Source organism: Pseudonaja textilis, chromosome 12, assembly GCF_049901715.1.
Source record: "Pseudonaja textilis isolate UNSWEBS1 chromosome 12, rPseTex1.2, whole genome shotgun sequence".
Lineage (NCBI taxonomy): Eukaryota > Metazoa > Chordata > Lepidosauria > Squamata > Elapidae > Pseudonaja > Pseudonaja textilis.
This window is the reverse complement of record NC_142001.1, coordinates 2,918,010-2,990,098: the sequence shown is the minus strand read 5'-3', so window position 1 is coordinate 2,990,098 and position 72,089 is coordinate 2,918,010. Positions and strand designations below refer to the sequence as shown.

The 72,089-nt window shown below is 43.4% G+C and overlaps 1 long non-coding RNA gene across 2 annotated transcripts; it reads right to left on the bottom strand.

The window, feature by feature from the left end:
- Positions 1-25,738: 25,738 nt before the first annotated feature.
- On the bottom strand, positions 25,739-64,443 carry LOC148124754 (uncharacterized). Of its 2 annotated transcripts, XR_015745035.1 has the most exons (6): positions 64,382-64,443; positions 64,197-64,245; positions 34,427-34,568; positions 31,578-31,727; positions 29,336-29,534; positions 25,739-26,832 (listed from the first exon to the last, which is right to left on the bottom strand). It is a non-coding gene; the product is annotated as an uncharacterized LOC148124754 (long non-coding RNA). The 2 variants fall into 2 exon arrangements; XR_015745034.1 differs by lacking the exon at positions 31,578-31,727.
- Between the last annotated feature and the right edge of the window lie 7,646 nt (positions 64,444-72,089).

Here is a 72,089-nt window from a genome sequence, read left to right as displayed (position 1 = left end):
CAAACGCTCGCCCAGGTGCTCGACTGGGTGAGGAGGGGGTGGCCGGGAGGCAACGTCGATAACAAATTCGCACCCTTTAAGACTCGCATGCAGGAGCTGTCCAGTTTGCAGGGTTGTCTACTGTGGGGCACTCGGTGGTCATTCCGACCTCGCTGCGTGCCCGAGTCCTGGAGGCGTTGCACGAGGACACCCGGCATTGTGAGAATGAAGGCGTTAGCACGCAGCTACGTGTGGTGGCGGGTCTAGACGAGGACATTGTTAATTGGGTAAGTTCCTGCAGCATTTGCCAGGAATCCCGTCCTGCTCCCCCCATCGCCACCCCTACCAGATGGGAGAGCGCCAACGCCCCTGGTCTAGAATCCATATCGATCTGGCAGGCCCGTGCATGGAAAGATGTTCCTAGTGGTCGTGGGCGCTTATTCCAAATGGATAGACGTGGCGCAGCTATCCACGACCACCACACTAGCAATCACCAACGTGTTAACGCGCCTGTTCGTTACACATGGACTACCCGACTCCCTTGTCTCCGATAATGGCCCACAGTTCGCATCAGTAGAATTCAGCCGTTTTGCTGCCAACCTGGGCATTCGCCACATTTTCACAGCCCCATTTCACCCTGCCAGTAATGGGTTGGCTGAAAGGGCCGTCAGGACCACCAAAGAGGCCCTCGCTAGGTTTGGCAGGGATGACTGGCACCACAAACTCGCACGGTTCCTGATGAGCCAACACTCAACCCCCTGTGCAGTCACCAATAAGTCCCCAGCGGAACTTCTGATGGGCCGGCGCCTGAGGACTGTATTGGACAGATTGCACCCACAATACTGCACTGACTCTCCCCTCGCTTCTACGTCGGGGGTTAGACATTTTTTGTTACAGGAACCGATATTCGCAAGGAATTTCGCCGGGGACCCACTTTGGATTCCAGGCGAGGTCATCGCCATCACCGGGCCGAGATCGTATAGAGTCAGGCTGGAGGATGGTCGCATCTGGAGGAGACATATAGACCAGCTTAGAAGGCGCCACAGCACCCTTGCCAACAAGAGTCCAGAGTCCCCAGTCGAAGGGGAACCGCCTCATCCGCCGCCCAGCCACATCGTACCCAGCGACCAGTCTGCACCAGCGGTCGTTCCGGTCAGCCCAAGCTCGGACAACAGCACCCAGAGAGTTGACCAGCCTGATCCAACCCACGAGAGCTCGACCCCAGTAACCAACCCGGTGTTGCCCGAGGATGCCCAGTCTAGAGAGAGTGTTGGCGACACTATGCCGGCTCGACCATCACAGACTGGTACCGAACAGACAGACAATGTTCCCGAGTTGCGCCGTTCCGGGCGCCAACACAAACCCCCCGTCTACCTCAAGGACTATGCATGTTCGCATCTGGGGGGAAGGGGTGTTATGTCCTGAGGACTCAAGGAGTTCTCACTCAGGTCCACTCACTTTACGTGGGCGTTATTCCCCCCATTCCCATTGGTTGGCTCTCCCCAGCAGCCAGCTATAAAAGCAGGCTGCGGGGTCCAACCGGTTGCTGATTGCTGCGAGCCAGTTCCAGGCTTGGCAAGCACGGTCAGCCCTTTATTGTAAAATAAAGTATTGTTGCACTCATGCTCTGGTTCAGCCTCTCATTGCTCAAACAAAACACTTGGTCCTAAATGAACTGGCCTCACTGGTAACCCCTCTACTGTACCTTTCACGTTGGGATGCAAGGCAGACACAACTCTGGTGAGAAGTCAAGTACCTGCTTTGATGCCAAGGGATGCTAGATTTCCTTTCCCCGTTATCAAGTAGACATGATTCTTGCAGGTATATTCTCTACAGGGGCCCTTCCTGAGCCCTGGGAATCTCATATCAGATGGAGACAGGCATGACTGATCCTTCAGCTGGATTGGAAGTGGGTGGGAGAAAATAAATCCCTAGGGTGGGGGTGGAAAAGGGCCACTTGATCCTCAAACTGGAAAAGAAGATGTGAGATTTTTGAAGGCATCTGGATAATCCAAATCAGGTGGAAGAAAGGTCTGCTCTGCATAAAGAGGACTCCTGCTTGGGCAGGGGTGGGGTTGGATTAGATGAGCTACAAGGTCCCTTCCAACTCTGTTAATCTGTAATCAGATTAACGGTTCAGTGGTACAGTGGATTGGTCAAATCATTCTGATTTCAGAAAGCTCAATGAGTTCTCCTGCCTCTGAATGCTCAGATCCAACTTCCTTGACTAGTTCTGAAGGAGCTGGCAGATGTGATATTGGAACCACTGGACCATGTCTTTCAAAGCTTCTGGAGCACCAAGGAATTACCAGAGGATTGCAAAAAGAGCTGATGTGGTTCCAATCTTCTAAAAAGGAGAAAAAAACAAAAGACCAATCAGCCTGGCTTCAATACCTGAGAAATACTGAGCACACAATAGATACAAACTCAAGGTTAACCGCACCAAACTTGATTGCAGGAAATACGACTTCAGCAACAGAGGGGTCAATGCCTGGAATACTCTACCTGACTCTGTGGTTTCTTCCCCAAACCCCAAAAACTTTAACCTTAGACTGTCTACTATTGACCTCATCCCTTTCCTAAGAGGTCTCTAGGGGGCGTGCATAAGCGCACCAACGTGCCTACCGTCCCTGTCCTATTGTTTCTTTTATTTTTCTTTTATTTTTCTTATATGTACCCATTTCATGTATTTATAACTATATATACACTTATACTTATTATCTTGTAAACAATTGACAAATCAAATAAATAAATAAAACCCTGGGAAAGATAATCAAGTAATGGATCTGTGGACACCCAGAAGCCAAGTTATTTTTAGAAGCCAACATGGATTTGTCAAAAACAGATAATGCCAAACAAATATTATTTCATTATTGGACAAAGTGATTAAATTAGTGGGTCAGTGAAATGCTCTTGACATGGTATACTTGGATTTCAGTAAGGCATTTGACAAAGTAGGCCACAGCCTACTTTTTGGTAAACTAGAAAAATGTGGGCTAGACAGCATCACCACCAGGTGTATTCATAACTGGCTCATCAACTGCATTCAATGTGTATTTCTCAATGGAATTACACCTACATGGAGTGGAGTATACTGTCAGCATTCCAGCAAATCTCCATTCCAATCAGTAACTCCGAGACAAACATATCTCAAAAGTACCTTTATTAGAATAGCACCTGGCACATCTGGGGAATCCCAAATCTAAAAGGTTTTTTTTGGCTTTCCACAATTTCCCAAACTACAAATCCCCCCCCCCCTTTGGTCGTCATCACACCACATGGCCCAATCACGATCTGTCCAAAAGTAAGATCCTTATTTCATCCTGCGCCATACTCAGTGACCTTGGAATAACAGAAGAATTTTATTTTGTCTACTTAGAGCTACTTAATTGAAACCACCCCCTTTCCACTTTCCTAGGCTATGTGGCAGTGTGGAATATGGCTTCCAAAGCTGACACATATGGTGGAGTGCACTCAGTTTTGGTTCCCACCATATAAAAAGATGCTGAGACTCTAGAAAGAGTGCAGAGAAGAGCAACAGAGAGGATTAGGCTAAAACTGAATGGTTGCAGGAAGTGGGTGTGCCTAGTTAAATGAAGAGAAGGGCTAAGGGGGACATGATATCAGTGTTCCAATATTTGAGGGGCTGCCACAAAGAAGACAGGGGTCAACCTATTTTCCAAAGCACCCAGAAGGCAGGAGAAAAAACAATGGATGGAAACTAACCAGTTGAATGACTTGCCTTCAGAAATTGTGGGTGCTCCTCCACTGACGGCTTTTATGAAGAAACTGGTCTGGAATGGGATACGGTCCCCTGCTTGAGCAGGCAGTTGGACTAGATTCGCTAGACTTCTAGTGACTAGAAGATCCAAGGTCCTCCTATAAGAGGTGGCTATGGGCAGGTATGGGCTAAATAACAAAGCCCCTTTTACATCCCCTTTCACATTCCCTACTAACTTAGTAAGACTGTATTACTATTCTTCTTCTTCTCATCCTTCCTATTACCTAACTCTTCCACTTATTACTATAACCGTGTGGCTTGCTTTTACAATTGATATTGTTTTATTTGATTGTGTATTAGTAACCTATGATGATCATTCAGTGTTGTATCTTATGATTCTTGATTAATGTATTTTATTTTTTCTTACATACATTGAGAGCATATGCACCAAAATCAAATTCTTTGTGTGTCCAACCACTCTTGGAGAATAAAGAATTCTATTCTATCCTATCCTGTCCTGTCCTGTCCTATCCTATCCTAGCCTATCCTAGCCTATTCTAGACAGCCCATGGCATGACTCCATTTTTCTCTGCCTGCTATCACATTAGGAAGTTCTGACCCCAAACTCTTTTTAAAAAGAGGATCCCTGGTGACTTCCAGTTTGAGCTTCTTCAGCAACAGACCGAAACCTCGTCTCTGCTCACCGCTGGAGCACTCCGAGCCAGCTGGTTTTGGGGCTAAGCCACCCCATAGAGGTGGTGAGAGGGGGCAGACTGCCTGCAGGGTTGAGGAGAGCTGCATTTCTCCTCCCCAGCTGGCCATTACTCCCTTTCCTGAAGGCGGTTGTAGCGGTGGTCAGAAATGGCCACCACAAAGAAGAACTCGACTGGAAAAGAATGTGCAGGAGGAAGATAAGAAGAGAAAGTTTTGGTTGACCGGGTCAAACAGCAAAAGCAATAAATAAGGTACCCTGGAATTGAAACTGTTAAAAAACAATAACATTGTTCCCTAAGAAGATTTTTAAGCTGCGAAGGAGAGAGAAAAGGGAAAAGATTTGGTTTTCTCCTTTTCCTATACTGACAGCTAAGAGACTTAAGCAAGAAATTGGAAAAAAATCCACTTTGACATCAATAGGCATTTAATGCTGAAAATAAAAAGTCAAAGGGATAATAAAGATTTCTGGATAATTAAAAGCTTTTGAAAACAGGAAAGGAGAGAAAAAGAATAAAAGGGTAGGATCTGGAAGGGAGGAGACTGCCTGGAATTAAAAAAGAACTTACAGCAAAATCTCAACAAGACTTCCAATAGATACATTTTAACTGAAATATCGCAACAAAAACCCCAGGAAGAGAAAGTCAAAAAAGAAATAAGAAGATATAACTCAGGACTATCTGGATTACTTGTTGATTTCTGGATTCTTGGTTATTGTTTTGAATGACTAAAATCAATCGGGTGGTTGTTTAAAACTGTTTAAAATGGCCCCACTTTTAGAAGAACTGAAAATGGAACTTAAAAAGTACAGAGAAGATGCACAAGGAGTGAGAGGTTCTTTTGGCTTCATATTTCAGTTTTTAGAAATGGAGATTTGGAATTATGAGAAACAACAAAAAATGCCTGCGGAAGAAGAAGATTGCGACAAAGAAGAAGCCATCTTTAATGAACAAGTAATCTTAGATGGGGGAAAAAAAGGAAAGGGGGGAAAGAGAATGGAAAGTTTAAGATTGGGAGAAATAACTCCCCCCCCCAAAAAAATAGAGTGAAAAATAAGTATAAAATCAGAAAGCAACAGAAGAGGGAAGAAGAGAGAATCAGAACTAGAGAGACAAGGGAGTAAAAAGAGGATGGAGAAGATAAGAGGGAAGAAAGAAAGGAAAAGAAGTTATAAAGGACAGAAGCAAAATATAGAGAAACAGGGCCTATTTAGGGATAATGGGTGAAAACTTAATGGAAAAAGGGATTCTGCAAAGGTACATAAGATAGTATTGTTATATTAGAAACAGAAATAATTTTAGAAAATATGAAACAATGTATGATTAAAATGTCTGATAAAATAGCTATCGTAATTCAGTGGAATGCTTGTCAATAAATAAATGTAACAAAAGATATATTTAATGATTTACAAAACATATGTGAAGAGAAATAAGGGAAAAATTAAGTGTGGAGATTATATGTGTTTTTAAGGAAGTATGATAGTTAATTGAAAAGAAGTGTTAAAGATGTTAAGATTTTAATGATCATTAATGATAGAATTGAACTGGAATGCAATGAGGGTTTATAATTACATATATTTACAATCTTTTTTTAAAAAAAGAATATAGTGTGTATTATAAGAATGTACCCAGCAGAATTCGATTGTAAGTTATGTATAATGTATTATACTGAAGGTCACAACCTTATGGTATATATTGAAGTTTAAATAAGAGTTGAATGGATGTAATTAAAAGATATAAAGGTGTCATACTCCAATTAGTAACAACAGGAGAAAATTTGTTTAATGAGAAAAGATAATATGAAATTGAAACAGAACAGACAAAAGTATAAATATAATGATTTGAATTGAGATGAGATAATCAAAATAAAATTGAGAAAATTAAAAGAGGGAGAAAACTATATAGAAAATGTAGAATAGTATAAGATATGGAATAGAATACAAAAAGGAGCATGAAATTGAGTTTTGTGTCTGTATAAAGAAGTTCAACCCGGGACCATGCTATTTTCAAAAAAGATGTTTTACTTGTATTTGTATGTGTGAAAACCCAAATAAAACTTTATTAAAAAAAATAAGAGGATTCCTGACAACAAACAATTTCAGATCAATTTCATCAGCAAAGCCTCTTAGGCTAAGAGTCACTCAAGTTGTTACTTTGCTTATTCCATCATTCCACCCCCAGTTTCAGTTCAGTAGGGCAGGTTTGGCTTTAGAGATACTGCAGGAGAACCATCCTTTGAAAGGTGAAGGGTGGACCTCATGGAATTCCAGACGCTTCTTTCTTAGGGTCACTCAAGGAGCAAGAGGGGCATTTATCACAGGGGGAATTCTTTGCTTTTCATCTTAGGTTTCACCATCCCTTTGATCCAGTCATATGGCAAATGATTTTTGGTTTTGTATGAGGTCTCAAGATAGGAAACAGTCCAAGTGTATTTATATATGCATCTCCTTTCTTCTTTTCTGTCCTCCTCCTCCTTCCTCTCTCTGAGGGAGGGAAGGAGGGGAGGAAGGGGGAGGGGGAGAAAGAGAAAGAAAGAGCTGAGTAGAACAGGAAAAACAGTAGATAGTTTTAGGCAGAGGAGACACCAGACTTTGAGACAAAATTGGGTTCCTAAAGATGCCAACCCTTTCACACACGTGCCTGACGCAGAGAAATGCCTTTGGATGAGAGTGTACTTTGCTTTGTCAGTTGAGATGGAAAAATTAGGCACTGGAGGTTTTTATGCTCATTCCTATTTACAGTGCAGCTATAAATAAGAATTTTTAGCTGGCATATCCAAGACAGTCACCTGGTGTCAGGTCTCCCTCCCAGAAATGATTCCCTCTGTTTCTCCTGCTTCCTTTGCCTTTCCTTTGCCTTCCTGGGCTTACTGGGAAGGGGGGTGGAAGAGTGAAACTAAAATTCCCCAGCCAGGAATCCAAAACTTAAAGAAATGCATCCCACATGACTTGAGGAACTGATAACAGGCCAGCATGGTTCAACATAGTGTAGCATCAAGGGCTTATAGGGGAAAAGAAGAACATGAGACATGGATAGTGAACATCTGGAAGAGGATGTTCAAGAGCAACTCTCTATCCTTTCTTGGAGGATTCTGAATAAAAGCTCCAGAGTAAGAGTCTGCAGAAATGTCTCACCAACCCTTTGGTTTTCCCCTTGGCTATTGGTTCTGCTTCTTTGGTTAACCATACCTTCCCTGCAAGGTCCGCCCAGTACCCACAGCAGCACTTCATCCCAAATGAAAGGCACAGCCTCCTCCATGCATTCAGTTGAGAGGGAATCTTTCTCAGGTCCTTCTTATAGCTAATTAAACTCTACCATCTTTGTGTTCAAACACTCTGGAGGTTGACAAACGTTTCTAAGCTGAAGTTTAAAACTTTAAAATTCTCACTTAGCTGTGTGCATGATATCTACATAATGTTTCATTTGTCCACAAATTTCTGATGAAGTTGTCTAACATCTGAATCTGAATGATTGGAGGAATTGGGTATGTCCAGTCCAATGCAAAGCAGGACAAGGAGCATCATGATAGCAGGGTTCCAATATCTAAGGCGTTGCCTCAAAGAAGAGGGAGGCCAACCTATTCTCCAAAGCATCTGAATGCAGGATAAGAAACAACGGATGGAAACTAATCAAGGAGAGAAGCAACCTAGAACTAAGGAGAAATTTCCTAACAGTGAGGACAATTAACCAGTGGAACGTCTTGCCTTCAGAAGTTGTGGGTGATCTATCACTAGAGGTTTTTAAGAAGAAACTGGACAACCACTTGTCTGAAATTGTACAGGGTCCGCTGCTTGAGCAGGGGGTTGGACTAGAAGACCTCCAAGGTCCACTCCATCTCTGATGATGTTCTAATTCAGGGGTCTTCAAACTTGACAGCTTTAAGACTTGTGGACTTCAACTCCCAGAATTCCTCCTCCAGTCAGGTTAGCTCAGGAATTCTGGGAGTTGAAGTCCACAAGTCTTAAAGCTGTCAAGTCTGAAGACCCTTGTTCTAATTGACTTAATGCACCTTTAAGTCTGAGATGAGCTTAACTCAAAAGAAATTGGAAGGTCGTTCTTTTTAAAGACTTGACTGGAGAAGAACAATATGCATAAGGTTTGATTTAGGCAATTATTTTTTTCCAATTTCACCAGGAAGGAAGACTAATAAGACTAAGGCCATAAAAACACACAAGGGATCCAGCAATAGCAATGATCAATTTGGTCCAAGGATCTAATGGCCGTGGAACAGAGCATCACGTAGAAGTAGAAATTTGCATGTAAGCATTGCTGTTCTTTATCAAGTGTTCCACTGAGTCCATATTTGGCTGGTAACTCTTAGCACGTAACAGATCACTGTGTACAGAAAATTCAGCAGTAAGATGCTTAAGTGAACAGGAATTATTTATGGCCATTTGTTGCAGTGAACAACATGTTGAAATCCTTCAAGCCAAGGTGTGTTTTTTCTTTTAGAAGCAAGGCAGAGTTCTCTTAATGATGATGCCTCAAAATCCAGCACTCATAAACCAACCACCCTACTCACATATTCTTCTGCCAGTGAAAGTGATCCTGAACCAGGGAGTGGAAGACCATGTAAGAAATCAGCTGCATTCATTTTCTAGCAAACAAAATCATATGGTTGCATTCTTCAGTGGAAACATTGGAAATTACAGAGCAAAACCGTGGTTTTATGTGGCTGCAGCATTTGTATGAACAAATTGTGAACCTTTACTAACATACACGGTTATCTCAAGGCTAAACTTTCAATTTTTCTAAATTTATGAATAGCTTCACTGTGGAGAAAAGAAAAGAAAATGGCTGGCCTAGGCAAAAATACTTTTTTGATCCACTTTCCTGAATCTGCACCATAAATCCCAGGACTTGCATGAATCTCTACACAAGTTGGAGTGTTTCATAACAATGTAAACAAGATTTCCTTGTTAATGCATCTTTCATTTGCTAAAATGTAGATGTGGCTGCTCTTAACCCAAGCTGAGCAACTCCTTTTTTGGCCATTAATTGGAGTAGGTCTATAATAGACACATCATTAGGAGAAAATTTCACAAAGTATCTACAAATAGCTAGAAAAGGACACAGCAGTTTTAGGTTCTCTGGAATTGAGATTTATAGAATAGCCTCTACCTTTTTTGAAACAGGTTTAATTCAGTTGTCTTCAGTGGCGACAACCAATCCTAAAGTAATAATAACAGAATAACAGAGTTGGAAGGACCTTGGAGATCTTCTAGTTTAACCCCTGCTCAGACAGGAAACCCTATACCATCCCAGACAAATGGCTGTCCACTTCTCTTCTTAAAAGCTTCCAGTGATGGAGCACCCACAACTTCTGAAGGCAAGCTGTTCTATTGGTGGATTGCTTGCATCGTCAGGAAATTCCTCCTTAGTTTTAGGTTGCTTCTCTCCTTGATTAGTTTACGTCCATTGCTTCTTGTCCTGCCTTCTCTTGCTGTGGAGAATAGGTTGGTCCCCTCTTCTCTGTGGCAGCCCCTTAGAGATTGGAACTGCTACCATGTCTTTTTTTTCAGTAGACTAGACATGCCCAATTCCAGCAACCATTCTTTATATGTTTTAGCCTCTAGTCCTCATATCATCTGTTTTGCTCTTATCTATACTCTTTCTAGAGTCTCAACATTTACATTGTGGCAACCAAGTATTTCAAGTGGAATATTGAATTAAATGCCATATAAAAGTGGCATTTGCATGGGGTTGGGAGAGTTGGTGCCCTTATGTCAGTGAAGGTGACTGCCTGGACTAATCTGACTGTAATGCCACTCTTCAACAATTTGTCTAATTAAGAATTCATAGCTTCTGACACGGCATATGGTATACATCTCAGTTCCATGCAACCGTCAGAATAGACTAACCAACTGTATCTTTGTGCGAATGTTCAGTAATTGAGCCAAGTCTCTTAGACAGGGAGTTGTGCCATCCAGTTGACCCTGACAGAAGCCAACCATGTCCTTTGGCTCACATTCCTGGGGATTATTGGGGATAAAGGACCTGTTTGGCCAAGGATGGTTCCAGACCTTCTTTGAGAACAGATAGAATATCATCAACTTCGTTATTGTTCTAAGACAGGAGTCCACAACCATGGCAACTCTAAGACTTGTGGACTTCAACTCCAAGAGTTAAAGTTGCCCTGGTTGGAGACCCTTGTTCTTAGAAACTCAGATGCAACATGAGGAGAAGCAGTTGGGCTAAATACAGGCAAAAATGGTTCGGTTTTTTGGCAATACTTGCTTTTAGATAATGCTTCATTCAATCTTCTGCAGGAACTCCCAGGGTCAATCACCACGTCTATTCTCTTTGCATTTATGCTCATAATTTATTTTTCCTCAGAAGCCATAGAGAATCTTTCTCTTTCATTTTCCATTTTTCCTGATGGTTTTCACAAGCTTTCTCCTTGCTTCTGATGGATTATAAGATGTCACTGTGACCTTCTTGAAATAAACCTGAGGTAGAGGTTTGACTCTTTCGCAATATAAACAGGTTGTGTTCAGTGCACTACATTGTTCTCCGAATGACACAATAATCCAGAGCAACAAAAGAGACTTCAGCCTGTGACTGAGGGAAATCCTGGCTGCCAACTTCCCCAGGTGCCTTTCACAGGCACCTGGCTGGCCTTGCAACCACCTTTTGCTGATGAAGACGCCAATCAATGCTGCCATGAAGCGAATTCCTTCTTAAACGTGTAATTTCACCATGGCAACTGCATTACTCATTGTCAGACCTTCCTGCTTCAGATATTCATCACAGATTTATTTGTTCAGATAATCAGAGTTGGAAGGGACCTTGTAGGTCATCTAGTCCAACCCCCCACCACAAATAGTCTGATCTTTGACCTGATCTGGTTCTGAGCCTGAATATGTATACCCTCCTTAGGCATCTCCAGAGTCACAAAGTTTAGATCATCTTTTAACTGAATTCACATATACAGGTAGTTCTCAACTTACAATAGTTCATTTAGTGACCATTCAAAGGTACAACGGCACTGAAAATAGTGACTTATGACAGTTTTCCACACAACTGTTGTAGCATTCCCATGGTCATGTGATCAAAATTCAGATATTTGGCAACTGACTCATATTTATGACCAATTGCAGTATCGTGGAGTCACATGATCCCCTGTTGCGACCTTCTGACAAGCAAAGTCAATGGGGAAGCCAGATTCACTTAACAACCATGTCACCAACTTCACAACTGCAGAGATTCACTTAACAACTGAGGCAAGAAAGGTCATAAAATGGGGCAACGTTCACTGAACAACTGTCTCACTTAGCAACAGACATTTTGGTTGTAAGTCGAGGACTACTTGTATATGTGAATTCAGTTAAAAGATGATCTAAAATCCATAGATTTGTTGGGTACTATACCCCAGGTGCCAATGTAACCATTTCATGCCCTCGTTTATGAATGGAATATAATAGTTACTCAAAGCAGATTTGGTTACTGGAAGATAGAATTTTCCTTGAAAAAGTCGCTTTCCTGGAGCTTCTTGAGCAGCCTCAGGAGAACGGAGCTCTCTCAAGAGCATCCATCCTCTCCCATGTTCATCTGACCACAATTCCACAAAATGTCAAGGGCTCCATCCACGTTTAGACTCTGCAAACAGGTAATCTGCATCAATATTCAGAGGCTGGGGAGAAGAAAGATTAGTGGATTGTGTGCTTAAATGTTGTCCTCTTCACCACCAGCTGTATTTTGTTAACTCCTTAATACAGATTCCAGAAGTCAGCTCTAATCCCATAATGATAGAGCTCACAGTGCTCACAGTTCTCCATCTTGTCCCTTTCTCCAGCTTTAATTAGCCAGAATAGAGCTGGAAGAGACTTTGGGGTTCCTCTAGTCCAACCCTTTGCCCAAGTAGGAGACCCTATAGTACTTCAGACAGGTGGCTTGTTTCTGGTCCCTTGTACTTACATTAAAAGGCTCTTACCTTTTAAACTAAAATTCTGATTTCTGATGCAGCATTACACAATGTGTCACAATACAATGAAACAGTATTAAGTTGTATAAGATTAAACTTTCCAGTATTTATGTTTAAGAGACATACATACCTAAAGAAAAAGTAAAGAAAACATACATGCAAATAGCAACCATCACCACTGCTCAGAAACATAGCTGATGCACAGGAATGCACCTGAATCAAAGACACAAACATGCAGTTTAAGACAAACTACATGGTTCCCTGTATTTCATAAACAATGCAATGTTATACAAGTAACAATACAAGAGCACACAATAGATACAAACTCAAGGTTAACCACACCAAACTTGATGGCAGGAAATACGACTTCAGCAACAGAGTGGTCAATGCCTGGAATACTCTACCTCACTCTGTGGTTTCTTCCCCAAACCCTAAAAACTTTAACCTTAGACTGTCTACTATTGACCTCACCCCTTTCCTAAGAGGCCTGTAGGGGGGCGTGCATAAGCGCACCAATCGTGCCTACCGTTCCTGTCCTATTGTTTCTTTTATTTATTTCTTATATGTATCCATTTCATGTATTCATAACTATGTATATACTTATACCTGTTATCTTGTAAGCGATTGACAAACAAACAAACAAACAAACAAATAAATAAATAAATATATGATTTTGGATATTGCCTATTTTAAGCAAGAGTGTAGGAATGAGTGTGGGTTGACTAGAGATTAGAATAAAATCAATCAGTTCTATACCTGAAAATAATGATTGGGGGGCGGGGGAGAAAACAGCAACCAACATCTTAGAAGAGTTATTCTCTCTTACAAGGAGTAGATCTTCTAAAAGGGATCCCGCCAATTCAACCAAGCAAAGACGTAGAATCTATGACTTTTTAATGATTTAGCTCTCCTCCTAAATCCCACTTCTTCCCATCGGTGGCCATATCTCTGGGGACTTGTAAGCAATATACTACCAGGACCGCCAGGAAATAGCCCTGACCTTTGACCCAGTACCACCATCAAGACCGTCCCCTTTGCACCTTGGAGCGGAGGGCCTGCTGTTGCCTCATATCAGAGACAGGAGCCCGAATAAAAGGGGCTGGTTCACTCAATATGGAAGAATAAGCAGAAAAGTCACATTGTACAATGAGGAATCTTCTGTTATTGTGTGTCAAGCTCTATTAAAATTGAGAGATCAAATTCCTGTCTCACCTTGCAGACAATCTCATTTTCCGAGGCAAGGACATCAGTAATCTTATACCTGATCTTCGCTGACAGGAAGAACTGAGGGAAAAACTGAGAAGACATTGGGTGGAAGTGATCCCACCATCTCAGGATCTATGATATTATGGAAATGAAAGAAGAACATGTCAGATGTTTCCGTGTGTAGGCAAAAAAAATAATTGTATGCAGTTTCTCATTTTTTCCAGCCTTACATCCGTCTCTCCTATTTCTTTATCAAGGAGTGATTCTTTTGTAAAAATTTCTACGAACACTGATGGGCATTTTCATGTCCATTTCTCAGTTTTCTTTAGAGTGCAAATATTCTAAAAATTATTTTCTCCAATATGTCTACGCATATACTTTTTGATGTCATGATTTTCCATTTTTTAATGCATGTTGTACCTAACTTTGTGTAACATTCATTTTAATGCATTTTTGGATTGCAACATGCATTATCAAATTGAGGAAAGGGTGCAGCTGCATTTCTGTTTTGCATTTTCACTTGGAAAGTGTGCATGTTAATAGGCTTCCATTAACATGCACACTGTATGATTCTTGCCCTTTTCCTGGATCCTGATTGCAATTAGCTTAAGATAATCCTGGCTATAATCTCCTGAACAGAAATACTGAAGTAGAAAGAGTGTCTGACAGGTGGGGGCTTCTTAAAAGCTAAGAAAAATAGAAATGGGGTGGAACAGAATGGAACGGAACAGAACAGAACATAGTACAGAACAGAACAGAATTATTGAGACCCCTCACATCCTGGACATAAACTGTTTCAACTGTTGAAAGAGTGAAGGATGACACTATAGGGCATTACGTTCCAAAGCAACTAGACACAAAGACAGTTTTTCCCTCATTTGTTCAATATGATAAATACCTAATTTTCACAGTGCTGTTTAATGTCTATGTGTATTTACCCATGCAGTATGGTTATAGTATTATCATTTATCCTTCTTATTATCTCCTTTACTTCCCTGTCTTATTGGGATGAAGATGATGATGATGATGATTCTCTTGCTTTGCATGTACACTGAATACTTCTGCACCGGAGATAAATTCCTCATGTGTCTAATAACACTTGGCCAAATTCATACAGTCCTTCTCTTAGTCACACTAGATATACCTAGTTCCCTCAATTTTTGCATCATATAATTTAGCCTCCACACCCTTTCCGATAACTTTCATTGTATGTTTTATCTTCCAGTCCTCTAACAATCTTTGTTTCACTACCCAGTACTCTTTTGAGAGTCTCAACCTCTTTTGTTGTATTATGGTGACCAGAATTGGAGGCAGTATTCCAAGTGTGGCCTCACCAGTGCAATCTTTCAACTTGGAAGTGCCTCAGCACTTCCGACATGAATATAATGATGACCAGTGCAGTATAGAGCCGGAATATTACATCACATAATCTTGAAACTATCCCTCTGTTGATGCAACCTAGGGCTCCATTGCCTTTTTTGGCAGCTGCAACACACTGCTGGCTCATACTTCAGTGGTGGTCTATTAGGACACCTTGATCTCTCTCACAGTTGCTATTATTGAACCAGGTACCACCTATTCTATACCTGTACATTTGGTTTTTCTTCCTTATGTGTAAGACCTTATTTTTTCTATGAATTGCATAATATTGGATAGGGTCCAAGATTTCTCAAGGTCCTTCTGATTCTTAGTCTATCCTCTAAAGTGTTAACTATTCCCCTCAGCTTGGTGTGGTCTGCAAATTGGATGAGTTCACCTTCTATCCCTTCATCTAGATCATTTATGGAGATTTGAAGAGCACTGGGCCCAAGACAGAACCTTGAGGTAGCCCGCTGCATGTTTCCCTCTATGGCCTCGGATAGCCCCTTTCTGAGGGAGATGGGTGATTTAGAAATAGGAAATATAACTAATGAATGAATGTCCATATAGTGCCATTAAGGACTGCATGTTGAATGCAGTTGGTCAGCCAGTTACAAATCCATCTGATGGTGGTACTGTCTATCCCATTTTATTCTATCTTACTAAGTAGTAGTATGTGATCTACTTTGTCAAATGTCTTACTGAAGTCTAAGTAAATTATGTCCACTGCATTTCACTGGTTTAGTCATGTTAGGAAAGGCATATAGACTTACATGCTGCTCCATGGTACTTCAAAGCACTCTCTGAGTGGTTTACCAATGTCAACATATTGCCCTTAACAATCTGGCTCCTAATTTTACTGACCTTGGAAGGATGGAAGGCTGAGTCAACTTCAAGCCCTGTCAGGATCAAACTCCAGACTGGGAGCAGAGTTTGCCTGCAATTCTACCTGATTGGTCTATAGTTTCTTGGATCCATTTTTTTTACCCTTTCTCTAGTTTGTAATCTCATCAACTTTTTTCCAGTCCTCTCTCATAGTTCCCTGATGCTCAGGGAACTTTGAAAGGCATCAGAGAACAACAAATTTGGAAGGAAACTTGGTTGTCATTGAGTCCACCCCCAATTGAGCAGGAGACCCTAATACCATTTCAGACAAATGACTGTCTAATCTCTTCTTAAAATCCTCCAGTGATGGAGCACCCATAACTTCTGAAGGTAAATTCCATTGGTGGATTGTTCTCACTGCTAGGAGATTTCTCCTTAGTTCTAGGTTGGTTCTGTCCTTGGTTAGTTGCCCTCCATTGTTTCTCCTCTTGCTTTCTGGTGCTTTGGAAAATAAGTTGACCCCTTCTTCTCCAAGACAGCCCCTCACGTGTTGGAAGATGCTATTGTGTATTATAGTAGCTGCCCCAGGGCCTTTCATCTTGGGCCCAGAATCCAATATCTCTCCCTTCTTCATCTGGCTTAGCATATTTGTGCTACCAAATTCTGGATGGCTGAGAAAGACACACTGAAATAAATCCACTTTGTGCTTCTTTGTTTATCAGAACCATTTGCCACTGACGTGTGTGGCTTACAACCGTGTAGAACGGGATAAAACCATTGCACTATCAACAGTATCATGTAGGAAAAGAAAAACCCCAATAAATCCAATTTCAGACAGCACAGAACTACTCCCCAAATACTCATCTGCTTTACCTTCTAGAAGGCCATGATTTGTGGCAACGAAGTGTATGAAAATGTTTGGAAAACCAAATGCTGAAGAACTTTAGTTGCCCTGAAAAACATTCCAGCATTGTGAAGCACATTCATTGTTGGAACTTGACTTAGAGTGTAGGGGGATTCATCCTAGGGGATGCCAGCTCTGTTCTGCCCCATTAGGTGAGAAATGTTTCTCTGAAAAGATTTGCCCATCGGCAAGCCTGCCTTTCCTCAGTTTCCGCACCTGCAGGTTCTCCTGTGCAAAGAGCAGCTGGGTTTGATTTCTGGGCTTCTCAGAGGAAAAAAGAAGCCAAATTGCGTGACCAAGAGTGAGTCAAGCCTCTAACGAGGACAGTTTGCTTAAAAGTGCCCAGCTGCCTTTTCTTCCTTCTTATTGCAGAGGTCCTACACATTTCAGCAATAGGACCCGGTAGCTGCTGGACTGTCGGTGAGTCTCCTTACCCGAGATCTACACCTAGTGGCCAAAGAGGGGGTAGGAGGCCTCGGAGGGGCCAGGGGCTCTCCTTGGAAACAAGCAGCAGTTGTGAGGGTCTGCTCTCCTCCCAGGCAGCCTGCCAGGCTCTGCCCTTCCAGCCAGAGGAAACCTGTTTCTCCCATGGCTTCCTGCCAGCTCTGCTACCTGTGGGAGGACCGAGCCCTGAAAGGGGCAAGGTGGCAGTTGAGAAAAGAGGCCTCGAGTGGCTGAAGAGGAGGCCACGGGAGGCACCCAATGCCAGCCTGAGACCTTCCCGAGCCTCAAGGCTAATTTCTTCTTGACCTTGTTGATTATCCGGAAAGGGGAAAGATCAGATTGGTTCACTTAAAATGCACATCAATTTCATCAAGCCACATCCCTGCCTGTTTTTACATCGCTTCAGTTGCCCTCCCTTCATCAGCCCCTCCCTGCTCTCCTCCATTTCCACGGCTCAGCCCAACCCGCCTCCTTGGGACCCTCCCCCAACAGCCTCTATTGCAACCGCCCGAGAGGAGCATATTTAACAATGGAGGTAAAATGAAGTGGCCTTTTTAAAAGAAGGACTGGCTACAATTGTTTATCTGTGGGGATGCTTAAAGGGTTGTGTCCTTAAAAGCCGACAAGGCGCTGCCATCTTTCAGAAGAAAAATCAGCAAAATATGAAACAGGTAAAATCCTACAGCAAATGGATGACTTTCTCACACCGAGATGTGAGTCAAAGAGACTTGGGATTCAAATCCTCAGAGTTACCTTCGCTGCCCTCCCTTCTGCAAAGGTGGGGGGGGGGCTCTTGCAAAGATCCTCCCACTCCCCAAAATAAAAGGACTGGAGAAGGAGTGAGGAGGCAACCCCAAAGCCTTCAAGCAAGCAAGTCTAGGAATTGGGCATCCCCACCCTAATAAGTTAACCATTTAAAAACCAACAGTGATCACCAATCCGCTTTTATAATCCTTTATTGTATCAACCATCCCACTCAATCATCCGGTAAAGAAAGACTCCTGGCCCATTATTTTCACCAAGAAGAAACTTTACTAAAGCTTAAGTGGTTACAGAAGTAGCAAAGCTGGATCTGGTGTTTTCACATGCAAACAATGCACTTAACTTTACTTTTTCCCTGGCCATCCTTCCCATTATCAAGTAATGTCCAACTGGGTGCATGAATGTTGTTTGGGTAATGGACCTTCAGTTTGCGGGCTTTCCAGCTCTGCATACCAATGGTGACCTTGGGCTGGCTGGTGTTTCTCAGGCTTCAGACCAGCACAGCTTGGTTTCCATCCCTCCCCTAATATCCCTCCCCCCAAAAAATTCCAACCCTCTCTTCCCTCCCCCACCCTCCATTGCTAATGTCAGGTTGTCAGCTTGCGATGCTTGACTAGCAGAAGGGCAGCCATGACATATTGTCTATGGAAAGAGAAGGTTAGCAAGCAGAATTGCTAGCCCTTTTTTTTAGCTTAATGGAGCACATGCTAAACTCTGATAAAGATGGAAAACTGGAGGAAAAAGATGGGGCAGAAAATAAGAGGAGAGATATGGGATGATTTCTAGAAGCCCTCTTGTCCTTTGGATAAAAAGAAGGGAAGGGAAGGGAAGTGGGGAGGCAAGGCAGCCAGATAGGTGGGCTGGAAGGGAAGATGACTGCTTTATAAGAAAGAGGGACACTGAACAATGAGAAAGTCAAAATGTGATAGAAATTGAGGGCTGCAAGAAGGGAAATCCTAGATTGGTCAGCCAGTTTGGGGAAGCTAGTCAGTCCTGGCCAAGGTCCCTGGGGTGAATTTCTTGTTGGGCAAAAGGAACCTTTTGGGAGGTCAGCTGAGCTGGGATAAGCCCCTTGTGAAGAAGATGGGGGTCATCAGCCGATGGAGAAGGTGAGGTTGGGCTTCTCTGGGTTGCAACAGACTGGGCTGTGAGCGAGTGAGGAGGCTTCTAGTCTTGGGTCTAGATGGCCTTGCAGGGGCTTTGTCTGGGGCAGGGAGGGTCAGTTTGGGGCCAGTGGGATTAGGCAAACTGGGTCTGACTTTGGTCATCTTTAAAAGACAGCTGGAGGTACAGCCTCCATTTTGTTTGTTTGTCAGGTTTATTTTCTCCAGCAGGATTTGGAAGCAGGTTGGAAGATGTGCTAGTGGTCACCTTCCAACCTCTTATACCCTCTGAAGCATATCTGAAGGTGGGCTGAGGTTGGAGGTAATGAGACAATTCAGGGAGTGTTGCTTGGTGGGACTCTGAGATGGTCCTTCAGACCTGCTCAGCTCTTGCCTGGTCAAGCGGTCCATGTCAAATCCATGTTTCCTTATTAAGACCCTGACAGGAAGGAGAGTGAAAGAGAGGGCAGTGGAGACAATATCCATCAATCAGAATAAAGCTGGAATGGAACCAGCTGTGCAAGCAGGAGTCCCTTTCCAATTCCAGACAAGTGGCCGTCCAGTCTCTCCTTAAAAACCTCCAGTGATAGAGCACACACAACTTCTGGAAACAAGCTGTTCTATGGGTGAGTTGTTCTCTCACTTTCAGCAAATTTCTCCTTAGTTCCAGGTTGCTTCTGTCCTTGATTATTTCCATCCATTGGTTCTTTTCTTGTTCTCTGGTGCTTTGGAAACTAAGTTGACCCCCCCTTCTTTGTGGCAGCCCCTTCAATACTGGAAGACTGCTTTTCTGTCCCCTCCGTCCTTCTTTTCTCTAGACTGGCCATAGGCAGTGACCGTTCTTCATATGTTTTAGTCTCCAGGCCTCTTCCTGTGGCTTTCTGACCTCTTGAAATGTTTCTTCAAGAGGCTGGTTTTATTCTCTCCCCTCCTGCCACGATCACCAGATTGTATTTCTGCTTCTGCTGGGAACGATTTTTTTGCATTTGAAATCAGATTGCAAACCCTTGTGGTGCTCTACAGAAGTATTCCTGCTTCCTGATTAAAATCCACCTTCCTTCCCACTCCAGCTCTTTCATCATGCACAAACTCATCTGGATTTCTGTGGTCTGCGGATTCATGAACTCAGAGTGGTGTGTGTGATTGTGGGTCAATGAGCATGTTTGTCTTCAGGCTGGAAAAAGAAATCCTGCGCTTGGGGAATCCGTTCTGATCAGGGTCTGTGCCTTTATTGGCTGCCTTAATGTGTGGAGTTTGGAAAGGATCAGACTGAATAATGGACTGAAACATGCTCCAGGTTTGTAAGGCTTTGTTGACTATCAAGAAAAAAATGAAAAACTTGTAGGAAAGGCACACACTAAACTCTGATAAAGTTGGAGAACAGTGGAGAAATAAGATGTAAGAACAAAATGGGGCAGAAAATAAGATACGTGGGAAGATTTCTGGAATCCCTTTTTTCCAGAAGAGGGAAGGAAAAGGAAGTGGAAAAGGAAGGGAAGAGAAAGGAAAAGGGAGGGGAAGGGGGAGTGGAAAGGAAGGGAAAGGAAGAGAAGGGAAGGGGGAAGGGAAGGGGGAAGGGAAGTTGGAGGGGAAGGGGGAGGAAGAGAAGGGAAGTAAAAGGAATGGAGAAGAGGAGGAGGGGAAGGGAAGGGGGAGGAAGAGAAGGGAAGGGAAGAGGGAATGGAAGAGAAAGCAGAGCCAGAGATTGAGGCAATCAGGCTGTCCTACTTACATTGTTTTCTCTCTGTACAGCACAGCAGCCAGCTCCTCACAACTAACACACCAGATACCCTGCAAGAATACTGTGTGGAGGTTTTCATCTTTCTTAGGGATAGAGAGCCTTGGAGCATGTTCACTTTCCTGCATATCCATGTTGCCAGCCAATCAAGACAAAAAAAGCCACAAAACAGAGAGAAGGTATTAGAAACACCAATCAAGCAGAACACAGCAAACTCCAAGACCAATAAACACAGACCAAGACTCCCAACCAATCAGGAGGAAGAAAAAACCATTCGGGCACAGCAGTAGGCTAGCCCCAAATTTAAAACTGAAACGGCTGTGAAAGTCTGACTCACAGACGAATACAATACAGAAGCCTGATGATGGCAGATGAGATTCTGCCGAAACGTTGCTAAAACTTTAAAAGCACAACTGTAATGACGTGGGAAAATACCCGAGCAAAGCTGAATAACACACACACACATATATATATATTTTCTGAGGTTCTCGCGGGTATTAGTACATGGATCTTTGGTTATTCGGGTTTTCTCCCACGTAAGATTGGAGGTATCTGGGCAACGTTTCGATGAAGTCTCATTCATCATCTTCGGGCTTGTGTCTTCGGCTCTGTGCTTCTCAGAGTGATGAAGAAGCACAGAGCTGAAGACACAAGCCTGAAGATGATGAATGAGACTTCATCGAAATGTTGCCTAGATACCTCCAATCTTACGTGGGAGAAAACCCGAATAACCAAAGATCTATCTATCTGTCTGTCTGTCTGTCTGTCTGTCTGTGTATATGTATATGTATATGTATATGTATATGTATATGTATATGTATATGTATATGTATATGTATGTGTGTGTGTGTATGTATGTATATATATATATATATATATATATATATATATATATATATATATATATATATATATATATATATATATACATCAACTTTTATTTAAAAAGACATATTTCTAGAACTGAAAGTTGCAAAGATATGTATGGAACTGACCAGGCAAACTGGTAGCATTCAAAATGTTCAGACTACATGAGCCCCAGTGAGCACAGACATTAGGAAACAACTGCTGAAACATCTGGAGATGCCAAATCGCTGCTTGGCTGATGGTTTTCTGTGGGCGGAGAGATTTTTGACTGAGGCGCCCTGGCAGAGCTACTGCATGCCCAATCTCCACAGTTAATGGAAGCAAATTAGCCGGGCACTTTAAAAAAAAAATAGTGGTACAACAGATTGGCTATCAAGAACATATTTTAAAATTTATTTTGCAGCATTCGGGGCACACAGTTCCAAGGATACAAACCGCAAACATGAGGATGTAGCCTAAACTGAGGTGCCTGCTCCTAAGAAACAATTTTCAAGGGCCAAGTTCTGCTGGATGTTCTTGGAACCCCTTCAGTTCATCCCAATTCACAAGGCTGAAACTGAGGTCAAGAAAGAAAAGAAAAACAGGACCCTTTGAATCATCAGTTATGTTTTCGCCCCTTTCTTATGAAGAGGCCCCAAACCTGGAAGATCTGTAGACCAGACAAAGAGCAGTTCACTCCCTGGAGGAGGTCACGTGGTGTGCTGGGGGTGGGGGGCAAACCTGGCGAGGAAGTTTTGAAAGGCATCAGGAAATGGACATGGCTGCAGTTAATGGATTTCAAGGTCCTTCCAGCCAAAGAGGCCTTCAGGAAACTCTGGGGTGCATGGAAGGCATTTCCTGCCCTGGTGGAACTGGATGGGGCGTGTTATCAAGAAAGCCCATCATTCAAGGCTTGTTTAAGGCACTTTAGCCCTACGTGGAAGCCACACCTTGAAGGTGCTTCAAAGAAGGCGATCAGCCAGAGATGGTTAATCCTTCTGACAAGGTAAATTGTATGAGCAGTAGGGCACACGTTTCTCGTACTACTGCCAACCTGGCCTCTCAGATGTCTCTGAGCACGGCATGACCTTCCTTTCTTTCTTTCTTTCTTTCTTTCTTTCTTTCTTTCTTTCTTTCTTTCTTTCTTTCTTTCTTTCTTTCTTTCTTTCTTTCTTGGCTATTCCAATTTTATACCATTGTCCTTCTCTTTTTTCCACTTAGAGGAAAATGCTTCATTGTCAGTTACTTTTTTCAAAAAGAAAGAAAGAAGGGAAGGGAAGGAGGGAGGAAGGAAAGCAAAAGAAAGAGAGAGAGAAAGAGAGAGAGAGAGAGAGAGAGAGAGAGAGGAAGTAAAGAAAGAAAGAAAGAAAGAAAGAAAGAAAGAAAGAAAGAAAGAAAGAAAGAAAGAAAGAAAGAAAGAAAGAAAGAAGGAAAGGCTGCGTAGGGCTCCTCCTGGCTCCCCCAGGGCAATTCCTGCTGCTCCAGAATGGCAGCGGGACAGCAAAGAGGATCATCTTCGAGCCATGACAGCAGAGGTGCTTTAGGCTCCCAGCACCTCTGACTAACTGGCCGCCACCTGGGGAGGTGGGCTGCGTCTGGCAGGGGGAGGCAGCCAAGAGAGATGGTGGGTGGTGGCGCCAGAGCCAGATCTCTCTGCTAGGCACTGGATCAGGTTTCTCTCTTCCTATTCTGGAGAAGTAAAAGCTTTTCCCAGATGCAGAGACAGCTTCACCTATCTGCCAGAGCGAGCTGGTGAGCCCAGCTGGGATCGCTGTTTCCTTCTCTCTGGTCTTGGCTAAATGGAATGATGCGTTCATATCATCCGGTAGATTCCCAGCATAACACGGCCCAAGTCAGTGTGAGGTCTCTTTGAATTCCACCACTCCCAGGCAGGAAGAGAAAACCCCACCCCACATGCAGCAGAAGACAAGAAAGAAGATGAAAGAAGAACACAGTCCAGTTCAAATGCTTGGTGAGAACCTGAGAATAAGCAAGTGCCCAGATTGTATCGGGTGGTGGCCTCATCCAGGAGCAATTTCCCATCCTTTCTGCCAAGGCATCTCTCCCGGTGTGACTGGGTCTCACTCAGCCAGAGGCTCTGGGAAATGATGATGCCAAGGGTGCAGGATGCACCTGCAACCACAACTATTACGCAGCTCCCACGAGAGACAGGGAAAAAAGAAGTGCATAAGCCGTAGAGTCCCTGCTTACTGAGCAAAAGGGCAGAGCTACTTTTATTTTGATGCAACAGCTGTAGGCTCCCCACTTAAAAGGTATCATTTCCTTTTTGTGGAAATATACGAGAGGCAAGTCTGCTTCAATCTAGGCCATTGGAAAGTGGAATCAGTGGGATGGGCTGACCCCCATCTTGGCCACATGAAACAATCGGAGATCTGTGAAGCATCAAGGTAACACTCCGTTTTAAGGATCTGTGAGGAGAACGTGGAAGCCTGGGAACCCGGAGGACCACTGTCGCCCATCCCCTGCCTCCAAGGAAGTGCAGCTTGTTGAGCAGAAAAAAACACTTAATTATAGTTGACCTGCGTTCCCCATCAGCCCAGCTGCTGGAGATGAAAGATATATGGGGTTGGTGTGTAGAAATGCTCAGTGGCCCTTTGATAACATTTTGTGAGGTCCTTTTTGGAAGCCCTTGGAAGGTAGCCAGGAGTGGATGCTCACAAACCCAACTGATGTATTAAGCATTATTCTTCTTGTGCAAGTTGGGTGGAGGGAACCCAGCACAATGCCCAGCCCAAAACACCCGAGAAGGAGGCGACTTTCTCACTTTGGGTGCAATGTGGGCAGCGTATTTGTCCGTGTGTGTGTGTGTTTGAGTCAATGCTAACTCCAGTCAACTTGCCTGAACCAAAAATAGCCTCTTCCTCCACCAACACAGCCCCGACAGTTTTCTTGGCAAGGTTTTTCATAAACGTTTTCCTATTGCCTCTTTCCTGGGGCTGGGAGGCCCGAGTGACTGACCCAAGATTTTCCAGCTGGCTTCCTGCCTGAGGTGGGGCTAGAATTTACTGTCACCCAGTTTCCAGCCTGGTTTCCTCGATACCAAGCTGGCTGTTGGACAGCACAAAATTATCCACCTGATTCAGGGGCCAAACCTGGAAGGGGACCTGTGTAGATAACAGGCAAAGAAGCACCGAGGACCCGGGCGGGGCAGGGGAGAGGCGTTGGAGATGTTGACCCAAAGGGACCCAAGAGTGTGTTGGAGGTCCCTGTCCACTTGTTCAGGGAGATGCCTGAATAGTCCCTTTTACCATAAGGATCACGATGAAACATCCTGTTGAGTTGCTGCTCAGGGGGTCCAGGATAATTCCCCAGACCCCCAAAACAGGGCTGTGTTGGTGGAGGAAGAGGCTATTTTTGGTTTCTAGGACAGAAATGATCTCATGTTTTGTCTAATCTAAATTCTGTCAAGCAAGCAAAATAAGAGAGAGCTGGTGAGCGAAAAATACACATTTAATAGAAGTCTGCCAGCCACATGTTCCCCTTGCTCCAAGGCAGGGAAGGGGGTGGGGGGGGGAGCAACAGCCTCTTAGCTGCAGGACAGAATGGGATTCGGCTCCGGTTCCTGCAGGCCCTGCCTCCTTCTAGCAAAGTAGAAGTTCGTCGAACCCCAAACCGCACAGGAGGCCCTCGGGCAAACTGGAACCCACTGGGAGTTTCTGGGACCCCTCAAGCAGGCTTCGGGGCTGCTAGGCCTTTGCTGGATTTGGGGCAAAATCAAGCTAGAAGAAGAACTTGGGAGGCAGAAGATCCCACCGTGGGGCCATCAAAATGCGGCGGCAATTTTAGAGTCAGAAAGGAAACGTGGTTTTCCTGAACATTTATACATTCAGGATGTGGAGCTGGATCACTCTCCCTACCCACCCCCGAATGTTGTCCTTACAACAGGACAAAAGGGAGGAAACACAACCTGACTGATACTATCCACACATGGAAACACAGGCAAACCTCTTTTGATGTTGCTCACAAGCATTGAGTCGTAGCGGCGCAGTGGTGAGAATGCACTACTGCAGGCAAACTCTGCCCACTGCCAGGAGTTCAGTCCTGATGGGGCCTGAGGCTGACTCAGCCTTCCATCCTTCTGAGGTCAGGAAAATGTAGACCTAGATTGTTGGGGGCAATATGCAAATAATGCTTCTACGGAGAGTGTTGTAAAGCACTGAGAGGCAATATGTAAGTCAAAGCGCTATTGCTATTGCTATTTTGTGCAGGTTTATTTTTTTAATGGATGAGTCTTATAACCTTCCAAATAATGTTGGCCAGGACCGATGAACGCCCAGAGGGTGGCTGCATGGTGATACCACAATGAAGAGGGGGACAAAGAGGGGAAGGTGGGGATTATCCCACAAAGCCTGCCGTTCAGAATTAGGAAGTAAGACGTTTTGCAGAGGAGCATCCTGCAAAGTGTCTACCTGTCTTTTTGCACAAATGACACTGGAGATACCAGTGCCTGCAGAAGGGAGATGACAGGAAGGATGGGCCTCTTGGTATCCACCAGCAAAATTGGGAGATTGCCTTGACCTCCAAGAGACAGATGAGAAGGTCAGGGAGAGACAGCCAGGAATCCTGCAGCCATTTGCTTTTCTGAGAGTGAGCGAGCCAGAGGGCCGATCTTTGTCAGAACCCCAGACATTGTCACTGTCTTCAGTCTGTCTATTGGCCTACAAAAAGCACCCCCAACTCTTTTACACTTCCTGTTAGTTCTCTCACCTGAATTCTGCCTGAATCTTGGTATCATCTGTTTGGAACAATTTTCCATTAGCCAATCTTGTACAGGAAACAATTCTCATGAATGAAGGCAGGGATAATGTTGCAAGATCCAATCTGGGTTGGACACTGGGACCAAGTCTTCCAAGCTTTCAGAGTCACGCTGGAGCCCATCCTCGTGGAACTTCTCTCTACTGAAATATGCGCTTTGGGCTGCTCTTTGCATCGTACTTATGTGGTGGGTAGTTAGGTGTGGCTTCCTATTACTTGACTGGTGTGTTGATGGCTGGCAATTGGCTGTTGTTTCCTTGTGCTGCCAAGTTAAATTCTGTCCCTCAGAGCTTTCCTGCTTCATGTCTGAAGAATGGGGTTTTCTTGCGGTTCCAAGGAGAGTTTGAAAACTCTTGCTTATATGGGACTTTTGGACCCTCATGAAATTTTTGCTTTTGGAATCATAGATATCAACTGTAAATTTCCTTATATTTGGTCCTTCTGGGCTTCTCACAAAAATATGGCTTCCCTCATGCCATCTCTAAGAGGCCACTGAAAGCACTTAAGACAGAGAGTGACCTTACTGTATATTTACCTGTATGGGGAAAAGCCACAAATGGACAAGATTAAAGAGTAAACTCAAACATTTGAGTATTGTACTGATCTAGAGACTTCACAGCCCATGTTCAGTGTCACTAGTCCAGAAATGGACTCTTCTGGCCAGCACCTGGAATCAGCTTTTCATTGCCATCCACATTGCCATCTCTCTCACTCCCAAGAGGCCACCCCTTTTTGAAGCACAGCGTTCACCCTTTCCTTTTTGATTCGTGGCACTTTTCAGTCTTTCAAGCACCTCCAGAGGACAATCACAAAGGTGGGGCTCATCCCAGGCAGCTACTCTGTTGAGAGTTTTGTTGCCTATCCTTTTGAGAGGACATCCATAGGAAGATATCCACAAGAGAGCTTTCCACTGTTGACAGCACTGGGGATAACTTGAGGGGAGGACTTTTCTTGGAATTTGCCAGGACAGAGCTAAGAGCACCAACCCCCACTTCCAAGCTGTGATTCCTCTGCTTTGGTTGTAACAACACAGAACAAATTTCAGAAGAAGCTTAGGAGACGCAGGGCCCGTAATGAAAGCAGCCTGGGATCGGATCCTGCCTTTATCTCTCCAGTTTTCTGATCTTGAGGGCTCCATTTTTTTCTTAACTCAGGCTGGATAAACAATATGGGATTGTGTATGCAATGAAGCTCTAATTATCCTCACTCCCACCCCACTCCGGGTGTATTTCCTTAAAGGAAATGAACTGGGCATGGCAGCCCAGCCAATTCAAGAAATGCAGCGGTGCAATCACTTCCAGATTTTTCTTCGTTTCATAAAATAAAAAATAAAAACAGGCAATCTGATGGCTAAAAACAGTGCAAAGAGCGGGAGAGCAGAACCACTGAGACAGATCTGCTGACTGGGGCACCCAAGGACTCTGCTGATCGGAAACTGGGGTAGCTCCAGGAGAGCCCCAGGGCTGTTTTTCCTCATGAGAGGGGGAGGGAACCATGGTTCTGGGGTTCCCAACTGGGATGGGAGCTGGTGGTGGGGTGGGGGTGGCTGAGATTTCTGCAGCTGGGATTGCAACAGCTGAAGATTTGTCAGAAGGATCCTGCCCTGAGCAGATTTAGTCCCAAGGGTCGGGGGGAGGGGAAGACAGACGAAGCGGGAGCTGCACAACTTGGTTTGCCATTTGACAGACTCATGTGGCAGGTCTGTCTGCTTTCTCTCCACTTTGAGGTCAATAATAACAGAATAGCACAGTTGGAAGGGACCTTGTAGGTGATCTAGTCCAACCCCATGCCCAAGAAAATCAATTCAAAAGGAAATATTTCTGCATCAGATACGAACAGCAGAAATCACGTCCTTTTGGTCCACAATAACGGTCCCTCCCTTAGAAGACCCTCTACGGCCCCTCCATCCCCTCCAACCCTTCTACTGTTTCAAGAACAATTCTGAGTCCTTCGGCTACTCCAAGGACCCAACAAGGCTGCCCACCCCCTCAACATTCCCCCCCCCCAGACACACACCTGCAATCCTTGACTTTGACCACAACTGAGGCCCAAACTTATGTTGCAATATAAGACCTTTGTTAAGGGAGTTTTGTCCCCTTTTGCGACCTTTCTCGCCACAGTGGTTAAGTGAATCATTGCCACTGTCAAGTTAGGAACATGGTTGTTAAATGAATCTGATTTCCCCATTGACTTTGCTTGTCAGAAGGTTGCAAAAGTGGGGGATCACATGGCCCCAGGACACTGCAACTGTCGTAAATACAAGTCAGTTGCCAAGCATTAAGATTTGGAGGACATGACCATGGGGATGCTGCAACAGTCATAAGTTGGCCATGTCCACACTGCTGCCAGCTTTTACCCCGTCACCTGTTAATGTTGCAAGCCAGAAGAAAATAAACAGAGAGTAAACTCCATTCCTTACTAGCACTGATGATGTTACCAAGTTTGGATAATGAAATGTCTGCAAGAAAACACTCACCAAAGGAACCTGCGGTTCACCCCTGAGCTCTAAATATTCTCCTCTGTCAGATGCTAAGATCCTCCTCTTCCCCACCACTCATATTTTTTGACCTTTGTCTCAGAGGTGCAAAACAAAACTGAGGGGCTTCTGTAGGACAGGTGGTTTTGTGGAAGAGCAGAGGGCAGGCGCCTTGCCAGGAATTCATTAGCAAAGCCACAGGGGTGGAGGTGTCCAAGCAAAGGTCTTCATGTGCCTGACATTATGGAGATATGGCACAACCAGACATACACAGACAGACAGACAACCAGCCTGCATTACACAGACCCATTTTCATCTCGAGAGGGAGTGGGGTGAGGGGAGAACTGCTGTGGACAACACAGACACAAATATCAGGATGCTGGAAGCTCTATGAACAAAATATTACAACTGTAGAAAGGAAAGAGAGAAGATGGCCTGTAGATGCTGTATTTGTCCCAGTAGTGAGATTCAATTTTTTTTACTACTGGTTCTGTGGGTGGTGTGGTGGGCGTGGCAGGGGAAAGTTACTGCAAAATCTCCATTCCCTCCCCACCGCACTAACCTGCTTTCCAGCTCCGTTTTCCTGTGCAGGGCAACAAAAGAAGACCCAGCCGGTCAGCTGGAACTCAATGGGAGGCAGAGAAGAGATGGGGCGGGGCCAGTCAGAGACGAGATTGGCTGGTTCTCCGAACCACTCAAAATTTCCACTACTGGCTCTCCAGAACTAGTCAGAACCTGCTGAATACCACCTCTGTTTTGTCCTGATTTTCAAAATAATGAAAGCAGGGTACAAGGGGAGGGAGGAGGAGGAGGAGGAGGAGGAGGAGGAGGAGAAAGGGAGGGAGGGAGGGAGGGAGAGAGAGAGAGAGAAAGAAAGAGAGAGAGAGAGAAAGAAAGGAAGGAAGGAAGGAAGGAAGGAAGGAAGGAAGGAAGGAAGGAAGGAAGGAAGGAAGGAAGGAAGGAAGGAAGGAAGGAAGGAAGGAAGGAAGGAAAGAAAGTCCTCTGGGGAACCCATTGACATCCTATTGACATCCATCTTACAAGCACATCAGAAGTTTATGATATAATAACAATAACCAGGAATATAACAGTTTCAAAGGAAAATTGGTCTTAATATCTTTCTTCTGATCCATGAGCACGTTTCTCTAATCTGACCATCAGAAAGAACACTAGGAAAGAAAGCTCGTGGTTTGTATTTCTCAGTTGATGCGAAATAAACAAGATGAGTTTAGGCTTTAGTAAAACAGTAAAGGCAAATACTCTTTCAAACTGAGTTCAACTCATGGATAGGAGGTCAAATAGATTTAGGACATCTTGGAGCAATTGACAAATGTAATTTCTGCAAAAGAATCAATAGAAATGGAGGAGGAATTATACAGCATCGGACTTTAGAAGTGGGGCAGCTGAGGTTCTGAATGAGTTAAAGCTTGATAAAGGACACCAAGAATAATAATAAGAGCTTTTTCAATTCAATTCCAAAGAAAAGGAAGATGATCAGTGAAGATAAGAAAATGCTAACTAGTAAGAAAGAAAAGGCAGAGCTACTCAGCTTCAAATTGGTTAAATCTTCTGCAACATGTTTCTTCAGAAAGTTGGGAAGAACATGAGATGATTGAAGCTTTAAACTGATAAAAATAACACCAGAGACTATAATTCCTTGATTGTGTGCTGGGATAACGAAAGAAGTATCTTCTGATGGTCTGGCTAAGCCTTTATTATCTTCGACAAATTGAGAAGACTGAAAGAAGAGGCAGATGAAAAGAGGAGTGGAAATGTTGATCCGATCTTCAGAAAGAGGAAAAAGGATTGAGAGAAATGCAGACACTTTGACATCAATCCCGAGAAGAGCCAAAGCAGTTTTAAAGACGTTGAGCTACAAATATCCTGTGGTGGAAATTACACAAAATCAGCACAAGTCCTAAAATGATACAATAACAACAAAAACAATCCAATCTTGGCAGGCTGACTTTTTTTCATCGAGTATTTTTAATCCTTAATAGACTGAACTAATAATAGAACTCAAGGTAGATAAAAAAGAACTTGACTTCAGAAAAAAGTTTGACAGAGAACCTTCTGATAGGCCGATTAGCAAGCTGGTTAAGGGTTGACTGGATATATTTATGATGATTGCAACATCCTGGGTTCATGCAACCTTCATTCGCAACCTTCTGACAAGCAAAGTTAATGGGGAAATCAGATTCACTTAGCAGCCATGTTACTAGCTTAACAACTGCAGTGATTCACTTAGCAACGGTGGCAAAAAAAGTCATTATATGGGGCAAAATTCACCTAACATAAATTGGGCTCAATTGTGGTCATAAGTCAAGGACTATTTATAAACATATGCCTCCACACTACAGAATTTTTTTATGGGAAGAATTCTTATGATTAGTTCTTATCCCATATCCATCTGAATCCATAGTCTGTCTAAATTAACACCCTACTAAAGCTTTTGCTGTTTTCATAATATCCAGACCCGCGTCCTTATTTTTCACATTGTCAGCCCATGCACCATGTGGAGAAAGGTGTCATTATCTAAGAGATTTTTCACTTATCACTACCAGAAATACTTAAGCTACATTATGTAAAATGCAGGGTTTGTTTTTTGTTTTTGTTTATGATGAAGTTAGTTAGATGGACATGTGCGAAATGAGTAACAGGCCAGATTGTAGGCGTCCTTCTTCTGGGGCGAGCACATTCCACATGCAAGGAAAACACAAGCAGAGCAATTGATTCTTAATACACCTGCAGGAAATGACAAGCAAGCCAAAAAAGAGATGAGCCATGGAATTCAAGCCGTTTACCTTTTGCACAGAGCTCGGCAGTCATTACTGGCGCTGCTGTCTGTGGCTTGGGGCTATTTTTAGACTTTTATTGCTGATTGTAGCTTCAATGCTATGGGTAGTTAACTGGCAATTTTGAAGTAATGCAGAAGGCGTTCTTCTCTCTGGAGCCTGAAATCAAATTGCAGAGTGACAAAGGATGAGCTGCACACTTGTTTTGCTCTGCAGCCCTTGACCTCCATGGATCACAATCCACTTAGATGAGAAGTGACTTCGCCTCGCTTCAGAAGAAAGGAAAACTTCACGTCAGACCCAACTAGTTCTTTAAGTCTCCAGAGTCTTTTTCCTGTTCTTTTTCACAAGGCAGCCACTTTTAAATCTGCCAATGTTTATCGAAATTAATTCTTATCGACCCTCAGAGATCACTTGGGTGAATTACTTTGGGTAGGGTCATTTTCATAAAATGAAGATTGACTATCTTGATGGAGGGTCTCCGGCTTAAGCGGGGGTGGGACTGAAGGCAGTGGGATTTTTCTGCTGTGCCGCTGCTTTATGGCATCTTCTTTGCCCTGGGGGTGCAGGAGGGTTGTTGCCCGGATCAGGTTGGGTGTGTGGGGAGATGGCATGGGTCACAAAGGGTGTAGGGGGATCACAGGGACATGTGAGAAGTGCTACCTGGGTCAAGTAGGAAATGGCATGGGTCAAGAAGAACTCATGGGTGTGTAAGAAGTGCTGGGCCAGTCAGGGAGGATGGGTGGGTTATGGTTTTACAATCATTTTCAAGTATAATTTTATCTCTGAAGTTACGCCATGACTCTCTTCTTTCTACAATCCATCCTACCTCACCATCAAGTCCATAGTCCATAAGGCAGCAAATAAGATAGATGGAAGATGGATGGGTGGATGGATGGATGAATGGATTTCCAGTCAGCAATAAATGTAAATTTCTCTAATGATGGAGCATTCACAATGATCATAATTAATAATCACCATGTGTTTTAACCTCCTGTCCCCTGCTTGACAGACAGGACTTTGGAGGTCTTTTAGTCCAACCCAGATGGACTTCTCCAGGGGTGGGATACGACAGGGTTAACTACCGTTTCGGGATTTACGAGCTTCCCTGCAGGCTGCGAGCCATGCGCCTGTAAATCATCATCAGCATGCTGTGTGCAGAGATGCAGCCTTTGAAACAGCCCTCTTTTCTTGTTTTTTTAACTGCAGCTGTGCCTTGTTTGGCAGCTGAAGTTGAAAAATCAAGAAATAAAGATCAGGTAAGAGCCCAGGTGGGCAGTGGGTAAAAACATCAGCAGACATAGAACCGGTTCTATGTCTGCTGCTCTTCAGAGCTACCGGTTCTACAGAGGTGTACAGAACCGGTAGAAACCCACCCCTGGACTTCTCTTTTCTCACAGTGCTCAAGAGGCTGTCTCCCTTCGCTTTGGGATGGAACCAGAGCTTTGAGGCTGCCCTTTCCACCCCATTCTCAGAGTTGTTGCGGCAACCTGACCTCGTAATGTTGCTTCTCTGGAAGGCTGCTCCCCAGGAGATGATTCCCAAGGCTTACAACCTTGGCTAGGACGTTGTCTTTCTAGGACAGAAGGTGGTTGTGGAATCCCCTTTAGATGAGTTTCCTTTTGTAATTGGCTGCATTGCTCTTCCAGTCAGCTATGCCTTCTTTTTGTATGTACTACTTTATTTGCAAGCTGCCCACAGTCATTCAGGAGTTGAGTTATCCAAGCCTTGAAATTGGATAATAAATAAATAAAAATAAAAATTGATCTGGAAGCTATTCTGGGAAGGTTTCTGCTCCAGATTAATAAATAATCAGTGGATTCGCTGAGGAGTTTGCAGCCTTAGGGTCACAATTCCGCTTTCAATTAGCTTTTAAAGAGAATGGTAGAACTGTAATTAGCATACGATTACTCAGGCTGAGAGTCACCTGCAGTGAAGCCAGACAAGTCAAACTACACTCATAGAGCCCTAACGGCCTACCTGTTAATACAGTCATGTCAATTTGTCCAAGTGGTCAAAATCTGGCTCAAAAGCCCACCTGAGCCCATTGCCATGGTAGGATCAGATTTCAGAGGAAGATGTGGGTTCAGAACTAGCCACTGACAGCATGTAGATTTTAAGCCAGAACTATTTTTGTTAGGCATAGTATCAGAAAAAAATATGATAAAGGGAATGTATATTTGATGTTACATTATTTAACAGCAGCAAGAATTGTATTTGCACAACATTGGAAAAGCGAGGAAACACCTGCGGAAGAAATATAATGAAAAAAATACTCCACTGTGAGGAAATGGACAGACTAACACTGAAGATAAAAGAAAAAGAAGACATAGAATATTTTCAAATTTGGGACTTGTTTTATCAATGGCTGGATAACAGAGGTAGAAATTAGGAACTGAAGAAGTGTTACTATGTAAATGAATGGACTCAGACAGTACACTGTTCATTAAGCACATATTTTATGTAAAGAGAAAACCAATAAAATATACAAAAGGTAAATATAAAAGAGCTAGCCACTGACTTGCAGCTATTTCTGCCTGATCTGTTTATTGTTCTGTTAGTACCCCTGAGGGAATAGCAAAGATTTGCCTTTCTGATTTTCCCAAGCTAGAAGCTTTATTAGAGGGAGCTAAGACTGGCTTGCCAGCTTATTGGGTGGGGGGAAAGGAGCGGGGCAGGGGCCTCCTTGATGCTTCTGCAGCAACTCTTGAGAAGCCCAGAACCAAAGGCTGTTCCTGGGGGAAGCAACCGGAGGCTGGTAGGGGATGCTAGAACCCTTTCTAGATGGGCAGGGAAAACAGATGTGAGACATCAAACCTTAAGTCTGATACATATTTACCCCTGAAAGACATGCTTACCATGTATGCTGACTCAGTTGGGTTCCAGTTGTCAATCGGGTATTGTTAACGTATCCCCGCTCCTTTGCTCTTTTCAAGGTGAATCTTGTTGAACCTCATACCGCTGTTCATGTTGGCTTCCTGTGCAAGAGGAACTGGTGGTCTGAAAGTAGAAGAGTCACCTGAATCTGTCCACATGGGTAGATTAGTCCGTGCTCAGTTTTAGGCTGATGGCTCATAAAAACATCTGCAGTTAAAATGATTTGGCTCTGTGACTGATTATTCTTCCAGTATAACTGGAGGGATTTATTTCCTTGTTGTCTGTTCTTCTACTATCATCCTTCTACTGTGTGTGCCTTATCTTAGAATACAGAGATGGGTCAGGCTGTGGACTTCCTTGTTCCTAAGTGTCCTTCTCAAAAAGACAAACCTTTCCCTTGGTTACTTAGGGAGCCAGACTAAGTAGGGATGAAGATGTCTGACAGCCTATTGCAACTTCTAATCTACTGCAATGGACTTACAGTACTTACTGAAGGTCCTTACTTCTCTGTTTCCAGCACATCCATAGGCTGATGGTTCATTTCCATTTTGAGGCATTCCTTCAAAAAAATTAAAACAGTCAATGGCTCATTGTGAACATATGCTTGGTTCTTGGAAAACAAGTGGATGGATGTAACTAGATATGGACCGCAGAAGGGGAAAGTCAGAGGAATATAATTTTGATAACTACTTGTCCGAATATTTGGACCTTTTTAAATGTGTGGAACTCAAGGATTTAGATATAATATATAGAGAATTAAGGACCATATTTCAATCTTGATCATTTTCACTGAATCAAGAAATCAAGATGGGACTGGTACCATTGTTAAAATATTCAGTACCTTCTTGCCAGACAGATGTTCTTTCTTACCTAAACTCTCTTTTGACTTAGGAGATCATCCAAGGTACAAGCTCCTTTCAGATCTTCCATGGGTGATCAAGAAGAGGTGGTGAAAACCTATTTCCAAAACCATTGCAATGATGTTTTGGGAAGGAACATAGAAGGTACAATAGAATAATAGGGCTGAAAGGGACCTTGGAGGTCTTCTAGTCCAAACAACTGCTAAGACAAATGACCTTATACTGTCCCAGACAAAAAGTTATCCAATCTGTTCTTGAAAACCTCCAGAAATGTAGCATCCACAGTTTCTGGAGGTCAGCCATTCTTACTAATTAATTGTTCTCCCTGTCAGGAAATTTCTCCTTATTTCCAAGTTGGATCTCCCTCTGACGAGTTTCCACCCATTGCTTCTTATCCTGCCCTCTGGTGCTTTGGAGAGTAAATAGACATTCTCTTTCCTGTGACAACCCTATTCTGTCTCGCCCAAGTCTTCTCTTCATTAGGCTGAATATACATACTTAGTTCCCTTAGCTGTTCATCATATGCATTAATATGCTCGCTCTTTCTAGGGCCTCAGCATCTTTTTTGTATTGTGGTGACCAGAACTGGGCACAAAAGTTCAAATGTGGCCTCAGTAATACAATACACAGCAGTACAATGATTTTCCATGATCTTGAAAGTATCCCTCTGTTGATGCAACCCAAACTGTGTTGGCTTTTTTGGCAGTGCAGCACACTGGTGACTCCACCAGTAATTCACCAGGACACCTAGCTCCCTCTGACAGTTATTGCTACTGAGTCAGGTACTGCCTATCCTACACCTGTGTGTCTGGGTTTTTTTCCTGCCTAAGTGCAGGACTTCACTTTTCTCACCACTGAGCTACATCTTGTTGAACTTTGAGCTGACCTTAGTTAGAGAAAATGAATGAATGAGCCATTAAGAGGTACTTTGAGAAAAGCCCTGAGAAAAAGAAAAGTTTCAGAATTCAAAGTAACCATTTCTTGATTTTGTTTAGCATAAAATAGATCAAAAAGAAAGATGAATAGGCTTTCAGGATTCAGTTATCATATCATATTATAATAAAACACATTCCAGCAATCCCTGGCTAACCTCTAAGCATTGACACTTTGGGATCTATTTCCAACTGGTGTTTGGTTAGGATATGTTATAGAATCTAATTTGATCCCCTTGGACTAGTAGATTCCATAATCTTATGTCAGAAATTGGATGAAGGGAGTACCTACCTATCAGTACTCCTGGAGTTCTTCTGGGTCTTGCATTCAGTGTTTTAGAGTGGTCGCAGTCTATCCTTCAGACCATTTCTAGAAAGTGATTTTGGGGACCACTGAAGAATTACTCCACTGGGTCATTATTCCTATTCCATTAGATGAAATTGCTGGAGTATCAACTAGTTCTGTTCTACATTCCTTATTGGACAATTCCAGGAAAGCAGTTGGGATCCTGGAACATTCTGGAGTTCACTATCACTATACTTTGGTCAGAGAGGACAGGAAGCACAAAGAAGAGAGAGATTCTGTTTACCAACAGATTCTGTTTACCAAATAGCTAAGTGGATCTGGAGATTGAGGTTCACCCTCTTCCAAATGTCCCTTGTTTTGCAGGTTGAAACTTTGGCAAAGAGCATCAGAGCACATAATTATTTCTAGAGTACCATCTGTGATTCTTCACCAGCTAGCTGGATTTGGCAATGACATGCATACCTTGACTGTATCCTGTTTAGACTACTGCAAGTTGTTTTACTTTGGACTATGCTTGAAAACTGTGTGGAATTTGTAGCTGTTATGAAGTCTGGCAACCAGACTGCTAAAGGTGTAAGATACTGGGATCACATGGTACCTCTACTTAAAGAACTGTACTGGTTGCCAGTTGGATACCAGACACCAACTGTGGTAGTGATTTAACCTGTAGAGCCCCTCAATGCCCCTGGGCTTGAGTTAGGGATCACCTTTTCTGTTTTGAATCTATGTTACCCACACCTGGCATGGAGAAGAGGTCTTAAATGGGGACAGAGTCATAATGGGTTGTATTTCTTTGCGAACTGAGCTTCGGCCCCTTGAATACTCACCTGAGTAGAAAGGTAGGGTACAAATCAAGCAAGCAGACAATCCAACGGGCCATATTTCTAAGTGCCTTTGGAAATGTCACACAACAACCTCTCACCACATTATGAATCCTCAGAATGAAGCTACACCTAATTGCTCTTTCCAGACGATTCCACCTGTGCAATACCTAAGATTTCACTTTAACAGAGCCATAGATGGATGGTGAAGTTTTCAGGGAGTTGAAGGCAATCAAGTGAGAGAATTCTGCAAACAGGAACTATTTCTTTCTCTTTCCTTGTGGGAAAACAAGGCAGGTGACCTTATCCAGCCACATGCGCACACTTGCTGGGCATTGAGCTGGTGCTGTGGCGAAGCAGGACAAGAGCTGCACTTTTGCTAGCCCCTGTCTCCACATTTTCCATAGTGGCCTTGCAGTGAGATGGGTGGCAAACAAATGTAATAAATAAAAAATAAAACCTCTGTAAATCCATAACTACGCACTCAAAGGACTTTCATACAGCAGCTGCTAATGGATGAGATTCACCTATGGACAGAAGTGCTAAGCCAAGAGTGCCCTGATCCTAGCATGATCCATGCCAGGATCAAGTCAAATCTTCAAACTCAGGAGATCCTGGACGAAACAAAACATGTTGACCCTGGAAGAAAGTTGTGCATCTCCCAAGTCATTTTTGAGATTTTACCCACATGGATTTGGCTCTGCATTTCAAAAGTTAGCTTAAATGTATGCTGGAGAATGTGATTGATGTGGCCCAAGGGAAGGGTGCCTAGCAAAACTCAAGGTGTGGAGAAGCATAGCACAGAAAAGCCTTTCCAGAGGAGAGGAGGAAACTGCTCTCTCCAGGCTTCACTTCAACACAGGGATCTTCCACGATTGATGGGGTTTTCCACTCTGCCCGTGGACTCCTCCCCCTCCCCACCCCATCACGTTAGAGAATCTACCCATTGGAACAGCAGGAACAAGGAGGTTTTGAGGATGCAGGCAAGTTAAGAGGCTGCCTGATTGAATTTATTAAAAATTGGTGAAGAGAGCCTATCTGATGAGATCTGCAAAGCCTCAATGATGTCCTATTTTGGGGAGTGCCAGGAAGAGAGTGCTGAAAGGGGGTGGGGGATGAGGTGGGGGTGTTATTTATTTGTCATGCTGGGAAACTGCAGGCTCCCAGTAAACCCAGTCCTTGCGGATTGAAACCAAGCCATTCAACACAAAAAAAGCAACTACAGAAGCAAACGTGGTAAACATCGCAAGCACGAAAACAATCAACATACAACAAGAAAGAAGAAAACTTAGCACAAAAACTCACAGGACAGACTGAAGCATAAAGATTCTGTGCCAGGATGAAGAGGCATAAGTCTGTTTTTGAATTCTTCTTAAAGCACGCATAAGAGGCTGCTCAAACTGCTGTGGAGCACTCTGTCCCATCATTTCCAGGTGGGCTTCTGGGTGGCTCCCAAAGGAGGACTTGAGTCAACATTGATGACTCCTTGAACACCAGTAGGGAAACTGAGGAAGTGAGCAGGTTGCCTTCCATCAAGGGCAAGGCAAAAACGGAAGGATGCATCCCAGGAAGCAGCAAGATGGCAGCTGGGTACCAGTTGGCTCTCCTAAGGATGGAAGGGAGAAGCCTGTTGCTCCTTTTTCAGGGAGCAAAACATCCTGCAGCTTTGAATCTCTGGGTAACTCCTGGCTAACTTCTGGATGGGACATCCACCCTCTTGAAGAATTTCCTCGCTCAAGGAAGTTGTCACCATTCAGAGGTTCATCTTCCTACAAAGAGATTCCTTCTTTCCCAGCTTCTTCTTCTCACAGACAGCAAGAGAGCTGCCATCTTGGAACATCCCAAAAAGTTTCATGTCTGATTGCCCCCCTGTTCTCCAGCTCCAAAGTGGGAGCCTTTTGAGGTGAACCTCATCATTGCAAAAATCTATTGGAGCTCTGTATGTTGTACTGGAAATTGGAAAATATAAGAAAAAGATGTTGAAACCCTAGAAAGAGTGCAGAGAAGAACAACAAAGATGAGAAAGAGATAAATTGTACAAGGAACAGTTAAGGAGACTAGGAATGTTTAGCCTAACAAGGATGAGAGTTAGGAGTGACAAGGTGGCAGTCATCTAGTCCTTGAGGGGCAGTCACAGAGATGAAGGGGTTATTCTCCGTAGCACCTGAGGGCAAGACCAGAAACAATGAGTGGGAGGTCTCATCAGAAAGAGATTCAATCTGGAAATAAAAACAATAAATGAAGGGAATAGCTTGCCTCCCACAGTTGTGGCTGCTCCATCTCTGAAGGTTTTCAAGAAAGGATTGGAGATTGATATGTCTGGGATGGTATAAATAAGGACTCCTGCCTTGGGCAGGGGTGACTAGAAGATCTCTAAGGTCCTGCCTTTTATAATTCTATGATTCTATTACTGGTATGAACGAGTGTAACAGTGGTATTCTGAAAGCCAGGCATTAATTATTTTCCTTTTTCCAAAAAGTGTCAATGATACTGAACTGAGAGATGAAATGAAACCCTCTAAAGAACGAACTGTAGCTTCAGGCCAAGTGCTGAGCTAGCTGGCAAGCAAACGTCCCCTCTGCCTGGGGAACGCGTTCACCCCATAGTCAAACAGCCTTCCTCCAAAACAGCTCCCCTACGCAAACCTCTCCTTCTGCAATGATATGTGGGAAAGAGGAGCCTAGGTCAAGAGGTGATGCTAAAGGAATAGTCCCAATAAAGAACACCCTAGCCCACAGCTGTATAATGGCAAGGCAACAGGGTCAGAAGGACTCTCCCTAGGTTCTCAGGCTGTAAAGGAGACAGTGGGGAGTGGGATGATTATACGCTCAGATTTGAATATTCATCAATGTACAACAGAATAACAGAATTGGAAGGAACCTTGGAGGTCTTCTAGGCTAACTCCTTGCTCAAGCAGGAAGCCCTAGAAAAATGGTTGTCCAATCTCTTCTTAAAAACCTCCACTGTTGGAGCATCCACAACTTCTGGAAGAGAGTCGCTAATTAATTGTTCTAAAAATGTTTTCTTAGTTCAAGATTGCTTCTATCTTTGATTACTTTCCATTTATTGCTTCTTGTCCTGCCCTCGGCTGCTTAGAGAATAGGTTGACCCCTGTCTTTGTGGCAGCTCCTCAAATATTGGAACATTGCTACCGTATCTCCCCTATCCTTCTTTTCATTAAACTAGATACACCTCATTCCTGCAACTGTTCTTTGTATGTTTTAGCCTTCAGTGCCCTAATAATCCTTGCTGCTCTTCTCTACACTCTTTCTAGAATCTCAGTGTAGTTTGACAATAACATAGAATTATCTCATCTGGCTACGTTTTCTATTGGATTTACTGGTGAGGTCAGCTCATTCTTCTTTCCCTCCTTTCCATCTGCTGGGTTTCCAGCTGCCTTTCCTGGTTCCCAGAGTGGTGGCAGGGCTTCCATAGACTTCCTGGGTGACACTGGGTGACACATGCTTTCTGGCACTGGCACAAAACAATGGCGCTGTTGATGTTTCCTCATGGGCAGGTTCCAGCCTTCCCATCATCTCAGGGGCCTCCTTGGAACATGTTGAACCAGCCCATATTTTACTTTTTGGGTAAAACCCATGCTCCTGGCCGAATTAATGCTGAGCCATCAAATGTGGTCATTCAGTCACTCATGAAAGTAAGAGTTGTATCCTCTAACCTATAATCTACTATTTTATTCATGAGGACATTAGCAGAAACTTTTCTGAATGTTTTGCTGAGATCAAGATGCTGGTGAGCCAGAAATCTATTAAGCTACTAAAGCTATCAGACATGAGATGAGCTTAGCCTGGCATAATTTATCTATGGTCATCCCATGCTGGCACTTAGTGATTTTTGATACGCATCACATACTCATACCCACTTTCTATAATTTTTATTGCTATTTTACTGATATTCAATTTGAAATGACAGACTTATATGGAATAATCTATGATTCCAGGATTATTTTGCATATCCTGTCTGCAATTAGTCATACTGCTATCGTTCTTCCCTCTCCCTCAACCAGGGAGGGAAAGAAAAAACAGGTTCTTCCTTTTTCAAAGTCTTGAAAGGGAAAACTTTACTTGTTTGTTTTTTTAATTTCCTAAATTTTAGAAAGAAAAGATAAAATGACTCTCACTGTTTCAGCCAGTCAGAGGTCAAAATTTTTTGCACACTTTTCTCCTAAAATTTCTTTTCTTGGGAGAGAACATAAGCTTAACAAACAAAATGCAAGATGCCCCCCCACGCATTCCACACCTGTCTTTTAAAGATGACCAAAGTCAGACCCAGTTTGCCTAATCCCACCGGCCCCAAACTGACCCTCCCTGCCCCAGACAAAGCCCCTGCAAGGCCATCTAGACCCACGACCAGAAGCCTCCTCACTCGCTCACAGCCCAGTCTGTTGCAGCCCAGAGAAGCCCAACCTCACCTTCTCCATCGGCTGATGAGAGCTCCATCTCCTTCACAAGGGGCTATCCCAGCTCAGCTGACCTCCCAAAAGGTACCTTTTGCCCAACAAAAGAACTGATTCCAGAGACATTGGCCAGGACTGACCAGCCTGGACTCTCCCTTTTGTATAAAAGGGATCCTACAATAAACATGGATCTATCCCTCAGGATTGTGCTCCTTCGGAGTGAATCCATGAGCCATCACCATGACAGGATTTCACTCCCCTTGGTTTTGACCTGAGGCTCGCAGGGAGAGAAGGTGTTCACTCCTCAGGAAGGGTCTCCATGGGTCTAATGGAAAAAGACTTGAAGAAAAAATTTGGAACTTTGACCCTATACATGTTGACAACAGCAAGACAACAGTATGCGCAAAAATGGAGGACACTTTGATTCCCACCATAGACGAATGGTTGCAGGAGCTGATGGAGTGGGCAGAAATGGCAAAACTGACTATTTTGATTAAAGAAAAGAATATAAGTACCTTTGTTTCCACATGGATACCACTTCTGAACTTTATGGATGAGGTGGAAACAAATGAAACTCTGATTTTGGGTTTTTCCAATTAGATTGACAGAAATGGCTAGTTTATATTGCTATGAAAAAGAAAAAAAAAGTTGTGGTTCGATGTTAATGTCTTGTTTTACTGCAACAGAGGGGGTCGGAAGTCAACACTTTTTTTTTCTTTTTCCCATCCTTTCCTCACTTCTCTTTCTCCACTTTCCCCCAACTGTTTTCTTATTTACTTTTGTATTTTGTATTTTATCTCATAACTTAATAAAATGTTTAAAATGGGGGGAAAGGAAGTGTCTCCATGCTCCGTGTGGTTGCTACTCACTTTCTGGCTTCTTGCACCCAGGGGGTGATTCAGTCTACCAAGTACAGCGCAGAGGCCAGAGCCCCCCCCGCAAATTCCAATTAGAGCTCGCCCACAGGGAGGGGTGCAGCAACCTGGTGTCATGCCCCTGTCAGAGTCTGAATCTGAGGAGGAAACCAAACGGCTGGCAGGGAGTGGGAGTTTGGCTCCATTGGCTGTGGAAGAAACTGGGGAAGGGCAAAGTCTGGCTGGGCAGAGCAGGGAAGAGGTAGAACAAGGGAAAGAGAATTCAGGGGAAGACCCAGGTCCACTCCCTCTTCATCCTAGGGCTCTCAGGGAGGAACGGAGAAGAGAGCAACATGTGGGTTATGGGGGAGGAAAGGGCCCTGATTCCCTTCATTAGCTGCAGCTGGAAAGACAGTGTATAAAAAAGGCAAGCTGCATGCAGCAAGCTGTTGGGAACAAATGTGACTTTATCTTATGTTGTTGTGGCTTATCTGTGTTCCTGGCATCTTCCCAACTGTGTGAGTTTTGCTGTGTTTTCAAGTCTGAAATTCTTGCTCCTGCCCTGCCAAGCTAATTAGTTTGGCTTGTTTGGACTTTAAGTTACAGTTTGCGTCTACCCTGTTTTGGATTGAATTTTCTGCTGTCAAAGGCTGCTCCTGGGAGCATTTTTCTCTAGCTAGAAGGTAACCTGGACACTGGGGACAAAATTGGGGATAATAAAGGGACTCATTGATTATCTGACTGTATTGCCTTTGTGCCATGCCCTAGGTCATCACACCTGGGCTTGTTTTTCACCCAACCTTTCCACCCCTTCTGGAATCTCATACTAGGCATTCTAATGATAACAATAAATGATAGTGAATCAGAATGGCTGCCTTTCTGAGCTTCCTAACAGATGAATAAAATGAAATCCATGAAGCTTCCCTGAAGGCCATGTGAGAGGCCCTCTAACTAAAGAACCACTCTTGGATTGTAGTAATTTTATTGAGAAGCCAGACACATCCTTTCCCATTATTATTTTCAAAAAAAGAAACACATCCATCTAGGACAGGGCTCTCCAAGCTGGCTGGGGAATTCTGGGAGTTGAAGTCTGCCAGGCTTAAAGTTACCCAGGTTGGAGACCCCTGGACTAGAATGTACCTAAAGGCCAAAGTGAGGTGTCGAGATGATTTACATTTCCCCTGTTTGTTTAGAGATCCAGTCAATTTACATAGCTAAAGTTGTGAGTGCTCCAACATTGGAGGCTTTTAAGAATAGGTTGGATAACCATTTGTCTGAAATGGTATAGGCCTCCTGCTCAAGGAAAGGGTTGGAGAACGGAGCTGGAAAGCAGGTTAGTGGGTTGGGGAGGGAAAGGGGGATTTTTCAGTAACCTTCCCCTGCCACGGCCACCAAGCCATGCCCATCAAGCCATGCCCACAGAACCAGTAGTAAAAAAAAATTGAATCCCACCACTACTTCTGTCCCAACTTTGCCTTCACCTGAGTGTGCCACCTTGATATTTAAAATGTTCTTGTACAAAACTCCTGCTTTTGAGGATAAGAAATTCCACGGCATTTCACAATCCAGACTTGCTGTGAGGGGATCATGAGCTCCTGATGTGCTTTGACCCAATTTTGGGCCTGTTTTCTGAGGAACTCATTCACTCCAGCATTCCTGTTTTTGTCACCCATCTCTGTCATCTCTCTGGTAATGTTCTCGTCTGGGTGTTTCTCCTGCAAGCCAGACACTTCGCTCATAATGGACAACATGCGCTCAAAAGATGTGAGCAGTGGGGTGTGAAGAGCCAATCCCGCTTGTCAATCTGAGTGGTGTCCAACTTCCCTTCCAGATGGCTGTGAGAAACGAAGAAGGTGGCCTCATTTGGCACCACTTCAGGTGAAGGTGAGACGTCTTCTTGTGACCTCTTCACACTGCCAGGAACATCATGCCATCCTGTATAGCATTTTGGATTTAAAGGGCTCCCTGCTTCCCAGGCTGCAGGCAAGGGCAGCCCAGCAGCCATTTTTGTCAGCCTTCAGGAATCTTTCTTCTGCTTGTCTTTCTGGCTGCCACAGTAACGGGGGGAAGGAGGATAAACTGGGCTTTGTGGGGAGGGGAAGAGTGCTGGAGGCTTGACAGGGTGAACTGTAACACTTGGGAAAACTTTATCGTTGATGCTTACTTGCTTACTGCGCAGCGGCAGCATCTTATCTATCCAGGCCAAGAGCAATGGCCAGATGTCTGAATCACCACATGACACACACATCTCAGATTGGATGGCCAGTTTGAACTCTTGTGGGTGAGAACATTGCCATAACTTTGCATATGTGATTTTTGCGCCTATTGCCTCAGATCTTGAATTCTTTTGATGTTACCACTTGATTTCCAGTAAAAGTGCTTTTCTCTATAACAATGGAGTCTTGGACTAGAATACACATGTGACTGGAAAAATGATAAAACAGTGTATAGAGTTAAAACCAGAGACATTTGGGGGGGGGGATTTTGCCTGAGGGTTACAACAAAGAGTTAACGTATTTGATTACCAATGTATTAACAGCAGCTAGGATTGAATATGCACAGAAATGAAAAAAATGAGAAAATTCCAGTGGAGGAGGAAATAATTAAGAAAATAATGGAATGTGCAGAATTGAGCAGATTGACAATGGCAATTAGAGAACAAGAAGAAAAAGATTATTATAAAATTTGGAATTTATTTTATGAATGGCTGGATAGAAGAGTAAGAAAATGAAATATGTAAGTACAGTATAATATACTACAACCGATAAGTGATTGAGTTAGATGAGTAAGAAAATGAATGTGAAATATACCCTTGAAAGACTACAACTACAATATTAAGGATAATATAAAAATTGATACATGTGATATAAAATACTGACAAGAATGAATATAAACATAAACAAGTAAGATATGTATGTTAATGTTACTATGTGCACAAAGATATATGTACCCAACTGACACACTGTTGAAAAGAAAGGTTTTATTTGTTTGTTATTGTCTTTGTTATAAAAATGAAAAACTTTATATTTAAAAAAAACCAATGGAGTCTAATGGCACCTGACACATCTGCGACTCCTGAAACCACGTGGGCTTTTCTGCCCGCATGCAGTTCTGAGCAGCTGTTCTGGAGCTGCAGGTCGGGTCTAAGCATCCGCTGCACATCCTAAAGCAGATTTTTGCCTTCGTCCCTGAAGCGCTGCAGAGCACTAGTGACTTAATCTCTGTCCAGTTCAGGCAGAAGAACGGGTGGCCTTTGGGTGAAATCCAGGACCCTCTTGGGCAGACCTGGAAGTGAACGAGGATCCTTCCCCAACTGAGGGTTGCTCCTCCTTTTTCCTGTGATATTATTTCTATCTTTCTCTGGCACAAGGAAGAACATTATTTGGAGATTAGAATTGATACATGTTGTGCTTTTTGCCCTTTTTATTTTCCAAATTTAATTTTAGTTCATTCTGTTTCTGTAGTTACATCGATGATTTCAACAACTAGGTGATTTTTTGCACAGTCCTCAGCTGTGTGGATTGATGTGTACTTCTTTTGATGTAAGGTGGTTACATTGTGAAATCTATAGAAGTGGAGGTTTTGAAGCAAATCTGCCTTTGGTTTACAAGTACTTTAACAGACCTGTTCGAATGTGAGTAGAAGAGTTTCCTCCAAGCCAGATTCATGGCGAGAGCTTCTGTTCTGAGGCTGCAACATTGGATAGCATAGCAGGTGGGCAATTGGGAGATGGGACCAGAAGCCAGAGCCCAAACTTCTCTGGATCAGAGGTGGTCTTCAGCAGGTTCTGACCAGTTCTGGAGAACTGGTAGTGGAAATTTTGAGTAGTTTGGAGAACTGGCAAATACCACCTCTGACTGGCCCCACCCCCATCACTTCTCTGCCTCCTATCAAGTCCCAACTGATCGGCTGGGTCTTTTGTTGTTGCCCTGCACAGGAGAACGGATCTGGAAAGCAGGTTAGTGGGGTGGGGAGGGAAGGGGGATTTTACAGTATCCTTCCCCTGCCATGCTCACCAAGCCATGCCCACCAAGCCACACCACGTCCACCAAGCCACACCCACAGAACCCGTAGTAAAAATTTTGAATCCCACCACTGCTCCAAGTGCTCTTTTCTCTCTTTTGCACTTGTCTTCTTTCCATTTGCACTGGTTGAATTAGGGATCTGAACAGAGCCCGGGATTTGAAATAGAGCGGCCCACTCAATCCATTTGCTTAGTGCTTACAGGCACTCTCTCAGTCCTCAAAGAGGCTCGCTGTGCTGCGCAGGAGAGATTGTTATCACCTCCTGCCCAAATCCCAAGAGTGGGCCGGGCAAAGGTAGAAAGTGAATCACAAGCGGAGGAGGTGTGGGGCTCAACAGGGCAGGCTCCAAGGGTGGGATTCTGCACAGTTCGCACCTATTCGCTAGAACCGGTTGTTAACATTCTAAGCAGTTCAGAGAACCGGTTGTCAGGAATCCTGTCAGGAAGGCAGGAAGGAAACATTTTGGTGTTGCTTACAGAAACTGCCTCTACATTAACCCTTATTACATTCTTGACATTCTTATTACAACTTCTCTGGAGTTTTTTCCCCTCCTTTGCTGGTACTTTGCTTGTGTGGAGTGACCATTCAAAGTTACAATGGCACTGAAAAAAGTGACTTAGGACCATTTTTCACACTGCTGCAGCATCCCCACTGTCACGAGAGGCCAGGCAAGGAGATGCGTGCCTCAATGTGAGTGATATTGAGTTGGCCACGCCCAGCCAATAATATGACCACCGAGCCACGATCCCCAACTGAGCCATGCCCACAGAATCGGTCGTTAAAAAAATTTGAATTCCATCCCTGGTAGGCTCCCTACTTCATCTCTGACCTTTTAAGCCATGTTGTCAGAATGGAACGACTCGCTGCAGCCAATTAACCACGGCTAACTCACCATGGCCAATTTGCCACAGGATAACTTGCCACGGCCAACTTGCTGAGGGACAACTCACTACAAGACAATTCAACAATTATATTTAATTATTTAAAACATGATTCTTCAAACTTGACAGCTTTAGGACTTGTGGAGTTCAACTCCCAGAATTCCTCCTCCAATCACGTTAGCTCAGGAATTCTGGGAGTTGAAGTCCACAAGTCTTAAACTTGCCAAGTTTGAAGACTCTTGATTTAAAATAATTTTAAAATAATTTTACTTTTTGTTATTCACATTTCATTTTGTCCCTCTCTTTGCATGCTTTCTTCAATGATTCTATTCCACAATTACTTTGATATTAATGTAATTCTTGCTCTGCGGCAAATTGTTCTGTGGCGAGTTTGCCATTGCAAATTGTCCCACAGCAAGTTGCCCTCCAAAAGGGAAGAAGAGCTGGGAGGGATCTGTGAGATCCCAGGGGAGGCTGTCATATCTCCTTCTGGCAAATACCAGGAACAGGAGAAGGGAAACTGGGGACTTCATTTGTACATACCAATTATTTAAATCTAGGTCTTTGCTGCAGACATTTTATGTGGCACTTTAAAAATGCCTCAGAACTTTGCTGACTGTTGACCTATTTATGTTTCTGAAACTCTTTCACTGAGATTGTGGTAACTGAGCCAAAAAGCAAAGATATTTGCCCACAAATAATGCCGCCATTGTAGACAAGGTTATGCTTTATGGTTAGTTTATTCCAATAGTTTCCCAGCCCACTTTCTGGATAAGGCAGTAAAGGAGAAGTACCAGAAGAAACAGTCTCAGGGCCATCCAGCTTCAAGGGAAAGATTTTGGAACACAGCAGCATCTGAGTGTTACTAAGCCCCCTCAGGATAACTCCTCTCTGGGAGAGGCCTGGTTCCTGGAGGGGAGTAGATTTCCCCAGGGATCTGGGGCTTGGAGCTAGGAGAGCTGTGGAGGCCCACACAACCCTCACAACAAGGTTGCTTTGAACCTGGAGCTTTTGAAGATCATGTCCCCAGTGTAAGGGGCAACAACCCAGTAGAAGGCTCATTCTTCTGCTTAAAAGGAAAGCATTAAAACAGATACATTAAATCCCCAGTAAATTTAATATAACTATTTTAGTAACCCCCTTAATCTCCAAAAGGATTTGAAAAAAGGCCAGAAATTCCAGTCCTAACTTCTCTGGAGAGACATAAAACCAAAACTGTGGAGTCGAAAGACACCTTATGATCAACCCTCTGCAATCTGCAAGAAAGAATAATAATTGAACCTTCCAGGAAAAGGGACTGCCCAGCCTTTAGTTCAAAATCTCCAGGGATGGAGGTCATCATATCATTGTCTCTCGCGCTCACAATCTAGGTATTTTGTATTCAAGTAGTAAAAATCCACAATAATTTTAACTGCAGAACAAAACCTCCCAGCTTAGAAATGACAAGAACAGATAGCTGTGGTGTCTGTCCAGTTTTTAAAACTCCAACAAAGAAGGACCTGAAAAATCTATCTGTTCATTGAGCCGCGAGAGGGCATTGACCTCAGGCAAAGCCAAAACTGAAAAGGATTCCCTCCGGAGGTATTTATAGATCCTGCAAAGCAAAGAAAGTCTTGTCTGAAACAAATAAAAGCAGGATGGACCTCCTTCTGAAGTGTTGGAACTTGGACCCATTTCAGAAGCAGGCCATGGATCTATTTTTGAACCTAGAAATAAGGAGGAACTTTCTGACAGTGAGAACAATTAACCAATGGAACAGAAGTTGCCTTAGGAAGTTGTGGAAGCGCCATCATTTGAGACTTTCAAGAAGAGATTGGACTCCCATCTGTCAGAAATGGTATAGGATCTCCTGCTTGGGTGGGGGGTTGGACTAGATGACCAATAAGGTCCCTTTCAACTCTGTTAATCTAAATCTAAATCTCTCAAGAGCATTTCCTAAGGTAGAACTACCAATGAAACAAGATGAAGAGGGCGGTGAGTGTAATTTTCTTCTTATTAAGCTGGGGACTTATGGCGGTTCTCCAATCAAATTGTCTTTATGAGGAACATTAATCAATTGAAGTTATTTGTGCTTTAGCAGTCTACTTGCATTACTGAGGTATTTATGGAGTCCCAAATTATTTGCATGTTTGCTTATTGCGGTCCAGGCAAAACTAATCATTTCCAAAGATCCTTTCTTAACCTCCCCTCACTTGGAACTAATTCTTATTTATTTTAGCTGCTGTTTGCATTCACTCAGAGTGTTCATTCTTAGCTTAGTTCTACTTGTTCTGAGTAAAGTCCTATGCTAATGCGAAGAATAATTTAGTGGCTGCCTAATGGTTCTAATTCTGTGTATTGGATATGGGAGCCTACTCAACACCTCATCCCTACATACTTCCCGACTCCCATCTCTCACCAGGCAGGGATGAAACAGAGAGTGCTGCTATTGGTATCAGTATAAGACTGAATCTTTTTTTTAATCTTTCTTTGGAATTAAAGGAGGAGAATAGACTTCAGTGCTTACAAACATCATTAATTTTGTCCCCCCAGTCACTTAAACCAATAGTTAATTCCTTATTGTGGTCAGTGATAGCAATTAAACCATGCATAAAAAGTGATGGCCAATCTTTTAAAAACCTCAGAGATGGAGAACTCACAATCTCCATAAAGAGATTTTTCTACTGTAGCAAATATGAGGCTTTTCTCATGTTCAATCAAAATCAAGGTAAAACCATTATTTCTGGTCCTCATTTCTGTTTCAGTGAAAAATAGTTCCTGACATTCTATGTTTGTGAATGCTGATATCACATCTCCTTTCCATCTCCTTTTCTCCAGATTTAGCATCCAAAGTTACTTCAACCTATTTTCACGGAGCATCTCTTCAAACATCAACTTCTGAACCTACTGTAACTTATTTATAATTTTCTGGAAATGGCCATACCCAAGTCCTTCTCTGATGTAGGGCTTACAAGTATAATTCCTTTAGCTTATATATGCGCTCCGTGGTTCTTCGTTTCTTCCCTAAGCATAATGCTTTTCATGTCTTTGTTACATTGCTAGTTACATTTTTGGTAGGTTTGAATGGTGTGGGAGTAGGAATGGATTTCCAGAGGAAAAAATTGCAGACTACAGGAACCAGGAGCACCACTCAGATGATCCTGAGGACACAGATGAACCTTCAAGAAACCTCTAAAAGTGACCCTCTAAAAGGATGCAAATGACCAGCTATCTGCAAGGAATATCAATCCTTCCATTACCCAACATCCTGTCAAAGCTGAAGAAGCTTCTTGGATGAGAAGTGAAATGTCTTCAAAAGAAAAAAACAAGAAAGTCCAGTTCCTTTCTGAAAAAGCACTTTTGGGACAACCATGACCTGGAGGATGGAGAATTTCTACAGACTTTTGGTAGGTTGGGCTATAGTTTCTTTTTGTGTAAAGTCTGATAAAAAGAATTAGTTAACCAGCTCTGCTTTCTCTCTACTGCTATTATCTCCTTGCCAAATTCTCTCTTTAGGGGACCTACTCTTTCCTTGACATTTTCCTTGTTATTTGTTTGTTGAAAGAAACTTTGTTATTATTATTTTTGACTTTTGTTGCAAGTCTTTGTTCATTCTGAGCCTTTACTTTCCAGACTTCATATTTGCAGATTCGGGATCTCTGCTGATATTCTGCCTTAATTATGTGTCCCTCTTTCCATTTTTTGCATTTATCATTTTTGTCTTTCAGTTTGTCAGAGAGATCTTTGTGCAACCAACCTGGTTTCTTCTTGGATTTCTTGTTTTTATTTTTGGTTGTATTGTGCTGCACTGGGCTTTTATGATCATATTTTTATTGTTTGCCATGCTTCTTGAGTTGGTTTCTTCCTTATGATTTTTATCCATGGAATTTTTCTTAGCCTCTCTCTGAGTTTGTTAAAATGAGCTCTTTTAGAGTTTACGAAACTGATTTGATTATATCTTATTGCTTGTGTTTGCATTATATTGAATTCCAATACGATATGGTCACTCTCACCCAGTGGTGGGATTCAAATTTTTTTGCTACCGGTTCTGTGGGCGTGACTTGGTGGGCATGGCAGGGGAAGGATACTGTAAAATCTCCAGTCAGAGATGGGATTTGCTGGTTCTCCGAACTACTCAAAATTTCTGCTACCAGTTGTCCAGAACTGGTCAGAACCTCCTGAATACCACCTCTGCTCTCGCCCAAGGTTCCAGCAACTTCCACTCCCTCTATCACTTCTTCTCTATTAGTAAGAATTAAGTCCAGTGCAGCTTTTCCTCTAGTTCCTTCCTTTTGGATGACAAAGTTGTCAGCTAAGTTGGTTAGGAATCTGTTCAATCTCCCACTTGCTGCAAAGTTTGTCTCCCAGTTGATATCAGGGTAGTTAAACTCCCCCATTACTATTGTGGTATGTTTCCTACGTACATTTGTTAATTGATTGGCAAAGAGTTCATCTTTTTCTTCTGCTTGGTTGGGTGGCCTATAATATATTCCTATGGCAATGTCATTTTCCCCCTTTTATATTCACCCATGTGGATTCTAGGAGGTTTTCATCATTGATTTGTGTATTTCTTCCATACTATCAATCTTCCATACTGTCTAGATTAGAAATTCTATTGCAGTGTCATTCCAGGAGTTGGGCAGGCCTGTCAGTTTCGTCTCATCTGCAGATTTCATTCATAGCCCATAAATTCTGTTATCTAAGCCCTGAACAATAATGTCAAATAATTCTGGCCACAAGGTGATCCCTGCAGGATGCTGTTGGTTACTGCTCAGTCAAGTAATCCAGGAAGATTTTCCCCATCTGCCCTTGCTGGCTAGCTGAAGGATCCTGAGGTTCACGGGGAGTGGAGGAAAGGCCGTACAGCCTCCTGCTCCTCCGTTGGTTCCTGGCTTCCATCTTGTTCTTCAGAGACACTGGCAGAGAAGTCCCTTGAACAGGAAAAAAAACTCTTCTGTGCAAACCAAGGACTTAGAGCGCCAATCAAGGCAAGACATGAAATAGGAGGAGAAAAGGGTCGACATTATAAGAGGTGGGAGGGTTTTGGATAGTGGGGGTTGCTTTCAATAGATGATTTTTGCATGGGTTTTCTTCAGAGCTTGCCTTGCTTGCGCTGCACTCAGCAGCTCTAGTAAAAGTACCTTTTCTCTAACACCTATGGAGTCGAGGGTCTTTCTTTCCTAGGGAGCAGACTTTGACCAGTCTGACAGTTTGGCTCCAGAAGAACCACAGTTCTTCGTGGTTTACAGGGTATTTACTCTAGTTGGTGTTTTTAGGATGACGAAGGCTTGCAATGATGTGGAACTTGAATCTGTTGTCTTTATGCGGTTGATACTAGGGTGGTGTCTAATTTATCTGCAGTCAGTGTTAGCTGTGTATGATGGAGTCATGAGGATGGATCTTAGAATTAAGAACCAGGAAATGGTTGGAGAAATGTTAAGACATGCTGGTAAATGCTGATGAGTGGGGAGAATGTGGGTTGTTTCAAGGAATTAATGTTGAAAAAAAGGGAGCATGAATGTATAGAAAAATGCATTACTCCTCACTGTTATATGAAAACATGAGTTAAGTAGGTCAGAAGAAATGTGAAAGTAAGTGGAATGTGGTGGGAAGGAGGGAAAGATCAAGCATGCGAGCGTATTGAAACAAGAAGAGAAAAGGTCAGAAATGACTGGATGTTGAATGAAGGCGAAGCAAATACAAAAGCCAGCATAATGGTATGTGGGGCTGACAGGGTGATGAACTGCTACCAAAGGAATGCTTCATTAGCATAGGACAGCATAACCCGGGGCTGCATAGCGAGTGGGGAAAGTGGGTGAGAAGGGTCCCTCTCTAGTTTCTCTGGCTGTAAAGGCATGTGGGAATGGCCTTGGGAAATGGAGGAAGAGATTCTGCCTAGATAAGAGAGGGCAGAGCCTGCAGCTGTATAATGGCCAGAGAAAGAAACTCAGGAAGGATCCTGCCTAACTTTTCAGGCTGTAAAAGGGGAAGCTTGCAAGATTCTGTTTATATATGCTTACAACAAGGTAGACTTAGCTCATCCGGTTGTGTTCCCTGTCTGGTCTATCTAGGAAGGCTGACAGGTGGTTTGGTCACATAAAGATGAATGAGAATTCAATCGCAAAAGCAAAGCAAATCTGTGAATGGATGGAGAGCAAGAGGGGAAACCAGGAGTGAGGGATTGGTTGGAGTTGAGAAGATCTCCAACACAAGAGGGCTGAGAAGGCAAAGGGCAAAAGGAAGCATGTGCAGATGTGGTGGAAGCCAGGATGGTTCTCAAGGCAAGAAATACAGAGAAGAAGAGCTGATTCCGAGGGTGCAAACTCGTTCTTGGTTTTTCTTTTCTCAAGCCTATCCTTTCTTCACTCATAATTATTCCTCTTTCTCTGCTCTGACGCTTCCTCTCCCCAAAGGAGAGTGTGTGTTTACAGAGGGAACTACACCTTTCCTGGGACACAAGGAAAAAATGAGCTCCAGTAAAGAAAGGTGACTTTAAAAGTGTTTAATTTTATGCCGTGAAGAATTCACCAAATCCCAGGTGGCTGTGGATGCTTCTCTTTTTCTTTTATCAAGAGACAACGCAGCCCTGAACAAAGCAGCCCTTCTTCCGCCCTGGGAGCAGACTAGAAATAGACGCCTGTTGAGCGAGGGGTGTGCCCAGCAGTAACTGCGAGTAGTAAATGGGATGATTTCTAGGAGTGCATTTGGCCATGGCTTGCCTCTGCCCTACCCTGCTCCAATGAGCCTGGATTAAACAAGAAAAATCACACGCATGCTGGGGCGGGGGGGAAGGATGACAAAGAAGGGATAGCTTCCCCTCTGTTTTCGAGGGGCTGCCACAACATGAGAATGGGCTGTTTTTGAAACAAAATACCTCCCCTGGCTATCAAGGATTTTGTCAGCTGCCTACCTTCTCTTCCTTTCAAGCTCACTAGCAACTGCCATAACCAGTGGGGGGTGGGGGGCATTTGGGCGGGGAAAAGTGCTGGAGGTGTGAAAGAATGTTATGGGAAATTAAGCAATGCGGACACTAATTGGAAACAGAGCTGTCAACCAGGCCATCTTCTTGCCTTCAAGGATGCCAGCCCTGGGAAATGAATTTACAGCGGGGCCTCAGGCACCGGGTTCCCAACAGGACCTGATGGGATTATTCTACCACGTGGGAGGGTTTTGGATAGTGGGGGTTGCTTTCAATAGATGATTTTTGCAGGGGTTTTCTTCAGAGCTTGCCTTGCTTGCGCTGCACTCAGCAGCTCTAGTAAAAGTACCTTTTCTCTAACACCTATGGAGTTGAGGGTCTTTCTTTCCTAGGGAGCAGACTCTGACCAGTCTGACAGTTTGGCTCCAGAAAAACCACGGTTCTTCGTGGTTTACAGGGTATTTACTCTAGTTGGTGTTTTTAGTAACACTGAGCTTCCCAAGGTCCTGTGTTTTGTCCTGATTGAGACCATAAACGGGCGGGCATGTGGTCTTCCATGGGATGGACCTTCCCCCTTGAGATGGATACATGCCATGCAGGAGTTTTAGGGGCTAGACTGGTCCTGGTGCTCTGATCAGCTTCTGGGTTGCAACGGAAGCTACATTTGGATGCTTCTTACAGTCAGTGATCGTAAATGCTCTGAGGGAGTAAACCTGATGGAAAAACATAAGCTAGGAAGAAGAGCTGCAACTTTTGAGAGCTGCTGTGGATGACCTTGATGGAGAGCGAGGGGGGGGGAAGCTCGGTTACCAAGGCAACGAGGAATAAATGTTGCAGAAGCCCAGACAAGGAGGGAGAGTTGCAAAAGCATCTCAGACAGCCCTCCCCCCCCCCAAATAAACATGAAGATAAAAAGGGGAGGGGGAAGCCCCCTCGGTCATCCAAGATGCTACTACTCTTGCCAACCGTTATGAAAGCCACCTTAGGTTTACCTGCCCTCTGTTCTCTCAGTCTGGTCTACCTTAGAGGGCTGACATGTGGAGACTGAGAAGCAAAAGAAGAATTTCTGTACAGGTAGTCCTCAACTTACAACAGTTCATTTAGTAACCCTTTGAAGTTACAACATCACTTAAAAAGTGACTTATGACTTTTTTTTTTCACACTTATGACCACTGCAGCATCTCCAGGATCACATGATCAAAATTCAGGTGCTTGGCTACTGGCTCATAGTTATGACGGTCGCAGTGCCCCAGGGTCACGGGATTCCCTTTTGTGATCCTGCGACAAGCACAGTCAATGGGGAAGCCTGTCAGCCTCCAAGATTCCTTTTTCTGCTTGTCTCTTTCCGGCTGCCATAGAAACGGGAGGAAGGAAGAATAATTGGGTCCTGGAGGATGAAGTTGGTGAAATATAAAAGTTGGGATATCTTCTTGCTTATGCTTACTTGCTTTCTGCGCAGATGTAGCCTTTTATCTCTCTAGGCCAAGGCCGACCATCTTGGCGTGCCAGATGTGTGAAACACCACCTGAAGATGCGCCACATGATAAACATCTCAGATTGGATGGCCTATTGGGGGTGGAAACATTGGCATAACTTTGTGTATGTGATTTTCGCGCCTATTGCTTCAGATCTTGCATTTCTCCTGATGCTACCACTTCAAATTCAGGAAAAGTCTTTTTCTCTATAACACTGGAGTCTGAGGTTTTCTTGCTTGGATTTTGAACGGAGCTACACCTGGAAGAAATCGAGTTTGACACCCCTGTGCTGGATGGAGATTTCTGTCTGATTCTAAAATCAAAATTCTAAAGAAATTAAAAATATATCTTTCTTTCAAGCACCAGAAAAAAACAACTAAGATGTTGGCAGTAGTCACAATCACAGAGAAGGCCAACACCACACCCAAGAAGCCAGCCACGGAAATTGAACAATTAGGGCACAACTCGAGTATCAAATATTTTCCGTGCCAGGAATCAGTGTAAGGTCACTTGATCTCATTCAGTGCAGCAAAATGTCTTCGGCTGTTTCACAGAGAGAGCAAAGCAGCAGCGTTTCCATCCCAAACACAACTCACAGTCCCTCTCGCCATAGGAGCAAAAGGGTGTAAGCTGTGCTGTCTCTAAATTTCAGCCTGCGAGAAACATTGAGGCATGCTTCAATGAAGAGGTCCATGCTTCAGCCAGTCAACTGAAGATTTTAAGAGATGCTGCAGGAATCCAAATAAAAGTAGAGAGTAAGGAAATGATCTTGGCCAAAATATGCAAGATCTGTTACAAGAGTGATGGAGGAATAGGACCTGTTATATGTCCCCAACAGATGGCATTCAGAAGCAACTCAGATGTCTCCCCGATTCACCGGAAGCACAATCGGCCTTGGAAGACTCTGTGGTCGTGGCCCATCTCAGTAAAAGCAGTGTCAGCTTTCCTCTGGTGTTGATGTCTTGGTCTGGTCTGCTTGATGGGGCTGACCGACACCCTTGACCTGCAATCAGCCTGCTGGACTAACAGAAGCAGAGGAGCGCTTCTGCCTTTTAGGATCAAGAGGAAAGGACCAGCAGTCAAGAAACACACCCACAAAAGCAGCATTTAGCAGCGGGCAGGGAAGGCCTTGGAATAGAGATCCAGATGCTGGGACGTGGCTGTAACCTGTAAAGAACAGGTGTATACGCAGAGAACGGTTTTCCAGTTGCTGCTCCGTGGATGCAAACGCTGGGCTTTGAAGAAGCAAAAGATTTTTTTTGCCGTTTTTGAACTTTGTGACACAGATAGTCTTCGACTTAAGACCACAAATGAGCCCCAGATTTCTGTTCCGAAGGGAAATATTTGTAAAGTGAGTTTTGCCCCATTTTATGATTTTTCTTGCCACAGTTGTTAAGCGAATCTTTGTAGTTGGTATATTAGTAGCATATCTGATTGTTGAGTGCAACTGGCTTTGTCAGGTGTAGCTCCATTCAAGAACCAAGAAAGAAAACCTTAGACTCCATTTTTATAGAGAGAAGGACTTTTACTGAATTTGAAGTGGTAACATCAGAAGAAATACAAGATCTGAAGCAATAGGCATGAAAATGACATATAGAAAGTTACCTCATGTCCCCACCCCCAAAAGTTCAAACTGGACATCCAATACGAGGTGTGTATAATGTCATATGGGGCATCTTCAAGTGGCATCTCACACATCTGGTATGCCAAGACGGCTGACCTTGGCCTAGACAGATAAGAGGCTACATCTGTGCAGTAAGCAAGTAAGCATAATCAAGAAAGCATCCCAACTTTTACATTTCACCAACTTAAACCTCCAGCACCCTTCCCCACCACAAAGCCCAATTATTCTTCCCTCCCCCCGTGTCTATGGCAACCGGAAAGACAAGAAGAAGTAGGATTCTTGGAGGCTGACAATTTCATTGAGGGCCACAGCCACAGCAAAATTGTATTTAATCTCAGGGGGCCGAGGGGGGGGCAGCATGGCCGGGGTGGGCATGACCAGGGTGGCTGTGGCCAGCTCAATGTCAGTTGCTGAAGTTCCTTTTTTTGCCTGTGATCATGGCCTCCTGCAAGCCCTCTGCCGGTGAAAACGGAGGCTGGGGAGGCTGCAGAAGGCTGTCGTGGACAAAAACGGAGCTTGGGGGGGCTGCATGTGGCCGTCTCAAGCTCCATTTCTGCTGGCAGAGGCACCAGCACTTCGCCGGTTCCAAGGCAGCTCCATGGGCCAGATCTAAGTATCGCACAGGCTGGATCCGGCCCAGGGGCCTTGAGTTGGACACTGCTGATCCAGCACACACATCTAAGATGTCACCAAAAAGAGTGACCTCTTCAGAGGGACCGGCAGCTGCTTTGGGATAAACCTGCCAGCAATCAACACACACACCATTTTGAATGCAAGTACGTTTAATGATAAAGAAAATGTTGAGAGAAATAAACAATATCCTGATGTGCTAAACAGAGTTGCTGTGATATAGAGGTGACAGACATATTGAAAGACAAGCTGGCAAGCCAAATCCCACAGCTGCCTCTCTTACATCATGGAAGAAAAATGCTGAGCATAAATCCTTCAGAAATGAATTGTGGTGGGAAACACAAATGAGAGACCAGAGGAATTATCAGACTTTTTAAACATTGGAAATGTTTGTGCTTTCAAATTATTCCTCTTTAAATAAAAAGGCTTTTGTTATGAGGGTGGAGCTGAGAATGAAGATCTTTGGGAAGAAAACAGTTGTAAATGGACCCATGCTCCAAGTTTGGGAAGGAAGAAGGAAATATTCAAAAGGGAAGCAAACGTTTTCAGATGGGAGGTATTTGCTTGACGGGTTGTCTATAATTTTGACCCATCTGGAAACTAATTATGAAGTTTGAGAACAAATCACTGCAGAAAATTGTTGTTTGAAGGCCAGACAAGGAATAATGGATGGAAACTGAACAAGGAGAGATTCAACCTAGAAATAAGGAGAAACTTTCTGACAGTGAGAACGATCAACCAATGGAACAGAAGTTGCCTTCAGAAGTTATGGGTGCTCCATCACTGGGAGCTTTCAAGAAGAGACTAAAGAAGAGCCATGTGTCAAAAATAGTGTAGGGTCTCCTGCTTGAGCAGGGGGTTGGACTAGATGACCTACAAGGCTCCTTCCAATTCTGTTGGTCTGTATTTGTATCCCGGTGTCATCAGTGCTTCTAGCTACCCAACATTTGATCTCATGAGTTCTGGATTTATCCATGGAACTGGAAAGGTTTTGTTGGCTTAGCAGCTTGCAACCTAACCTATCACATAGGTTTGCTATGGGACGGAGTGATTTCAATCTAATCTTCATGCAGGGTGCCTTACAAACAGCAGACTGACAAAAAGGTATTGTGGACTTTGATGGTCTTCATGTACTTAACAAGGACCATTTATAGTCTTCTAATGTCATTCAATGGATATGAGAACAGGCTTAATTAGCTCTTATGGAGATTTGATCATCTTAGAAGACTGTAAATCAAACTTGGCAACTTTAAGACTTGTGGACTTCTGGAAATTGAAGTCCATGGGTCTTAAAGCTGCTAAGTTTGGAAATCCTTGCTGTAAATCTTCTGGAAGCTTAACAAAAGAGATCCAACCTAGAATTAAGGAGACATTTTCTGACCATGAGAACAACTAATCAGTGAAATGATTTGCCTTCAGAAGCTGTGGGTGTTCTATCACTGGAGGCTTTTAAGAAGAGACTGGACAGCCGTTTGTCCAGAATGGAATAGGGTCTCCTGCTTGAGCAGGGGGTTGGACTAGAAGACCTCCAAGGACCCTTCCAACTCTGATATTCTATTACTTTCACTTTTACTGATTCTCTCATCAAGTTCTGGAGGGAGGGAGTGGGGACTTTTTCAGCTGATCCAGTGGGCCTAAGTCCATCCTCAATCTGCCCAGCTGCAGTCACAAGTGATAAGATCTTTTCCTGACTGGGGCAGGGCTGTCCTTTGTGCAGCTATTGTAATTAGTGCTTAGAAAGGAAGACAAGGCTGTTGATAGTGATGTCTCTTTTTCTTAATGCAATGAGTAGGTTGAAGATGCTTAATAAAGACTAGAGTACACTTCTATCAACAAATGCTGGAAAGAAAAGGGACTAAACATGAGCCACACACATCTTTGTGATGCAACTACTCAGTGACCAAGAATGAGGATAACAATGGTGATAATGGTGATTGGTTGCACAGTCAACCAGATGTTTAGATTGGAATTGGGATTTCTGTCCACCTACTGAGTCCTTCCCGAGGACCTATTCCTAGGCAGATGTTGTTTTTAATAGTATTAAAGGAATAATCACAGGATGTAAGCTTTTCAAATAAAGCTGCCTTTTGCAATTGATTTATTATACTGTATATACAACAACATGAAATTACAGTTTCCAGCTGTTTAGCTGATGATGATCTTCATACGTATCAAGTTCTTCCCAAGAACCTAGGATGTTGTAATGTATCAGCATAGTGTATGTGCAGATCCAAACCAAGTGGCTTATTGTAATTGACAGATGGAAATTTTGTCAATGAACAGGTTTTTAAACGGGCATCCAAGATTTTTTCGGTGGAGCACACAGTGTGCTAATAACCACTGGGAACATCACTGTTGGTTTATGCCATTATCTATCTGTCTATCTATCTATCTATCTATCTATCTATCTATCTATCTATCTATCATCTATCTATCTATCTATCTATCTATCTATCTATCTATCTATCTATCTCTATATCTATCTATCATCTTTCTTTCTTTCTTTCTTTCTTTCTTTCTTTCTTTCTTTCTTTCTTTCTTTCTTCTTTCTTTCTTTCTTTCATAAATTTTTAGTTTATTCAAAGAAGGTTAAAATACAGAAGGCCAAAATATTTAAAAAGACAAAAGAACAATTAAAAGAAACACAACAAAGAAGACATTTAAAAAGTGTCTTAAAAAAGAAAAAGAGACTAACATGTTTAGATGTCATGTTGACTCAGTGGTTAGAATGGCAGTATTGCAAGCTAATTCTGCTGAGTCAGCAGTTCAATCCTGACCAGCTCAAGGTTGACTCAGAGGTCAATAAAACAAAGACCTAGATTGTTGGGGGTAATAGGCTGATTCAGTAAACCACTTAGGGAGGGCTGTAAAGCACTACAAGTGGTATATAAGTTTAAGTGCTATTGCTATATACACAAAACATCCTTCCTAGTTTAGGACTCGGGTTGGCAACTGAATATTACAGAATAGAATTCAACTATTACATCTGTTATTTGAGATTTATACTTTCAAAGATGAAGCTTAAGTCTGCATTTGACTTTCCTGCGGGCGTGTCACATTCGGTTAAGTCATGCTCAAAGTTTTTCAAAGAATAATCGCAGGGAGGAGGGTGTCGGTTGGGGAGTGCCAAAGAATATATTGGGCGTTCCAATTGCCAGGTTAGGCCAGCAGATCTCGCCCGTTCTTTTCGTTTGCTTCAGAGGAAAGAACGTCCCGATGTGGCCCTGACTGGTTCATTTCGCATCCGATGGTGCTTTCATGTGCTCTCTGCACTTGCTTTCTTGCCTTAGCTTTGCCTCTGCAATTTTTCCTTCCGTCACAACAAGGTTTGCTCTTTAGCTGGAGCTGACATCTTCCAAAGGCCCGGTACCGTTCCTTTCAATAATCTCTATTTTGAAAGCAATGCACCATGTGGAAGAAGTATTTTTAGAGTGAATCTTTAAATTAAAAAAAAAACACCTTTGCCTTTCTAACCCTTCCTTCTGTTATGCATATGGCATAGGCAGATGCCTGTCACAGTCTTTCCCTTTCCCCAAACAATTCTATATTTGACAGCTGGCATTTTCCTCCCTCCCTCCCTCCCTCCCTCTCTTCCTTCTTCCCTTCCCTTAACCTTCTCCCTCCTTTCCTCCCTTTTCCCCTTTCCCCTCTCTCTTCCCCACTTTCTCCCTCCCTCCCTCCCTTTTTCCCTCCCTCCCCTCCCTCTCCTCCCCTCCCTCCCTCCCTTCTTTCTTCCAGGGTTGCTTTCTCCTTGGTTAAAGTGGCTTCGGGCTTTGGGCTAGGAGGAAGAGAGGAGAGGAGAGATTCTCCCTCTGCCTTGATGACCCACAAGGGATAGCAGGAGCTGCACAGGAAATGTCAGCCTTTCTTCATCTTCTCAGCTCAAACTGCCTCTCAGCTCATTTAAGCAGGAGCTGGAAACTGTTTATTTCAAATGAATGTTCGTACTGAAAGAATCCACAGCAAACCAGGCAGCGGGAGGAGGGAGGGAGGGAAGGAGGGAGGGAAGGTGACAATGAATCTTATTCCCAGTTAGCGTGTGGTGCATTTGGTGCAACAGCCAAGGAGCCATCATCAGCAAGGCAAGAGGGGAGATTTGATTTCTGCTGCCCCCAGCAGAGTTTCATTTTCCCCCTCAGAAAACAAAAACTGCTGTTTCCTCACTCCCCCCATGGCCACCTGTCACATTTCTTGCCGGAGTTGTGGGTGTGTGGGGGATGCGTGTGAGGCCCAAAAGATGAGGAGAGATGAGTCTCCAGCAGACCAGGGACATATATTTTCTGCCAGGGTGGGTGGGCTACGCAGGGCAGCCATCCCCTTAGCTGCCTTTGGGGTGAAGGTGTTCAGAGGCCACTGCCCTCTTTATTTTTAACTGTGTATGTACACGTTTACAAAATCCTTAAATTTAAGTATTACTACATTATGGTCTATTGCTATTGAGGTTAACTATAAAATTCAGCCAAATTTGATAGTGTGGGAAGCCCCCGCCCCCAGAAGAATGAAAAATTTTGAGGAATGTTTAAAAAGACAGAATGTTATATTTGTCTAAATGAGAAATGGAGAAACGTGTTTTGTAGATGCAGGAAGCAGCCCCAGTCTCCCTGCCCCCAAGCAGAAACTGAGGAGGCAGCTTTTAGAAATGCGGATTTGGTAATCCATTCAAGACAGGATACTTTGAAACAAAGGCAGAATGGCAGGATGAGAAGCAGGCCCTCACCCAAGATCCAACACAGGATGAAAGCTATTAAGCCACAGTAGGAATTGCCCAACACCCTTTTCAGAACACAAGTCCCACCATCCCAGAGCAATCTGAACTTCACCTGGGAGCTCAGATAAAACAATAAACCAGAGATTGACCAGATTAGCTCAGACAAGCGCCTAGGATTTGCATTTCCTCTTTTGCCTATAGAGTCAGCTATGACCCCTACATGACCCCATAGGAATCTGACAACAGCCAATTGAATACATGTTCTTGCATAGGAACAGGAACTCAAGTGCAAAGCCCAAGAGGAGGTATAACCCCCCACCCCCACTCTCAACGCCCATTTTGTCAGCTGCGCAGAACCATAAACGCTGGTGGTTCTGCCTCCTCATTGAACCATCTTTCCAATCAGCCTGCATGTTTCCAGTGCTTTTCTCCCAGCTTGGAACTGAACCAGATGGATAATTGTGATTCCTGCGTCTTTTGTCTGCATTTTTTTTTTCTAACCTGGCAATTGAAAAGCTCTTGTTCATTCACATCTCAGTTGTTACATTATCTAGATTTCCACTACTGGGCAATTATTATTTTAGCCTCTAAAATTAAATAGATAATAGATTCCTTACATTTAAGCTTCAGGTTTCGTCCTGTAAAGAAATGCAGTAGCCAAATTCTGTGGAGTATTCCGTTCTTTGTTTCATAATGGTACTTATCTCCCCAAGAATTTTACATCAAAAGGGATAGCTTTATCAACGATTACCACAAATGAAAAATGATTCTTTTTTTTATAGCCTCTCTAACATTTAGGCATTACTTTTACTACAAATATTAATAATTTATTATTAATGATTATATACCAACATAGAATATATAAACAGATTGTAAATAAGAGGCAAGATTGGATAAACAATGTCTTTTCTCTATTTCAGAAATCTCTGATCTTTAAAACTATTCAAAATGGAAAATATCCAGGCCTTGATGGACTGCCACAGGAATTTTATAAAGAATTTAAAGAGTTTTTAGTGTATGGATTTCTACTTTTCATCAATACTTTGCATCAGAAGGACCACTTGCCAACAGGGAAGCAAAACGTCTAAGATAATTCTGATCATTAAATTGAGTAAAAAAAAAAAACAACTCCCAGCAATTGGCATCTCATAGACATATCTCACTTCTTAGTAGGGACAATAAAGTCTATACTAAATAATTAGCTAACCATTTAAAAGTATAAATAAAATTATTCACACAGATTTATCTGGCTTTATTACAAATGGAAATGTATCTATCCCTATTAGGATATTGATTAATAAAATGAATATATTTCCACTAACCTTATGTTCTTTAGGTGTGTTTACAGTCTGATTCTCTGGAACCACATGTCTTAAAATGAATATTAAAGGAATATGGTTAAAGGTCAGTGTCTTCTTTCTGTGTGAACATTTCCTCAGTAAAATTGCATATGAGTTTGGTTGATTTTATTTATTTCTTTACTTGTTTCTCAAATATATATAGCTACCCATTATGAAGCCATGCAGGCATCTCCTCCCAGCACCACCAATGACTCCTGCTGTAAGAAGGGTGAAGAAGCAGCCTGGCTGAACTTTGCCCACCAGTGCTTGTTTGGCTGGTCTCCATGTAGTTCAGAAGATTATAATTGGTTCAAACTGGGAGATAGAGGCAATTTTCCTTCTGTTATTTATTCACAAGGGATTATGCTGCATGGGGCAAACACAGCATTAATTGTGTATCTTCAAAGGCTACACGCAAGAGTAATTTGCTGGAATGGGATTCTTTTTTTAATTAAATCATTTTTAAACCTTAGATCAGATGAGATCATGGGCCCATTTGCCTGTTGTTTACTAGAATGTCACTAGAGACAGTTAATTCATGAAGATGAATTAGAAGAATGGAATTTCAGCATTCCGGTTGGACTACGAAGGTATTTGCCAGGTTTGAGTTGCACCTTCCATGGTACCTTCCTGAGCCCAGCTGGGACCATGTAGGGTGGAAGAGTTTGGGATTTTCCTCTGGGAAGGACTATCTCTTCCCACTGCATGTGTGCTTTGTGCTCACATGTAAAAACCATTTTGGGTCAGCAAATTTCATCAATCAACAGGGCATTCTTGAATTTCTCCTGGCCCAGAAGAATGGAGGCAAGGGCTTGGCTGCTCTTGTGGTACAAGAAGACAAGTTTGGGTGAGAAATTCTTAGAAATTCCCCTTGGCTTGACTGTGCTTTCTTCTAACCAAGCCTTCTGCCCTACCTCAAGCCAGCTGGGCACAAGCCTGGGCTGACAAAAAAGCCAACACTTGCTTCCAGCATGCAGTAGACAAAGCAAGATCCCTAGTATTCTGGAGGCATCAAAGCTCATCTGCATTAGAAGCCTTGGACTTCCTTGTCCTCCATGAACCAGTCCTGACCCTACTTTAGAGCCACCCCAACTAGCTGCCATCCCCACAAGTGCTGGCAGCAAACTCCCCAGTTCACAGTGGACTGTGTGAAAAAGTATTTCTGTGGGTTGGTCCTAAATGTCCCTAGAGGGGAGAGAAAAACTCCCACCCTCTTTTCCATTTTGATGTCATTGCCATGTCTCCCCACCCTCCGTCATTCCAAACTACAGCACAAGGCTGGCCACAAATATTGCCATCATCAGAGACGGTGTAGTAGTGAATCTTGAAGTGCACAAAGGGTTGGATTTGATGAGATCCTAGGTTCCTTCCAGGGGTAGGATTCTACCGGTTCAGACCGGTTCTATAGAACCGGTTGTTATGATTCTGAGCAGTTCGGAGAACCAGCAGATTGTGCCCCTGACTGGCCCCACCCCTTTCCACCCACCCCTCCCCTCCCACCAGTCTGTCCTTATCACGCATGTGCAACATCGCGCACATGCCTGACATTGTTGACTGCATTTCCCCCCACCCAGTCACTCCTTCAGGTATTTCTTCTTTTTCCTTCCCAACGATCAGCTGTTCTGATGATCAGCTGTGTTGTGATCCCCTCAGTCTCTTACTGCTTCTCCCAGGAGGCTTCCCTGAGTCCTAGGAGGCCCAAAAATGGAGCGCAGGGGGTGCCCCTCCTGCACTTTTTTTTGCCTTCCTGGGCCCCAGGGAAGATTCCTGGGAGCCAAAATGCCCCCCCCCACCCCAGGAGGCTTCCTTGAGGCCCAGGAGGCAAAAAACCTGGGGAGGGGTACTGCAAAAAAAGAGAAGCCATGCCCACCCTGTCACATGGCCACAGCCACCTAGCCACGCCGACGGAACCAGTTGTAAAAAAAATTGAATCCCACCCCTGGTTCCTTCCAACTCTATCATTCTATGAGGACCAGCATCTTTCCTTGCAGGAGAGTTATCATTGGAATGACCTCTTCACATCATTTCTCTCACTCTAATATTTTGCTGTTACCAGAGCAGACCCACTGCCCTGCATAGGTTTACGTGAATGCCTCGTCCCACCCCTTCTTCAGTTCTTCCTAAGTATTCCCAAGGGTTCTTCTTACAATAGCTGCCCGAGGTGACCTTTGCATCAGATTGTGCCTTGTCCTCATTAGAGGCAAAATGTGGATTTTTTTCTGTGCCAGTCAGCATTACTTTCCATTCCTTCTAGTTGCAAGACAAAGGGATTGGGGTGGAGGTGATTCTTTATATAATTCAGAATTGGGGCAGAAAGAACCAGATCTGAACAGACTTTGACACTGATCAAACACAGCTGATCTTTGAACCCGACTCAGAAAGCTCTCTGGGGCAATTATTATTTGCAGCATGAATCTGGCGTTTCCCTGGTTTTTATGCCAACATATTCTGATTTATTTTCACTGAGCCACGACAGCCTTTGAATCCATGGGGAAGATTTGCATCCTGATGAAGGGTTCAGGCTCAGGATGTGCAAACTCTTCTCAAAAATGTCTGTGCCAGATGTTGAGCCCTGAAAACCAAAGGGCAATACATCCCCACACCCAGCTGAATTTTGAATGCAACTGTTTTCCCCTTCTTGTTTAAAAACTGGAAATAGGGCTGGGTAGGAAGTTTTAAATTCCTCCGATTCCCTCTGAAAATGGCAATTTTGAAGAGGAGATTTAGCTTTGCTCCCTTTTGCACTTCTGATTCCCAAACTGGGCTGCAATTGGCTTTGTTGAGTCTGGGCACCCCTGGTAAATTTCTGCTCCGTGGAAGTCCTAGTCCTTTGGCCTTTGTGCCAGTCCCTTTCATGGAGACCTTAGGAAAGGAAAGCTGCAGGGCTAGAAGGGGTGCTGCTTTTTGTGTGAGGCCGTAAAGAAGGAAGCAGGGGGACTGGAAGGCAGGGACCTTCTGCCCCTTGGTTGGAGAGAGGAAGGAGAAAGGGCCCCAATCCCACTGAGAGAGCCACGACTGCTACCTGCTCAACCAGCAGATGCCACGACTTCAGGGATGGAGGTGGCTGTGAGAAATTCCTCCTTGGGAGGCTGAGCTTTGAGCTAAATTTGGAGGGAGAAGGAATTGGGGGCCAGGACTATGCTGGGCTGGAGACAGAGGAGGGTCAGGGGGTGGCCTAAAATGAGAAAGTCCCCTTTCCCAGTGTCGACCTCCATGCGGTGTGACCCTCTGCAATACTTCAACATTAAGAAGCTTTACAGAATTTTTAGTTCAGCAGACAAATCTCAGTGAATAAGCCCAGCTCATCTCATCACCCTGGATTCAGGGCAAGAGGCCTCTTCATTTGCTCGCTCTCTTCCTTGAGCTTCTGTAAATTAAAATCTGTAAATTTTATTCTGCAGTAATAAACCTTGCAGTTGTAATTCTGTTTTTATTTCCCGCTGTGCTTGTTGTTGCTCTGGAAAAAAAAAATCAGGCCTTCATTAAATTTCCTGTAATTGCACCCGCAGACCTGCTAAGAATTTGCTGCTTTACAGTCCCTGCCTTACCCATTTTACATAATTTGGGTTTTTTGCAGGCCCTCCATGAGGAAGCTCATTTCTTGATGAAGAAGGAGCAGCAACGTAGATGAGAAACTTGCAGTTTACCTAATTTTACACCATGCCCCATCAGGCTTGCACAGGGAGAGAAATTTAGGGAGATGCGTGCTTGAGAAATGGCAAAATACCAACAGCACTTACACTTATACTTTGCTTCACAGGACTTTATAGCCCCGTCTAAGTGGTTTACAGAGTCAGCATATCTGACCCCAACAATTTGTCTCTCATTTTACTGACCTCAGAAGGTCAGTAAAATTTTACGTAGTTTAAATATGGCTAAGCTAGAAGATTCCTCTTTACTCTTTCTGTTACATATAACCCCCCCCACCCTAAAACCCAAAATGTGTTCGGTTACAAGTACATGATGAATTGTTACAATCTTATTGGAAAATAGGAAGATCCGCCCATAAAAAAATAAATAAATAAATGAAAAAGTAAATAAATAAGTAAATATTTACATAAATAAGTAAATAAAATAAGGGACATCCTCCCAAGGTAAAGCCCAGCAGTGGAACAAGCTAAGACACTGAGGCACAGAAAACAATCTCATGTTGACCCTTAAGCCTATAGTTTAGTTCATCTTATAACGTAAGAAAATAAGTGGAGTGGGGAGGGCCCCTTAGGTGCACCATGCTCTGTGCAGGGGTATAAATGCATTGTTTGAACATGGAATTTTGCTCTCCTTGGTCTCAATCCACTTGGGAAGGATCTTGTAGGACGCGCTTGCAACTGCCTTTTTTTCTTCTTCAATAGAACTTTGAAACTGTGCACCAGATTTGTCTTCATATTGCGAGTATAAATTTATTGGGGGGTCTTATATCTCACACTGCTATCATGTCTCCCCTGGTCCTTCTCTTCACTAGACTAGCCAGGCCCAGTTCCTGCAACTGTTCTTCATATGTTTTAGCCTCCAGTCCCCTCATCATGCTGGTTGCTCTTCTCTGCACTTTTTCTAGAGTCTCAACATTTTTTATAGTGTGATGACCCAAACTGGATGCAGTACTCTAGGTGTGGCCTTTCTAAGGCTTTATAGAGTGTTATTAGTACTTCCCTTGATCTTGACTGTATCCCTCTGTTAATGCTACTTAGCACTGGATGTTTTTGGTTGCCACTGCACAATGTTGACTCATATTTAACTGATTGTCCACTAAGACTCCAAGATCCCTCTCAGAGTTACTGCTATTATGCCTGGTTTCATCCAGTCTATATGCGTACTTTTGGTTTTTCCTACCTAAGTGTAAGACTTTGCCTTTCTTTACATTGAATTTCATTTTGTAAGATAGGGCCAATGTACAAGTCTGTCAAGATCCATCTGGATCTTGAGCCTATCTTCTTGGGTGTTAGCTATTCCTGCCAGCTTAATATCATCTGCAAATTTGGTAATTTCCCCTTCCATTACCTCATCTAAGTCACTTATGAAGATATTGAAGAATACTCAGACTAAGATGGAACCTTGTGGTACTCCAATGCTTACTTGCCTCCAAGTAGATGTAGTACCATTAAGAACTATTCACTGAGTACAGTTTTTCAGCCAGTTACAGATCCATCTGATTTATAGAGAAACACAGTGGGATCTGGATCACCACATGTAATGCACCCATGGCCCCAGCACCCTCTTAGTGAGAGGATAATCCCTGAGACCCAGCCTGTCCCCACCTCAAGCAGATCTGAACCTGGTGATATAATAATTATGTTCTCACCTTTACATGATCTGCCTCCAATCCCTCCCTCCCTCCTTTTTTATTTCTTGGAAACAATGAACCAAATCATGTGTTGGAGAAGTCTCTTGAGAATCACTTGGACTGCAAGAAGATCAAATCAATCCTAAAGGAAATCAACCCTGATTGTCCTTTGGATGGACAGATACTGAAGCTGAAGCTCAAATACTTTGGCCACCAAAGGAGAAGAGAGGATTCCTTGGACAAATTCCAGTGAAGGATAGGAGGCTCTGGCAAAAAAAAAAAAAAAAAAACGAATTGCAAAGAGTAGGAAACAATTTAGCAACTGAGCAACAACAACAAAAACCAAATCATGACCAGTAAAATTTCAGCCTCCCTTATGGTTTCAAGAGTTTTGTTTTTAATCAGTTCCAAAGACACGTGAAATTAATTGGCCCCATCCTCTTTTCTCCCTTTTCTCCAGTTGGAATAGGGCAGCCAAGCACTCTTGTCAGCCTGTAGCGATCACAGGATCAAAAATGTGGAAGGGAGTCTTAATCCATTGATTCCAATTCCATATCCAGTGTTGGAATCTGATCAACACAGAACAAAGGGGAAAAAATTCCTTTCCGTCTTGTGGAGGTTGTTCTCCCGCTGGACACAGCTTCACATTGTATTTACCCTCCTCCTCTCGCTCCCCCTCTTTCTCTTTCCTTCTCCTCCCCTCCCCCCACTTTTCTTCTTTCCTCTTCTTGCCAATTACCCTCCTGGTTGATATGCTGTTTGCAATCAACTACTACTCCAAGATCATTTTTACAAATATCATTGCCAAGGCAGGTAGTTCGGATCCTATAGTTGTCTATTCAATTTCCCTTTGTTGCTATTAAATTTCATTGTCATTTTACAGTCCATTTTTCCAAGCTAACCAGATAATGTTAAATTTTATTTATCTGTTCTGTGGCATCAGCTATGCTATTCAAATTTGTATAACTTACAAATTGACATAAAGCTGACATCTGTCACCTCCAATTCTTCTTCCAAATTAGAACGAAACCAGATTGTTCTTGACATAAGCATGTTGACGTCTAATCATTACCACACTGTTTTCAATGTACATACAGATCAGTCTCTTTATGATCTATTCTTCATATAATCCATTGTGGTTTTGACGTCTGCAGTTCTGTGGACCCTACTGTTTCCCTTTTGAAGAAGGGGACAGCGCTGGCACTGTTCCAAAAGTCTGGCTCTTCACCCTTCTGCCAGACTTCCTCATCCAGTCCTTCAGCACCTTCAGGTGGCATTCATCTGGCCCTAATGGAATGAGACCCCTTTGAAGTAAAGAGGGATTTCCTGACTGTATTTCTTTCAGTCTTAAAGTTCCATCCTGCCTCTTCATAGTTGCCTGATGAAACACAGGCGTTCAACTCGGAGAAAACAAAATAGTTCTGCATTTACTTTTTTACTTCTTAGCATTTTGCTACCTTCATTAAGCAGATGGCACACCAATTTTTTTTTCCTTTTCATTTCAAACACATGTGAAGAAGCATCTTTCTGCTCTTATGTTCATTCTGTGCATTCTCTTTTCTGACAGTCTTCTGTATAGCAATGTAAAATTATTCTACTGGCTCCCTCTCCGTTCACCACCACCCCACCAGATCTGGAATTCAGGAGAGGTGGACAAGGAATTGGTAAGGGAACATTTAGCCACTTTAGATGCGTTCAAATCTCTGAGATGAGATTATTTACCTCACAGGTATTGAAAGAGCTGGCAAATGTGATTATAGGACCACTGAATGAAATCTTTGAGAGCTCCTGAAGCACGGGGGAAATACCAGAGGACTACAAAAGAGAACCCCTTTTCCTGTCTTCAAAAATGAGGAAAGGGGTTCCAGGAAACTACAGACCAATCAGAATAAACCCAATACCTGGGAAATTCCTGGGAAAGGTACTAAGCAGTAGATTTCCGAGTACCTAGAAATGAATAAGGTGGTTATTAGAAGCCAGCAATGTTTTGTTTGGAAGGGATCCTGCAGGCCTTCTAGTTCAACCCCTGCCCAGGGCAGGAGTCCTTATTTGATCTCAGACAAATGGTTGTCCAATCTTTTCTTGACACCCTCCAGCAATGGAACATCCACAATTTCAGGAGACAAGTTGTTGCAATGACAAATTATTCTCACTGTCAGGAACTTTCTCCTTAATTCCAGGTTGGATCTCTTTGATAATTTTCCTGTCCCATTCCAGCCAAATGGCTGTCCAGTCTATTTTAGAAAACCTCCAATGATGACAGCAACTCCAGGAGGCAAGTATTCATTAATTGTTGTCCCTGTCACAAAATTTCTTCTTCCTTCTAGGTGGTATCTCTCTTTGACAAACTTCCACCCATTACTTCTTGTCCTGCTTGCAGGTGCCTTAGAGAATAAGTCAATCCCTTCTTCCCTGCGATAGCCCTTCAAGTATTGGAAGATGACTATAATGTCACCCCTAAGCCTTCATTTCATTAGGCTAAACATCCCTAATTCCCTTATTTATTCATCATATGATTTAGCCTTCAGACCCCAACCTTCTTTCTTGCTCTTCTCTGTACGCTTTCTAGGGTTCCAGCATCTTTTTGTATCATG